This window comes from Staurois parvus, unplaced genomic scaffold (assembly GCF_062004578.1).
Source record: "Staurois parvus isolate SC_StPar_1 unplaced genomic scaffold, SC_StPar_1.0 ptg000005l, whole genome shotgun sequence".
Classification (NCBI taxonomy): Eukaryota; Metazoa; Chordata; class Amphibia; order Anura; family Ranidae; genus Staurois; species Staurois parvus.
The window spans coordinates 3,166,723-3,238,811 of NW_028317801.1; the positions used below are offsets into that span (position 1 = coordinate 3,166,723).

General features: G+C 41.9%; 1 protein-coding gene across 1 annotated transcript; it reads left to right on the plus strand.

Moving 5' to 3' along the window:
- Positions 1-16,637: 16,637 nt before the first annotated feature.
- HTR5A (5-hydroxytryptamine receptor 5A) lies at positions 16,638-23,824 on the plus strand. The gene is made up of 2 exons (XM_089692560.1): positions 16,638-17,848; positions 18,956-23,824. Exons 1-2 carry the CDS (start codon positions 17,132-17,134, stop codon positions 19,286-19,288), a joined length of 1,050 nt encoding a protein of 349 aa, XP_089548686.1. The 5' UTR covers positions 16,638-17,131; the 3' UTR covers positions 19,289-23,824.
- The last annotated feature ends 48,265 nt before the right edge of the window (positions 23,825-72,089 follow it).

The following is a 72,089-nucleotide window of genomic DNA, read 5'->3' on the forward strand; positions in this document are numbered from 1 at the left end:
ATGATGGTCACATCATTGTACTAGGCCTTCATACTCAGACCTCTCATCAGGAATGATTAGCAATGACAGATCTGACCATGGTCATTTTCACGTACCTGGTGCTGGAGGCCAATGGAGAGAGGGCTTCCCTTGTGGCTAAGTTCCAGACTCCCCTGGCGTTGAGTGAGACAGAATGAGTAAGGCCCAAAGTAGCATGAGTTGCCTGCAAAAGTGCTTGTAGAGATGATCTGACTGAGAATGCTTGTCAGAGGTACACACAGGAGCACAGCTGATCCACTGGAATGGTGTCTGCAGTCAGGTGGTGCCCATGAGAGATAGCAGGCCTTCAGAGTAATGGAGGACAGCAGAGTAGTCGGTTCGGATCCAGGGTCAGATGCCAGGTGGGGATTAGAGCAGATGAAGTCAGATGGATAACTGGGGTCATACACTGAAGAGCAAGTGAGAATATCCGTTAGCCAAGCTGGGGTCATACACAGGAGAGCAAGTAAGAATATCCATTAGTCAAGCCATCAGATCAGGAGACAGGCAGGCAAGACAGGTCCAGGAACAAGCTGAGTCAGTAACAGCAGATCACAATAGCAAGGGAACATGGGACCAAGGTACTGGGGGGCCAGAGATCAACAAGCAATTTGAGAGAGTGATGAGCTTCCTTTTAAAGGCCATCTGGTGCCAAGCTGGGCTAATGCGTGCGTAACTGTGCGCCAGTGCGCATGCGTGTTCCTGCCCACATCCATGTGCCAATGCGCATAGATGTTCACCAGTGTGCATTTCTGCGGCCATGCAAGGTTCTGGTAGGAATGCCAGGTCTCTGCATACCTCTGCTGTGGAAAGAGCCCTGACAGTCATTCATCTCTCGTCTTCACTACAGAACAAAATGGAGGCAAAGATGTGGAAAATGATTATTAAAGGATTCAAAGGTTTACTTAATGTCAGAGTTCCACAACAGGAATCTATCCATGATGTTGATTGCAGATTTGGCTATGCAGATGCCCAACTCTGCAGGTCGGATAAGTGCAAATCAGATTTCTTCATATGTTTAATATATTGTTCAGTAGCACATTTTCGTAAAAATAATTAAAGCTTAAGCCATATTCCAGCACCCCCCCACCTTTGTTTTCCATCCCATTTGAAACTTTCCCACTTCCTGAGATTTACACAGCTCTGCCACACAGCACAACCCTGCCTGGGCAGGTGACCTGATTTTTCTCTTTTTCAGCTAAGTAACAATTATGGATGTCGTTCCTCCTGCAGTTTGTGACTGGACTGTGAGAAAGGAAGTGGCAGACTGATAGGCTTACTATTCATGTCACTCTGCTCTCTCCTACCATCACACTCTTTGTGCTTTGGATCCTTTTGCTGCTTCTACTTCTTTCAGTCTGACCTCTGTTGTACAGTGCACTGAAAGAGGTTGTCACCAGGTCAAAATCATGTACTTACATTGCTTGCATTTAAAAATAAATGTAATTACATATTAACCTATACAATGCTCCATTAGTTTGTTCTTTTATATCCACCTTTTATACCCACCTAGAGTTCAGTGTTAGGAAACAAGGCAAATGCCTGCATAGCATTAACAATTTAACTTGTTGCTCAGAAATATTTAGCAAGCATCCGTTCATTGTGTGCACATGCCTTCAACCTTCAATGACTTTTGAAGGAGAGAGAGTAGAAAAATAACCTCAACTCTATACTACCAAAAATATTTGAAGTTGGAAAAAGCTTTCATTAGCCTAAAATTGTCTTTTCTGACACTTCATCATAAAGTACTTCTTGACCTACCAGCACATAGCAATCTAATTCATATTTCAGACACATTTTACTTTATTTTAGTAGGATATGTTAGAACATTGCACCAGCACAAATCCCCTAGGGATGATAATGAAGTAAGACGATATGAGACAAACGATATGCACATGCAATCTCAAGAAATGACTTTAAAAACATTTCTTGTTAACACAGTTACGGTATATTATAGTGCGTGTTTGTTGTGACTGCCGCATTGCTGTAATCAAAATCATCCAGGACATCTTATGTAAATAACATTGGACAACGTGACATCAAATATAGGTGTTTAATCATTAAAATGATATATTTTTTAACTACAACTAGTATAGATATTTGAATATGTCTTTGTATCCATTTCATAGAATACCCTGCATATCAGGAGGTAAACAGAGAGAAAGAAGTAGACAGTAAGGGCTCTACTACAGTAAAAAGTGCTGTCAGTCTAACACTGGCATCTGGATGGAAGGAGAATGTGGAATAAATAAAATAACTCATCAGTAATTTGATGCTAATTATTGTCTAATTTGCAGGCTGGGGTGTGTGTTCTGGACCAATGGAGGTGCATGACTAGGGTAGTTCAGATACACCAGTTACCTATGCCCACTGTAAAACTGCCCCCATTTCCACCCCCTATTTTCTGAAATAACAACACCAACACCCAAAATGGAGCAAATGGCCAAATAAGCCCTTTATTAAGCAAACCATAAATAACAAGGAAAACATTCACTGTTATAAACAATCCAGATCCAAGAACAGTTGTGGATTCTTTAGGACGACACCTCCTCGCACCATTTTGGAGTCCATGGTGCCATTTAGCTAGGTTCTATCCCCAGCCACCAAACACCACCTCGGGGATTATCCTAACTGACCACAGACCCCTACCAACCTTAGTCTAAACTGAACCAGACCATCCGGAAAACTCCATACCTGAGATGGCTCCCACCGGTTTACCAACATACCTGATTTTTAGACCCGCCTCAAGGACCCCAACTGCACCCCACCTCGTCCAAACCAAGCAAACCCAATTACTAGGGCAGGATGGAGGGACGCTCCACCAACGATTTCTAGCTTGCAAGTGATGCCCTTCACTCCACCCCACCAACTGTTCTTTCTTCAGCTCCTCCCATCACCCTGTCCACTCCTCCAATCCGGTAAGTGTGCTCTGATTTCATTTCCTTAACCCTATCCTTTCAGGTTTTATTTCCACCCTGTCATGTATGCCCTGTGCTTATTCTCTTCTTTCAAAGCTCCGGGCATATCTGAACATGACTATTCAGTGCAGCAAGGATGTTTCAACCACAAAGTTAACCGATTGAATAGCCATCAGTAATACTTTTTCATTATCAGGCCATTTTTCTGTTTTCAGTGCTGTGATAGTTTGATATTTACTCACTCGTGCAATACTTTATCCAAATGAATTTTATATTTTTTTTCCCCTGAGACAGAGCTTTCCTTTGTTTTGATTTTTTAATAACCTCTGGGTTTATTATTTTTTACTATAAAAAGAAAAAAAAGACTAAACTGAAAGAAAACTGTTCCCTTTTGCATCATTATAAAACATATTAAACACAAAATGCCAGGACAGAAAGAGAATCCCAAAAAATGGCTCCTTTTTGGAAACCCCAAGCTGATCTAATTTTTCTAATAATTTTTTTGGGAAATTAAGAAACATGCTGGCATTGTGGAGGTTAAAATTGGAGCGTTGTAATGGTATATTAGATACAGCGTATCATAGGTTTTAGTTAGAGGGAAGAGGAGGAGGTAAAGGGGTTCGTGTGCAGGTCACATATTGTGGGAGGAAGGATATGAAGGGGTTAATGTGCAGATCTGCAGGATAAAGGAGATGAAGGGGTTACATACAGAGACAAGCTGTGTAGAAGAGGAGAGGGGTAGGAAAGCCGTCTAATGTTGGCTCAGTTCACAGCCATTAATGGTGCAACAGCTGCCCATGGGTGATCTCCAATTTTTATTAATGGCGCTAGGGAAATAATAATCCACCACTCCGCTGTTCATAAATGTACAGCAGTAGGGTGGTAGTCAAAAAAAATTAAAAATCATTCTGTGGGTAAAACATGTCTCATTTGTGTAATTCAACTGTATATTTAGCATTGTGTCTAGAGTTCAGTTTTTAAGCTGTTTTTCAATCTAGTTTTCTGTGAGCTTGTTAGATTAAAAGATCAATAACGAATTGCTGAAGTAGCAATAAGAAGAAAACCCATTCCAGCACAATGGTATTTTTGAGAATACCAAAGGTTTATAATATAACACATATCACCACTGAAGAATGGAACTTTAACAAACATAATAAATAATCAAAGGAAGATTACAAAAAGGAGCAATGAATGTCTGTCTTTCACAAAGTACACTGTCAATATTTTCTATCTGCTCTTTTCAATAGCAAATGTACCAGCTGCTTTTGGAGACTTACACACATGGATTTGAGATCTGGGGTCTACCACCAGAATAATAATACTCCAGGTTCCCTTCAGTCCAGTACTTTTCCATTTAACTTTTTTTTTTAGCACACAATAATTTCAGCTACAAATCTTCATCAGGTACCGTCAGCAAAATATTGTTCCAACCAAAACCTGAAAAGAAGATTATAATGCTTGTACTCTTGAATAATTTTTAAAGTTCTGGCTTTTGAACTAATATTGCATATCTCTGATTATATCAGCCCTCTCTGAGACAGAAAGTGAGGACAAATACATAAAAATTTTGAATTGTCATCAAAGCAAGAGGGAAGGCAAAATTCACCAATTAGAACACCTGTTCCTGTGACACCTGTCTAAGATGGATATGAAATAAGAGAAGCCAAGTTAAAATGGCCCTGTTGCTTGGAAGCCGTTTACAAGGTGCTCCTAACCACATATCCAAGATGAGATCTCCTGATGAGATATTCCCCCCTATCATGATCAGAGAGGCAGCAGCCTAGAACCTTAACCAGGTCTACACACAATTATTAATATTACGGGTTTACCTCCTCCAAGGAATACATCCTCCCTGTTTTGGATATACATCAAAACTAATTCCCCACTGGTTCAGCACTGTTAGAAGCCATCCAATTTCCTTGCACAGATACAGATAGAAGTGCAGCGCTAAACATTAAATATCGTCATGAAGTGTTATGGTGAAAAATGTGAAAAACACCTGATTACAATAAACCATGTGACAAAGTATTGATGTATTACACATATAACCATTCAGATGTCAAACAGAATATAAAAAAAATGTCTGTGGTACTACAAATCACAGCAATACCAATGTGACTGATAAAATGGTGCTCATTATCCAGTGAAGGTATCCGTGGCACTACAAGGTACAGCAATGCCAGTGTGAGATGTTCAAAATGGTGCTCATAATCCAATGTGGGAATCCACCACCTCTTATGGATATGCACTCACCAGAACGCTACTGGTATAGTAGCATGTATGCTGATCACATAGATGAAGATCTCAAAGACCCATAAGTGCAGACCTTACTTCTCCAACGGATATTATTAAAAACTTCAAACTGAAGGGGGAATCCTCCTAGGGGGAAATGCTCACCACAGGAGCCCAAGGTTTGGTATATAGTGTAGTATTTATTAAACGAGCATATAAAACAATCCATGAGGATATACAAATTCACTTGTGTACAAAACAAATAACAAGATGGCCATCGCTCCGAGCTCCGGCCGCGGCGGCATGACATCAGCACGTAAGGCTTCACCCAACGTGTTTTGTGTGCATGCATGTCTTCAGGGGTTCACCCACTTGTCTTGTCTTGTCTAGTTCCCTAGCATGGATCAGAAATCCATCCAATTTGGAGAGATTTCGTCTGATTTCCTGTTGCATCTCCAGGACAAGAAGTAAAGGGAAACCTCTCCAGCACAGCTGCAACCTAAAATTGCTTAAAGCAGGGCTCCACCCAAAAGGAGACGTTCCGCTTGAAAGTCAAGAAAGTAAGCCATGTGGACCCTTTGCACTTTAATTCCCAAGATACACTGAGCAAGGAGAAGCTGTTTAGCTGCTTTTCTGAGACTGAGGGAACTAATGAGAACACATTTGCTGCACACTGACCAGACTGCTGAGAGACCAGCACAGCACAGCACAGACCACAGCAGCATTGCCGCAGGGAGACCAGAGCATCCTCTCAACCTCTCTGGCAGTATTCTCTGGAGAGACTGTAAGCCCCCCATCATACTGGTAGCAGGGACAAGGGGAGGACATTGACAATACCGCACCTATCACTCCTATATGGCACATTTGCTGCATTTTTACTGCACCTATACTGCCTCCTGGCTTATTGAAACTGTTGTTAAATGCACCAATGCTTCTTAAAGGGTCCCAATGGAAGAACAGCTGACCCCCCTCCTATTCTGAGTTCCAATGTACAAGGAACTACAAGAGGCTAATATCAAGTCAAATATTCATACTTATACTATTTAAAAACTCATTTAAAGTGGGGTTCCACCCAAAAGGGGAAGTTCCACTTTAATGATTTGTCCCCCGCTCCCCATTAAGGATTGGCACCTTTGGGGAGTGGGTACCTGAATTTAACAGGTACCCGCTTCCACTTCTGCTGCAATCGCCTAGGCAATCAGAAGCGGAAGTTGTCCCCCCCCCCTCCCCATAGTCTTGTGGAACATGTGACAGGTCCCAGAAGACTATGGGGCCATTCACAAAGCGCAGTACTTCTTGCGCATGCGCAGTGAAGTGAAGCTACAAGCTGTCACAGCCGGGTGCCCACACTGAAGATGCCAGTGCTGGGGAGAGAAGACGGCCGGTGAAACCAACCATGGTGAAGACACTGCTGGACCGAGAGACAGGTAAGTGTCTATATTTTAAAAGTCAGCAGCTACAGTTTTTGTAGCTGCTGACTTTTTTTTTCAGCTGGAACTCCACTTTAATGAACAACTGAATGTATCCATGTTATTTTTTTACCTGCCTGGACTTCAGATTTAACCACATGGAGACTGTAAACCCAGTGATGACTATGCTAGTTAGAGAAGAACTGAACTCTGGAGGTTCTATGCAAAGACAGACAGAGGCCAAAAGACGATTTAGCAATATTGTCTGTACTTTTCTTGCAGCTAATCTTTCCCCATTACTGACTTTCCATGCCCTGTTCTGTACTGTGTTTCTGTGCAGCAGAAGTGCTGGTGGCACTGTTGTTCCCAGAGTCAAAGGGTGCAGTTCTGGTGGCCACCATCAGGTGTCTCCCAGCCGTCCAAGTAATTAGGCTGCACCTGACATGGGCTGCTGGGAGCTATATAATCCTGACCTTGACTGAAGTTCAGTGCTTCAGTATTCTTCCTGCAAGCTGTGTCCCTGCCTAAGCCTGATCCTTGTTCCTGATTCTTGTACCCGACCCTGAGACCTGCTCCTGTGACCTGCTTCCTGTATTTTGCTTCCTGCTCCCAGTACCTGGCTACCTGTTCTCCTTACCACCTGCCCCGTCCTACCCATGCGTATTTCCTCCATTTTGTATATAGTTAGGTTACTATTTGGGGTTTTGCACTGTTGTGTTTATTTAGCACTTGCATTGTTTATGATTTACTGGTGTTGGTGTTGGAAGTGTGTAATTTTTCTTAAAAAACGTATTTTTACCATATTCAGTCTGATTCCTGATTCCTTAAGGTACAGCCCACTAATCTGATCACCCTTGATGGATGCCTTTGGCATCCCTGGCATAACACTAAAGCCATTAACGATCAGATCAGCTGCACCTGGGAATTAGGTTTCAGCATTTGCTAATTGCTAAAAGATGCAGTCTGTGGAGGTTTTGGATTATGCACTGCTTGTAGAAGACAGGGGATATTGCCGCCAAATTTTGAAAGAGCAGACTTGGGAACAGTTGTTGGAATGCATCCGTCTGGCTCTCATATCAGGGCAGAGTTTTGTTCAGAGAAATTCAGCCACTAATTCAAATCTGTGCAGAGTTAAGATAAAATCGCGTATCAGCAAACGCATCCGGATCCTCAACGTGTACTTACATTTATTGTGTAAATTCTGATATTGCGAGAGACAATCAAAACATATTGGTTGCTTTTAGGCATAACCTAGTTAAGAAATAAAGTATGCATCAATATCTTAGAAAACGTTCTTCCTCTAAGTTAAAAATATCAGCCTTCCTGATGTTCTATCAAAGGCGCCTGTGTGCGATACTACCGATGTTCAGAAGATGAAATGTCGGATTTGTTTCCAGCAGAGCTCCATGTGCAGAGCTAAACCTTTCTAAGTCTATATGAGCTACATAAAAGCGGAACTTAGATTACCCCCTAGGATTCAAAATGATTTAGTCTAAACAAATGATGTGCTGCACTAAGCCCAACATCACAAAATTCCTCAAAAAAAGCTATATTCCAGCTTAAAAATAAAGCAAGCATACGTATCTTACATTTAGTATAGCATGAATAATGCAGTATAATAAAAAATAGGTCATTAGGGAATCTGTCCAAATAGAAAAATGGGATCTGCCACCACTAGCATATGTTCTTATATGCTTCAAGCTCTGATGCTGTACCCCTAAACTGACCCATGCCATTCTTCTTGCTAGCTTGTATAACTGTGCCTGTGCATGGAGTTTGCTGTAAGCTCTTTATTGCTGTCTTTCTCATGTGACAGCTCTGTAGCAACACCTAGATATCAACTAAACCCCAGACTAGAAATAAGGCTTTTGAAGGTAAAAGTGGTTAATATATTGAATGTAGCACTTATCCCCAAAGCATCTGCTGATATTTGGGTTCCCCTGTTTGTGATGTAAGTGACCCACTACACAGTACCACACTCTCTGACATACCCAGGCTGAAAGAAGGTTTGTAAGGTTGCAAAGCAAGACAACAACAAAACCAATAAACGGTGACAAAGACAGGCGATAGTCAATGCATACAATAGCGCCAGAATCACATATGATGAATACCCAAGAACATGGTTCAAGGGCAAAGCTGGGACCTTCTAGGCCCTGACTTAAGGGGGGGTGTTCTAAATATGGTGATATACACAGGGGCTATAAAGATAAGGTTCCTCCTTATCACCCTTCCACTGACCAATAGTCTATGTTTGAGCACTCTAAACAGAGATTTGTAATCCTGACAAAAAAAGGGAGAAACTCCTTAGAATAAATATCTGGTGGTCCCAGAAAGTTGGGTATCCCTGTGCCTTTAAGTGGGAATGTAACAAAGATGGTGGCCAAAGGCTTTGAAATTCGTCACAAAGATTCCTCCCTCTCTTGGGGCATCCAGAACAGAGTCACTGGGTATAACTCTTGATGTCTCTGAGGGTGATGATGGCAGATCTGAACTTGGCAACGGAGGCCCTAAATGAGACAGCAGACATTCTGTATACAGACACTCTCTCTTGTAGCATGTTGAGCATTATGGTCCAACAGCAATGCAAATCTGGACACCACAGCTTCAGAAGGGTCCCATACGGGCAAGGAATTAAGAAGATGGTCTCTGACCAACTGCAGTGCACCTTCTTTTACACGCAACCTTGTGGGTTCCTCTGTTCCAGGGCATGGTCCTCTGCACACATACACAGCAGTTACTACAGCAGCAAGGGTCTATGGGAAGGTGCAACAGTAGATCTCTGAGATTTGTGACAGTCCAGCCTGTCCTCCACCTACAGCACAGCACCCATCTCCTCTGTCTCTCCACATGAGACTGACTACAACATCAAGGGATTTTCAGTCCTCTTATGTCTTCCACTGCAGCACTGTCCCCTGGAACTTGTAGTTCCACTTTATCCTTTTCTTGACAGGCTATAATCTTTGGATACAACATTTCCCATCAGCCCCCATCCATAATGAGCAGGCTTCACTTCTAAAGCTGTGGTTGCAGCCAACTACAGTTCTCCCCTCTGGGGAGCGGGCAGGGCTTTGGCTGCAACTGCAGCCTTTTACTGAGTCTCTCTCTCCTCTCTCTGTCTCTTTCTCTGTCTCCCTGAGTAGCTGAAATGTCTGATTGCAGCAGGGGAGAGTGGGATGCTACATTGGTGGTCCTGTCATTGCCTGGACATATGGCATATACTGTACATGCATGCATGTACTGTATGTATATTAGAGACTACTTCAGGAATAGTAAAATATATATTTAATTAAGCAGTCTAAATCAAGAATAGTATAACTATCCCAACATTTTATTATCTATAGAACATATACTCCATTAAAATTATTTAAATGGATGGAGTCGGAGGGAAAGCCATGTTTGTATAAGATGTCAAGGGGATCTTCAGATTTTATAAACATTGTTTTTGGTGGTGCTCAAAATTATTTAGGCATTGGGAGTCTATTATAGATACTATGATTAGAGCCTATTAAAAGCAAGTCGTTGTAGACCCCTGGGTGTTTATCCTTGGGAATGTAAAAGAGGAATTATTTTGCTATGAGATAAGGTTGCCAATATTCAGGCTTTTGTTTCTTGCTTGAAAAATCATTGCATTGAAATGGGCATCTCCATATCCACCTACTTTAGAGGATTGACGATTTGACCCTTCTTAAAGGAGCATTTGATTTACCAAAATAGGGATACTCTACATAAATTTCATAAGCTATCTGAACCTTGGCTCTCTGTCCCTGGTTTGGCGCCTACCTCTCTGATGATGCAAAATTGATGAGGTGGTAATGTCCCCTTGACCACTATCAACTATGTTGATGAGTAGTAACAAGAATAACTAAGTTGCCACGAATATCTTATGGTTTATCAATTTTGAGGTACAAAAAGAAAAGAGGGATAGGTTTTATTGCAGGGAAAAAAGAATAGGAAAAAAAGAATAGAAAAGGAAAAAAAGAATAGTATAACAAATATTTAATTAATCAGACAGTATCAGGAATATTATAACAGGCAGTCCTTGTACTTGTTTTATTGCATTTTACAGGTAAAGTGAAAGTAAACTCACCAATTTAAATATATCCCCCATAAAAGCTGAAGTTAGAAAAGTTCAATAATTGGTTATTAAATCCTTAATCAAACATAGAAATGTTGTTTTCTGCGATGTCTTCATTTACATTCTAGCTCTTAGCACATGCGCAGTGTATACTACAGTCAGGGCATGCCTCTGGCGATAGCTGTCACTATAACAGTACAGTGTGCTTGTGTCATTTAGCAACCAAATTTTGAAGCCCTCAAATGGCTGGGGTCTTAGCTGATCACATAGACAGCACCATAGCAACTGTAGACCTAAGTAGAGGCACCATGGCAACTGCACATTTAAAGGAGATGGCATTGTTTTCAGCTGCAAAAGAATAGAAGGTTTAGTTCCACTGAAAGCAGCACTAAACCCTTCAGTTTAACAATTTCCCAAAACAGTGACGTTCAAGACATGCCGTGAATGATAACTATCATGGTTGCTTGTGCTATCGACTGAAGTATCAAGCCATCAAATGGTTGGTGTCATAATTGATCGCATGTGTTCTAACACCATGTCAACTGCAGATCAAACAGAGGGTATGATGGTATCTTCCTTGCCTGTAAAGGATAGGAGGGTTTAGTTCCACTCTGTCTCTCTTGGTGACTTTGGATTGGTTCAGCTGTAAGTTTGACTTGATTTATCTTTACATGATGATAATGGGTTTATCACAGCACATTTATCTTTCCTTTGTGGTTTCATGTACATAACAGACCTGCAACACTCAGTTCTATGGCAGCCCAGGTAACTGAACCACTCTTAGTAAGCTCCAAGGAGCAGGGCCCTCCTAACCCTCTTGTATTGGACTGTATTGTTGCTGTATTGTCTCCCGTTATATAGTAAAGCGGTGAGCAAACTATATAAATCCTGTATAATAAAAATAATAATAGTAATTGATTTTTTAAAAATTTTGGTTCTAAAATTAAGGCATTTTGTGACTGTTGTGTTCATGACTAAGGATCATGTGTTAGTGAGATTTATGTGTGAGAGATGATCAATGCTGTGCGAATGCCGGACTTACTGATTTAATTAAGGGTGTGTGCTGTGAATGAATGTTCATCTTTTATAAATGACTGGGCAAAATGTAAGATGTCAATTTAATAGTATTCCATCCTGAAATATCTCATAACCTGTTTGCTTCTAGAACTGTGTGTTCTAAGCTGATTTATCAAACTAACCTGATCTGCTCCCATGAGGGTTTTCTATGTGCATGGCTACCCGGATTTTGGCAATAGTCAACTACTGAAGATTATATTCCATAAATATTTCCAGTTCTTGTCTTAAAATAGGAAGCAATAGGTTTTTAGTTACTTTATGTCTCAGTAACTCCCACATCCCTAATATCATAAAACTGTGTATAATCACATTCAGCATTTTTTATCTCCACATCTTAATGTGCTTTCCAGCAGTCTTACACCTGGCTTTGTCACTCTTGACTTATTTTCTTATATGCATTACAGAATTATATTTCTGTCTATCAGCACAAACATGCCATAATAAATACAGTACTCTCTAAGTCCAATGGGTTGTCTAACAGCTTGTGAATCTCCAGCGGCTTTCAGTGATCCGCAAACTGAATTTTGAAAACAGCAACCCTCTAACCTCTGTAACTTAAAATCTAACACTGTCAAATATGTTCTGTGCCCCTGGCAATACCCTTTCACCTCAGCTTTTCCCTGTAAGCCACATTCTGATGTACACCAAGTAAAATGAATAAGGGACACCTTCACACATCCACATTTGGATGTATAAGAATCATATACGTAGGTTCTTCTCTCTCAGCAGCATTTGTATTTATCATGGGATGACTGTCTACGTCATATAAACTTCCTGAAGGACCTTGGATAAAATAAGCCAGTCATGGAAATGGAAATGTATCCCTCAACCATCATGTTGTCTAAATGTAATTGTCAGCAGTCATAGAGGCGCATGGGTCTGCGCATGTGCAGAACACCAATGCGCTCTAATCAGCGGGCGCTTGGACCTAGGAGGCGGCCGCGCATGTGCACTCGAGGACGCGTGCCTCGCACCAATGACAGTGCAGAGCGCGCTATTTAAACCAGCCCTGCACAGACACTAGTTACCGTATGCTCTTATTACCCTGTTCCTGCTCCTGTGTACCTGTTGATTGATTTGTTGCCGACCCTGCTTGATCCTGACCTTTGCTGACTATCTCCTGCTCTGATCCCTGGCTCGTTTAACTACTCTCCTGGATATCCCTATTGATCTGAACTCCTGTTACCGAACACGGCAAGTGACCTGACTACTCTTTGCCTGCTGCTTTGTACCATGCTGTCCCCACTGTTACCGACCCGGCCTATCTGACCACGCTCGCTACCCTGCCATCCATCCATCCTGCATGGATCCGGTCACCACTGCTCAGGCCTATCCGCCTCTTCACGTCAGGCTCTCTACCAGTGTATACCTCTGGCGGATCCCTCTACCACAGGCAGGTGTACTCAGGGGCCGCGACCTGGTCACTGTCTGCTTCAAGTCCATCCCCACCATCAGGGGCCCTGGTGAACAAGCAGACTGAGACTTAGACTCCGCGCTCTGGGGAATTCTGTCCTGTGGATTGCTAGAAGTACCACCAGGCAGTGTCTAACAGTAATTTAGACACCCTGACACCCCAATATCTGATGCTGCTTAAAGCCCAACTCCAGGTAACTTGAAATTTCTAAATAAGGCACCACCCTAAATATGGGTGTAACATGTAACATCGTATGAAAGGCCGAGTTAGCCTTTAATTACACCTGGTTTCATTATCTTTGAACTGGAGGTAATTTATTTTGATTTTGTCATAGCCATAATGACACTTAGTAATGGAGAAATAAGAACTAAATGTGTCTGTATTACCATAGCACCAGAAATGTGTCCTTCTCGCTTTACTAAATGTCCCCCAATGTCCTTACCCTTTCCCCTTCTTTCCTCTCTCTTACCCCCCCTCTCTCTCTCTCTCTCTTACTCTCTCTCTCTCCTCCCTCTCTCCTCTATCTCCCCCCCCCTCTCTCTCTCTCTCTCTCTCTCTCTCCCCCACCATCTCTCTCTCTCTTGCTCTCCCACCCCCCTCTCTCTCTCCTCTGCATTTCTGTGTCTCTGTCTCCTCTGTCAACCTCAAATATGTTTTATTGGCAGGACTAAATACATTTTACAGTTGCCAAAGCCACTGAGTTTGTATGGGTCGAATTGAGAAAGAGGGGGAGGGGTCATGAGGGTAAGGAATAATGTAAAGGAGGATAGGGGTGAGACCATCTAGAGGATTTATAAGTCCATAGTTTTTCATGTAATTTCAAGTCTGTGACATGTGTCGACATATTGGGCAGCTATTATCACCATTGGCTCCTCATATCCTTGAAGAATGTGGAGTTTCCTCTTTCCTTCTATAGAACTGAAGTTCAGGATGAAAATCTCTGGCAGCAAGTGTCTCTCACTGCTGAGCACTTGGGGCACTGTAGAAGGAAATGGCATAGTCTACTTTTCTTGGGCTTGAAGGTCTGTCTGTCCCATCCTGATTTGATTTCCAGGTTGTGGGCATTCAGCCTGTACAGGCTCAGGGTCTGTCTGCCTTTGGGGTTTTGTAGCACCTTCAGGTACAAGGTCACTTTATAGTCTCTTTGCAGTGACTTGAAAGTAGTTAGTTTCTTGCAGTCTGTTATTTCATCTGTTCATTCTCCAGTTTATCTATCTCTATATCTCACTCTTTATCTCTCTGTTTTTCTCTCTCTCCTTTCTCTTACACTTTCTTTCTCTACATATTTCCCTTCTCTCTTTTCATCTCTCTCCTGTCCCTCCTCCTTTTTTTCTGTATTTTTTGCTCCTTCTCTCCCCTCTCTTCTATTTCTCTCGTCTATCTCTACTGATTTTTCTCTCTTTTCATCCCTCTCCTCTCCTATTCCCCCTTTTCTCTGTCTCTTTTGCTCCCTCTCTCCTATTTCTCTTGTCTGTCTGTTCCCCTTTTTTCTCCCTCTCCGCCTTTCTCTTGCTCTTTCTCTCCTTCCTCACTTTCACTCTCTCTCTCCTCCCTCTCACACTTTCTTTCTCTCTATCTCTTTCTTTCTTTCTTTCTATCTCTCCCATCTCTCTTCCCCCCTTTTCTCTCTCTATTGCTCTCTCTCAAATTCAAATTATCTTTACTGGCAGGACCAAATGCATTTTAGCATTGCCAAAGCAGTTGAGTTTGTATGGGAAAGGGGGGGGGGGGGTAGCTCTAGGGCAGTCTATGGGGGATAGAGGAAGAGTCTCTCTCTCTCCCCCCTCTCTCTTCCTATGTCTCTCTTATCTCTCTTTCCTCTCTCTTCTCTCTCTCTCCCTTTTCCCTTTCTCTCTCTTTCTCCCTTCTATGACTGCCTTTCTCTAGCTATCTCTCACCCTTCCTCTCTCTTCCTCCTTTTTTTATCTCTCTTTCTCTCTCTGTCCCTTCTCTCTCCACCTTTCTCTAGATCTTGCTCTCTTTTCTCTCTCTGTCCCCTTTCTCTCTCCCCTTTTCTCATTGCTGTATCTCTCCTTCCTCTCTTTCACTCTCTCTCTCTCTACCACCTTCTCTCCCCTCTCTCTTCCTATTTCTCTCTTCTCTCTCCTTCCTCTCTTCTATCTCTCCCTTTCTTTCTCTCTCCCTGTCCCCTTTATCTCTCTCTCTCCTTTCTCTGACCACCTTTCTCTAGCTATCTTTCCCCTTCCTCTCTCTCTTCCCCCTTTATATCTCTCTTTCTGTTCTCTTCCTTCTTTCTCCACCTTTCTCTAGATCTCTATCTCTCTCTTCTCTCTCTCCCCCCCTTTCTCTCTCCATTTTTCTCATTGCTGTACACCTCCTTCCTGTCTTTCACTCTTTCTCTCTCTCTTTCTCTCTCTCTTGCTCTCCCTTCTCTGACCACCTCTCTATAATTATCTCTCCCCCTCTCTTCTCCCTTTCTCTATTGCTTGCTCTCAAATTCAAATTATCTTTACTGGCAGGACCAAATACATTTTAGCATTCCCAAAGCAGTTGGGTTTGTATGGGAAAGGGGGGGAGGGGGCTAGCTCTAGGGCAGTCTATGGGGAATAGATGAAGAGTATCCCTCTCTCCCCTCTCTCTTCCTATTTCTCTCTTTCCTCTTTCTTCTCTCTCTACCTTTTCCCTTTCTCTCTCTTTCTCCCTTCTATGGCTGCCTTTCTCTAGCTATCTCTCCCCCTTCCTCTCTCTTCCTCCTTTTTTAGCTCTCTCTCTATCTGTCCCTTCTCTCTCCACCTTTCTCTAGATCTTGCTCTCTTTTCTCTCTCTGTCCCCTTTCTCTCTCCCTTTTTCTCATTGCTGTATCTCTCCTTCCTCTCTTTCACTCCAGATCTCTCTACCACCTTCTCTCCCCTCTCTCTTCCTATTTCTCTCTTCTCTCTCTTTCCTCTCTCTTCTCTCTCTCCCTTTCCCCTTTCTTTCTCTCTCCCTGTCCCCTTTATCTCTTTCTCTCTCCCTTCTCTGACCACCTTTCTCTAGCTATCTCTCCCACTTCCTCTCTCTTCCCCCTTTATATATCTCTTTCTGTTTCTCTCCCTTCTCTCTCCACCTTTCTCTAGATCTCTCTCTCTCTCTCTCTCTCTCTCTCTCTCTCTCTCTCCCCCCTTTCTCTCTCCATTTTTCTCATTGCTGTACATCTCTTTCCTGTCTTTCACTCTATCTCTCTACCACTTTCTCTCTTCTGCTCTTTCTCTCTTCTTTCCTTCTCCCCTCCTCTTTTTCTTTGTAATCATTCTTATTAGAGTTTCAAGTTTAATTGGAAACCATTGAAGCCATGGGAAAGTCTCATGTAGTGAGAATGCAGAACTTAGCTATACTGTACAGAGATCTGTGTTGCAGCAGTTGCTTACATGGGAAGCCATGCATTCCTAGCATCTGACAGCAGAGAGGTGAATGTGTCATTCTGGAGTTGTTCCTCATCCATAGTGTCAAGTCTCTTATTGCTGGGAGGGTGAGATTACTTTGACGTAGCAGCCAGCATCCCCTTTATAAAGCTGAGCTCTGCTCACCCATCCCACACTCTGAGCTGTGTGTGATTGTGGAGGCTGGGCTGAACAGTAAAGCAGCTACAAAGCTTGCAGGGTGTCGGCTGGCTGCTTCATAACGAGCTGCTAACCCCACTTCTGCATGCCACCTATCCACTGTCTGCTTTGAATCAATAGAGCTGAGCAGAGATCAGGGCTGTGTAATGAGTTCAGCACCATGGACAGCTCTGAATTGATGCTAGGAGTTGCTGTTCAGGTTTGAATCGATCACAAGTCTGGGAGGCTGAGATCATGTATATGCAGAGGATGAGCATGAATCCTGTACAAAGTTTGTGCCAGGATGTGGACTGTGCCAAGGCTGAATGGGTCATAGGAACCTGGAGAACCCTACACCAATGCTGGTGACTGATGTGTTGCTGCTCAAGAGCTGAATGGAGATTTTCATGGGCAAGGACCTATTTGCTGTTTCTTCTGGGTAAGTTCTCATGTTACCAGACCTGAGGATGGAATGGAACATCACTGTCACAGCTAATGGGAGCTTAGGGTCAGATCATCTGAGCAAGCATCGCATATCTGTCTTCAGCGTCCTCATTTTAACTCTACTGGCTATGCTGGTAATTGCCACCTTCCTATGGAATGTATTAGTACTGGTGACCATCCTGAGGGTGAGGACTTTCCACCGGGTCCCTCATAATCTAGTGGCTTCCATGGCGATATCGGATGTAATGGTGGCCGCTTTGGTAATGCCCCTTAGTTTGGTACATGAGCTGAATGACCGGCGGTGGAGGCTGGGAAGGGTGCTCTGTCACATCTGGATCTCTTTTGATGTCCTGTGTTGCACAGCCAGCATCTGGAATGTGACAGCTATAGCCCTGGACAGGTATTGGTCCATCACCAGACACTTGGAATACACTCTGAAGACCAGGAAAAGGATATCTAATATTATGATCCTGCTGACTTGGCTGTTATCTGCTGTCATCTCCCTGTCTCCTCTGTTTGGATGGGGAGAGACATATTCAGAGGTGAATGAGGAGTGTAAGGTTAGCCAGGAACCCTCTTACACAATCTTCTCCACCTTTGGAGCATTTTACCTTCCTTTGTGTGTGGTTCTCTTTGTGTACTGGAAAATCTACAAAGCTGCCAAATTCAGAATTGGGTCAAAGAAAACAAACACAATTACACCCATGCCAGAAGTGATTGAGGTTAGTTAATTCTTTCTTTTACTGATTATGTTAACCATTTACTCAACCACAAATTTTGTGATATGATCAGGTTACAGTCATGATAACCTATGCGTGTATTCTTTTAAATGTAAGGTAGGATAGACCCCTAAAACTGATATTTTACCATTGGGTAGAATCTGAATTTGGCTTATCCCAACAAGATCCCTGTAGCTCTTTTCACCTGCAATGACCATTGCTAATGGGACCCACTTTAGTTTTTTTTTTATTTAAATCACACAGAATGCAGCAGTAGTAGTGAGACTTAAACTGAGGGCTTGATTCTCAAACCATTGGGGTACATAATCTAAGAAGCTACTGGGTGATTCAGTCTACCACTATCTGGCTTTGAGGGGACCCAAGAAAAATAGATAGCAAAATAAAATCTCCACACAATATGGAAATACTGTACCAGTTTGGGATGTACTTAGCCCTATATATAATACTTCCTTAGGTCTCAAACACATGTGTAATCTAAAGTCCCTATATATAGCTGTATGTTAACTAGATGACTCACATAAGTATTCACACATTTCCAAGATTTTACAGAATGAAATGCATAGGTATGCGGGGGAATGTGTCTGCTGTACTGCTTTTTTTTTTTTTTTTTTACATCATTGCAGTAGCAGATTCTCTAGAATGTCTTAGTCCTTAGTGCCTACTGTAGCTTTTTGTTTTACTGCCATTTATATAATTACAGCAAATTAAATCATAACCTTATTTATAACATAAGCCTTATTCAAGTAATTTTGCTTCAAGCACGTATCTCCTAGAGTATATAGGAGCTATATGTATTGTTTTTTTTCCCTTATTCATTATGTATCGAGCAATGTGAATAGTGCAGTAGCCTCAGTGAGCAATCAGAAATCATGTTTTAGCTCTAGCTGCTTTATAGGAATGAACAATGAAGACCAACTGGTTTCTAATGAATTGCTGCTCTTTAAATATCCCCATTGCCTTTTACACTACTTTAAAAAAAAAATATGAATTTCATAACAGTGTTTTGAGGTTGGATGATCTAGAAGAAATTCTTCAGGTTACACATATTTTTTGACAGATGATTGTAATGGATACTATTGCCTTCAACAGGTCAAAGAAGCATCCAACCAGCCTCAGATGGTCTTCACAGTCCGCCATGCCACTGTCACTTTCCAGACAGATGGGGACACATGGAGAGAACAGAAGGAGAAGAGAGCAGCCCTCATGGTGGGCATCCTTATTGGGGTATTTGTTCTCTGCTGGATTCCTTTCTTTATCACGGAACTTATTAACCCTCTATGTTCCTGTGACATTCCTCCTATCTGGAAAAGTATTTTCTTATGGCTGGGCTACTCTAATTCTTTTTTCAATCCATTGATCTATACTGCCTTTAATAAAAATTATAACAATGCATTTAGAAACTTGTTCTCAAGACAAAGGTGATAAACCTTTCTGAAGTCTAAATTGCCAAGCATGCATTCATGACTTTATCTTCATCCAAGAACCCTTGTCTGAATGCAATTCCTGCTAAGGACTGGAACACTACTCTGGAATCCAAGAGAATTATTATACAATCTGCTGGAATTAAAAAAAGTCTGGCAAGGAAAATAAAAAAAATTTATTTCATTATTTAAGATCACTTTAAATTTCTAATACATTGTGAAAAGAGCAGCTTACAAGTCACCTGGTCAGCAAAGCTGATGAAATTGTATTTCAGATACAAAAATCCTTGATAAGTGATACCAAAGGCAATGATTATTAATTTCTATGTGTACAGCTAGTATGGTCATTTTTAGTAGGTTGCAAAATAGCTCCAAGCAATTGTAAAAGCATCCCCTAAGGAATCAGAAATTCCTTATCTTTATTAGCTCTCACGATCCTCTGCACATCAGCTAATATTGCAAATACCATGAATGGTTCTACCAGCTCTATAGAAATGTTGCAAAATATTTCAGGCTGGGAATTATAAACACATGTGACAGACAATAGGGACACTTGCATTGGCAGAGAAATAACAGAGCAGACTTGATTTTTATAAAATCTTATTTGCATTATGTCCCATCAGCAGCTTAAGCTGCTCTATTCATGCTCTAGCACGAATAGCATGCTCTATTCTAGCATTCTCTAGCACAAGGGAGAAGTTTAAAAAAAGCTATATGAGTTTAAGAGATTGTCCAGAACCCAATACAAGACCCAGAAAAAAGTGTAATACTGCTGCTGAGAAACTAGGGGACTGGCTAGTATAGTGTAAGGGACATAAAATGAGACAGGAGAGTGTGTAGAACTACCTAAGAGGTATAATGGGACTGCCCCTTTAAGAGGTTTTTTTAAACCGCCTAGGAGAAAGTATGCAACAATGTAGGAGGATATGTAAAAATGCTATAGAGAGAGTATGTGACTACTCAAGAAAAAGAATGTGAGAATACCGTAGAGAGACTAAAAGAGTGCCCATGAGAGAACGTGAGAGATTAGAGATTGTGAAATTACCATCTAGAAAAAGTGGGATCTCTCAGAAGAGGGTGAGAGGTCACCATGGAGAGTGAAGACTGCCAAGGAGGTAGTGTGGACCTCCCTGGACTATGTGACTGCACCATTAAAAACAATGAATAATTAATTATTTGTAATACAATGCTACAGGCTAGCTGTATCTTACCTATTGCAATTGTTTTTTCAAATAAATCAGATCATCTGTTTAAAGTAGAACTCTAAGCAGCCATAATGACAACTTTAGTTAAACTCATGGTTGTTTCACATAAACAACTACACTTTCACTAGCAATCACTGTCCCAGTATATATATATACACAGGAAAGAAAGAAATCAAATAGAATCTGTGTGTGACCACTCCTTCTTGGCATGCCATAGTTGACCAGGTCTGAATCATAAATTAACAATTTTTTAAATTCCCTGAACCAATAGATTTCCTTTCTGCATTTCCTGTGTTAATCGTAAATGGAATGGTAAGGTTGGACAGAACATTACTTTCAATGGCCCCAAAATAGAACTCCAGTTATAACATTTTTCTAGCTTTGGATAAAGAAAGGGTAGAAAATCTTTAAGGTTTTTTTTAATGCTTTCTGTGTCTCTAGGAGGTATCTACCAATACTAGCACAGTGGCTAAGTAGTTAGCACTTCCACCTGCCACCACTAGGGTTGTTGGTTTCAATCCTAACCATGGCACTGCCTGCCTGGAGTTTGAAAGTTCTCCTTGTGCCTGCATGGGTTTCTACCCACACTCCAAAGACATGCTAGTAGGTTAAATGGCTCCTGTCTAAATTGTCCATAATGTGTGTATGTACGAATGTGAATTAGGGACCTTAGATTGTAAGCTCCTTGAGAGCGGGGACTGTTAGTGTACAATATATGTGTAAAGCACTGTGTAAATTGACGGCGCTATATTAGTAACTAAAATATACACTCACCTGCCACTTTATTAGGTACACCTTGTTACTGCCAAGAAAATATCTCCCACACCATTACACAACCACTACCAGCCTGAACCGTTGATACAAGGCAGGATGGATCCATGCTTTCATGTTGTTTGCGCCAAATTCTGACCCTACATCTGAATGTCACAGCTAAAGTCGATTGCCCATTCTCCTCTGACCTTGACATCAACAAATCCACACAACTGCAGCTCATTGGATATTTTTTATTTTTTGGGCCATTCTCTGTAAACCCTAGAGATGATTGTACGTGAAAATCCCAGTAGATCAGCAGTTTTTTAAATACTCAGACTAGCTTATCTGGCACCAACAACCATGCCACGTTCAAAGCCATTTAAATCTCCTTTCTTCCCCATTCTGATACTTGGTTGATACAAGGCAGGATGGATCCATGATTTCATGTTGTTTACGCCAAATTCTGACCCTACCATCTGAATGTCACAGCTAAAGTCGATTACCCATTCTCCTCTGACCTTGACATCAACAAATCCACACAACTGCAGCTCACTGGATATTTTTTATTTTTTTGGCCATTCTCTGTAAACCCTAGAGATGATTGTACGTGAAAATCCCAGTAGATCAGCAGTTTTTTAAATACTCAGATTAGCTTATCTGGCACCAACAACCATGCCACATTCAAAGCCATTTAAATCTCCTTTCTTCCCCATTCTGATACTTGGTTTGAACTTCAGCAAGTCCTCTTCATCATGTGATTGGCTAATTAGCAATTTGTGTTACCAAGCAATTGAACAGGTGTACCTAATAAAGTGGCCAGTGAGTGTATAAATACATAGTGACCATTGTCAATAGGACAGAAGGTGAGGGGAAATCCAAAATGATATCTGTTTCTCTAGGAGGGATCTACCATTACTAATGGGCATGCTGACCCTTGCCAATAGGACAGCAGTTGAGGGGAATTTCAACATTTCATGGACTTTACAGAAATAGGAGTAGAGTATATCTTTTACAGTAGAGGCACCTGACCTTTTGACAACTTTGAAAGTTGGGGATTGCACCTCCTTTACTTCCTGTCGTGAAAAGAAGGAACATCTCCAATGGGAACACAGCAATAAACACCAAACTAAAGTTCTAAGTCTTCCCCACTAAATCAAAAACTAAAAAAATACTTTGAATGCCACCCAAAATTATTTGTGGTCTTTGTTCACTGTGGTTTAGACACCCAAAAAAGGACACCACTCTTACCAGCTCGTGGAGTTTGGTATATATAATGGCCTCAGCCGCTGCTCTGAACATGGGCGTGGCCAAAGCAGCAGCTGAGGCCATTGCATATACTGGACTACATGGGCTGGTCATAGTGTTGTCCTTTTTTTGGGTGTATGAAGGCTGCTGGAATCATTTGCAGACACCGCTCCCTCTTATGATGCTGGAGAGGTGATTCCTTTTTGTTTCCCAGCTTGGAGCAGTGCCAGAATGTCTCACAAATAATATTGGTTGTCTGCATTAGGAGATCAAAATTACTAACAGATCATATTAGTGGAAAAAGCTCTGTCTTTAAAAAATAAAGAAACATATTTTGCTTGGGCCAAAGCTCTTCTGTTATAGGTATTGGCTTTGCCATAAGGTTGATGTCAGTTTCCACCACAGATCAGGTATGCTCTTCTGAGCTGTATTATTTGTATTTAAACAGGTATTGCCCTACCTGTCAATCAAGTGCGGGGGAGAGCAGTCCACTTATAAAATGCGGCTTGTAGCACTTGTGGCGAGAGGTCCTCTTCCCTCACGTTGTTGTGATGGAGAAATCAATCTCTATACAAGTCCCTTATGAACTGATGCAGCTCAACATGTGATAGACACTGTTAAGCCAAGCATGGCAAATCAAAATGCCTGTCTGATATAAGCATCCCGTTCAAGATTTCCTTAGTCTTGGTCTATAAATAACAAAGTTTCATTTACTTTCTTGTGAAACAAACATTTTCTATTGCATAACAAGCAGTTCTTTACATACAGCTCATTGAATTGACTGTTTCAGCAAGGTCTCCTCAGGGAGTCGATGTGAGGGTCAGCAAAGACCAATTAACATATAATTGGTTTATTCCAAGGAGGAGACTGTTCTCTAAATTTATGCACATTGGCATTTCAAATGTCAGGTGTTTTTAAAGACCCGAGCTGCATAATTGATGCAGATTTACAAAATCTAATTCAAAATAGATTACTTAGTTAGATCTGCTTTTGTAAGCAACAATGTATGCTTACTTTACAGACATGTTACATGTAGCCAATAAATTACCCTTTTATGTCACTAGGAAGAGATTTATATATGTGAAGTTCTTTCCATCAAATTATATGCACTACACAGGTCAATTTTTCAATGCTGACATACAGGCATCCTTGTAAGATCACAGGCAAGGATTATATAGCATTATGAGAAATGGAGATGATAACATCTAAAAAATCTTGTTTGCTTTGAAAGTATTTATTGCATTTTTACTCAACAATTGTTATTCAATTTTGTTCTATATTAAATTATCTTTTTTTCATGATTTTGTAATTAAATATCAGATTTGTTTTTACTAGTTTTTTTGTGTTTTTTAATCATATTCATATAAACAATTGTCTTACTTGATGAACAAGCTTACGTGAAAAAGTAACTATAAGCGAACTAAAAAATGACATTATAATGCAGTTTGTCAATAGCATGAATGCAGTAATTTTGTTTTTTTTTCCATTAATATGTTTTTTGTTACCTGTTGATCCTGCCTGTAGTCCCATTTTTTCCACTTCCCATAATAGACGGATTGCTCTGTTGCCAACTCTTGGACAAGGTAAGCTTATCTAGACATGTAGTTTTATATAGATATTGGAGGACAATTTTTCATTTAATCATTTGAAGTGGTTGGGAACCCTTACCTATATCCAGGGAAGTTACTGGCCTTAGGTGATACACAGTGATGAAGCAAAACCTCCTACTGTTTATAAGTTGCACCTGTTTAATTTTCAGTCTTCTCTTCTCCACATCCAATTCAGATTCAAAATTTATAAACCTTGTCTGAGAGTTTAATAAAAGGAGGCGGAGAGCTGAAATTGCACACCTACAGAGCTCAGTGGGGAGAGCTCTGAGAGCTGATTGGAGGGAAGGGACACACACCCTTCCACACAGTAAACAGGAACAGAGCTGAACCTGTCAGCTGGAGGTTCCTCCTCTGTCACTATTTTTCTCTCGGTATCAGGAAAACTTGTCAGAAGTGACTAATGCTGATAGCAGAGGAAAGAAGCAGCAGACAGAAATGACACTTGGTGCTCTTAATTGCGACAAGTACACACTATAGAGGTATATGCTTTGTTCATATTTCATGTCTGAGGCATACAACCAGTATATTATATCCTCCAACTACCTGAATGAAGCCAACCAGGGATAATACTTTAATCTTCCCCAGTCCAGCAATCTTTCCTCCTGGCTGGCTCGTCTTCATATTCTGCATATACACCCTGACCCTATTCATTCCAATAGGTAAGTTGTCCTCAAAGGGACTACTGGATGCCCCCATGTGTGCCATTTACCCACAGGAATGAAATGGGACATATACTGTATATGCACAGTATAAAGAGCAGCCAGCCACTGTTTTGGAGGAAAGACTGCTGAATTTGGAAGAAAGGGTAGTATTATCCCAAATGGAAGGGTTTGTTAAAGCAGGACTAAACTCTCCTATCCTTTACAGCCAAAGAACCTGCCATCTTAGCCATGGTTTGATCCACAGTTGCAATGGTGCATCACATGTGATCCATTCAATGGCTTGACTCTGCAGCTGAGAGCACAAGCAACGGTGATGTAATTCATGGCATGCCTGGTTTGGGAAACAGCTAAAACGATGGGTCCAGTTCTGTTTTAAGGGTAAAATGAACTTGTTCTTTAAGTTGCCCTTTACCAAGGGTAAAATTGTCCCTTAAATAAGCAAAAATGAAGGTCCAAATCCATCTAACACTTTTAGGTAGTTACAGCAACTGTTTTTTTTTTTAGTTTTACCATACAAATAAATTCTGACTATTGTAAGCACCCCTGTCAGTGTTATATTGTTTGTTCCACCTGTAACTCCCACTCTTGCCAGACAGCTTGGCCTGTTACAGGAAGTGGACAATAACAGATTTACTGTAAGATTCAACAGGTAATAAAACTACTATACAGGGGGACTATAGACTACATCACATATGTAATTTTTAGTTTTCTTCACAATTCAGTTTAGATAAGTTTTGATTTCCTACCCCCATAAACTAGCCACAAAATATTATTTTAAAGTGTAACTAAAGTTATTACACTTACTTCCACTCTAATGGTCCGGGTCCCTCACCATTGCCGGCATCTTCTTGCCAAGTGCCAGTCTTCAGTTATCTCTATTGGCCAGCTCTGAATGATTTAACCAGGGCTTGGAAAAGGGGTGGGCAGGAGGGGCGGCTTTCCTGGCACTGTGGTATCATGTGAGGTGGGGGGTGCTACATGGAAAGTGCCTACCTACAATCTGGCAGGAGTACTGGAAGAGGGGGAAATTTTGTTTGGAGAGAATTTTGGCTTGCAAAGGGAATTTATGCTTGGGGGTAAGTATGCTGATGAGTGCTTACATTTTTTTTTTTTGAATAGAGAGGGGATTTTTGCTGACACATAGTACTTGTACATCTTGTGTAGGGGGCATTTGACATCTTTTTCCTGGGTGCTAGATGATCTTGTCCCGGCACTGGATGTAACTACTGTGCATGTGCAGTAATCAGTCCTCCCAGCACACATGGGCGGTGCCGATGTTGTAAGCTAAGCTGAGCATGCACAGCTCAGTTTACATGCTGTAGAAGACTGTGAGCAGACAGGCAGGTGGTTTTATTGCAGAAGAGACATTATGGGGTTTATTTACTAAACCTGGTTGACTCAGAATCTTGTCCACTTCTGCATAAAAACCAATCAGCTTCCAGGTTTTATTGCTGAAGCTTAACTGAACATGCTGAGGTTAGAAGCTGATTGGCTACCATGCACAGGTGTCCAAGATTCTGAGTCAACCAGTTTTAGTAAATCTCCTATTACATGTCTGTTCTGCAATAATAGCCTGCCTGCTTGCAGTCTATTATAAAAAGACTTCAGTTCCTCTTTAACGATTTACTCAAAGGAGATCATTTACTTAAAACTACTGAAATCATAAAGAAATTAGTTTAAAACTGTACTTAGTTTTGAGCAAATCTGCCATCACTCTACTCATCTCAATGCTCACCCAGCTGCTGCCTGTCAGAATAGCATGTTTGTCAACGAGTTCTGCTTCAACTTTTCAGAGCTAGATCAACTGCCTGGGGCTGTTCAATTAAGATACACCTGTTATGAAAGAATTATAGCGACTGCTTGCTGGCCTTCTTTTAAACATTCTAGTTGTCTGGCTTCAGTGCCTCCCAGTAACAGTTGTGGGAAAAGCTAAACTGAAGCAAGCAACAAGCATTTTCAGAGGGGGAGGCCAGCAAAGGCAGACTACCTATATTTCTCAAGATTGATGTTCTTCAAAGCACAATTACATACAATATAAAATGAATAGCCATTTTAGAAGGTAAAATGGCAAAACAAGCTTGTGCCACAATATTCGCCTTCATTCCAGAGGTACTTTGCAGTACTTTTTTTATTTCACTAGATGTCCTCATATCTGATGACCAGCATCATACAAGCCACTTCCGCTAAACTCAGGTCGTTGGACCAGCCACAGTCTGTGACTAGACATATCTTTATATCAGCACACTCGCTTGGCTCTGTGTCCTAATCTCCCTCCCCCTATCTGACCACTACTGTATAGGGGACTTAAATGGGCTAATACCAAGTCAAATTCAAGTACTTGCAATGCACGGCTTGCATTTAAAAAAAATAATGATGTGTTGCTTCTTGTTAATGAGTGAATTGATTGGCTCCTTGTACTGCTTATTTTTCTCACACTTAAGCCCTGTTGTACAACTACAAGGGCCTGACATCAGCTAATATTTAAAATGAAACATAGCTCTCTCAATCAACATTGACTATTTTTTTTTCTTATGCTGCTAGCGTTAGTAAATTGATAGGAAGGTGTATTATATTTACTTGTTTTAAACATTTTTTACATTTCTTCAGTTACTTCCTGGTTTCCAGGCTTAGGCAAATAATGTCCTACATTCCAGGAGTCTTCAGGAGGGGAGTAGGGACTTTCTCAGCTAAGCAAACCCTCCTGCCTGCATGTCTGAGCTAAGGGAAGATGGATTCCAAGAAATGCTACATGAATAATCTGCTCTTACTCAAAATGGCCACATGCAGAAATGTTAGGAGAGTGTTTATCAAAGTAATTTCTCAGCAAAATAAAGCATTGAGACATGGATGGGTGAGTTTTTATGATTATTAATATTATATAGGATTTACATAGCACCAACAGTTTGTGCAGCACTTTATAAAATGAAGGAAGACATTACAGTTGCAATGCAATTTGGTACAAAAGGAATCAGAGGGCCCTGCTCATTAGAGTTTACAATCTAAGAGGAAGGGTCAAGTGATACAAAAGGTAGTAGCTGTGGAGGATGAGCTGATGGAGAAAGTAAAAACACAGTGCATTAGTTAGAAGCAAGATAGTCTTCTTTAAAGAGAATGGTTTTCAGGGATTGTCTAACATCGGGTAGATTAAGAGATAGTCGGACAGATTGGGGTAGGGAATTCCATAGGATGGGAGAAGCTTGGGAGAAGTCTTGGGGGCAAGCATGGGAGGAGATGACATGGGAACCAGAGAGCAGGAGGTCTTAGGAGGACCGAAGAGAGTGATTTGGTTGTTATTTTGAGACCAGGTTAGGGATGTAGCTGGGGGCCAAGTTGTGGATAGCTTTGCAAGTTGTTGTTGGTAGTACCTTGAATTGTATTCATTGGGTGAGTGGAAGCCAGTGCAGGGATTGGCAGAGAGGGGTGGCAGACACTGAACTGTTGGCAAGGTGGATGAGTCTGGCAGCCGGATTCATGATGGACTGAAGAGGGGATAGCCTATGTAAAGGTAAGCCAATGAGAAGGGAGTTGCAGTAGTCGAGGCGGCAGATGACCAGTGAGTGAATTAGGAGCTTTGTGGTATCATTGGTTAAGAAGGGGCATATTCTGGAGAAGTTGCAGAGGTTGAGATGGCACGATTTGGACAGGGATTTAATGAGGGCCTGAATGGATAGTTCAGAATCTAGGGTTACTCCTAGCACCCTGGCATGAAGGGACGGGTTGATAGTTGTGCCATTGATTTTGAGAGAGAAATCAGGGTAAGGGGCACGTGGGGAGGAAATATTATGAGCTCAGTTTTGGATAGAATAAGTTTGAGGAAGTGGTGTTACATCCAGTCTGATATGTCTGTTAGTAAATCAGTAATGTGTGAGGAAATTGATGGGTAAGCTGAGGGGTAGAGAGATAGATTTGTGTGTCATCAGCATAGAAATGGTATTGGAAACTATGGGAAGCTATCAGCTAACCCAGGGAAGAAGTGTAAACCGAGAACAGGAGAGGTCCAAGAACAGAGAGTACAGTCATGGAGGCCAAGGAAATAATGTTTTTTTTGAGGAGGAGGGAGTGGTCAACTGTGTCAAAGGCAGTGGAGAGGTCCAAGAGTAAGAGTATGGAGTAGTGTCCATTGGTTTTAGCTGTTAGCAAGTCGTTTGTGAGTTTTAGGAGAGCAGTTCCTGTGGAGTGTTGTGGGCAAAATCCAGACTGAAGGGAATCAAAAAAGTCACTCAGTGAGGTGGCAGCCCAGCCGGTTGTAGACTAGATGTTCAAGGAGTTTGGGTGCAAAAGGGAGTAAGGCGATGGTTCTTAGGTTGTCAAGGTTGGTGGGGTCCAGTGAGGTCTTTTTAAGTATAGGGGTGACTAATGCATGTTTTAGAGCAGGGGTGGGCAAACTTTTTGACTTGAGGGCCGCAATGGGTTCATATATTGGACCCGGGGACCGGACCAAGAGTAGATGAATGATGTGTATGTGTCATCCATAGTAAGTATAGTAATATTCCCCCATAGTAAGCATAGTAATTAATCCCCCATATAGTAATTCATCCCCCATAGTAATTCATCCCCCATAGTAATTCATCCCCCATATAGTAATTCATCCCCCATAGTAATTCATCCCCCATAGTAATTCATCCCCCATATAGTAATTCATCCCCCATAGTAATTCATCCCCCATAGTAATTCATCCCCCATAGTAATTAATCCCCCATATAGTAATTTATCCCCCATAGTAATTCATCCCCCATATAGTAATTCATCCCCCCTATAGTAATTCATCCCCCATAGTAATTCATCCCCCATAGTAATTCATTCCCCATATTAATAAATCCCCCATATAGTAATTCACCCCCCATAGTAATTCATCCCCCATAGTAATTCATCCCCCCTATAGTAATTCATCCCCCCTATAGTAATTCATCCCCCATAGTAATTCATCCCCCATATAGTAATTCATCCCCCATATAGTAATTCATCCCCCCTATAGTAATTCATCCCCCATAGTAATTCATCCCCCATAGTAATTTATCCCCCATAGTAATTAATCCCCCATATAGTAATTCATCCCCCATATAGTAATTCATCCCCCCTACAGTAATTCATCCCCCATATTAAGTCCCCAAGTCCCCCCTGTGTCAATTCACTTCCCTTTGCTCCGCGCGTTCCTCTCGCCGTGTTCCCGCGCCGTTCCGGTCTTCAGGGCGGACTGTGAGAGGAGCCTAGCTCCCTTCACGTTCGTCACGGTGCCCCGCCTACACACATCCTGACAGCCATCCTGACAGTATCGCTCCGCGGGCCGGATTAAAAGGTCCGCTGGGCCGTATACGGCCTGCGGGCCGTAGTTTGCCCATTGCTGTTTTAGAGGGTTGGGGAAGATGCCAGTAGAAAGGGAGAGATTAAAGATATGAGTTAGAGAGTGTAGGATAGAGCCAGAGGGCGACTGTTGTATTTGTAAGGGAAACAGGGTCCAGGGGACAGGTGGATAGGTGGGCATTAGAAATAAGTTTAGTGACTTCCTCTATGGTAGCTGAGTTAAACAAAGGAAGGATTGATTGTGCAGGTGGACAAAGAGCGTAAGGTGAGGGAAATATCTGTATAGTGGAGATCTCATCATGAATTGTATCAATCTTATTTTTTAAGTGATTAGCGATCTCCTGGGCAATGAGTGATTTAGTGGGTGGAGATAATAAAGAACTAAGTAGAATGTTAACTGTAGAAAAGAGTTGAGAGGGACTGCGTGAGAGGGTGTTAATGACAATGATAAAATAGGTCTGTTTGGCAGTGTGGAGGCAGGAATTGTATTTTTTGAAGGCAGATTTATATTGGTCGAAGTCTTGCTGGGACTTAGTCTTATGCCACAGACACTCAAGAGCACAGCTAAGTTTTTTGAGGCATCTGGTATGGTCTGTTTGCCAGGGTTTTAGCGATCGGGGCCTGAATCTGTATGTAGTGTGGGGGGGGTCAATGTGTCCAGGGTGGATGACAGTGAACTGTTGTAGACAGAAGTGGTCAGGTTGGGGCAGGACAGGGCTGAGATTTAGTCATAGAGATAATCTGTTGCAGAAAATAAGAGGAGAAGGTTAAGATAGTGAAGGTTTCTATGGGTAACTGTTAGGTAGTTGGAATGCAAGGAGGAGGAAGCCAAGGAGAGAGTGAAGCTAATAAGGGAGTGATCAGAGAGGAAAAGAAAAGAAATGTTGGCGAGGGTGCAAGGGGTGCATAGGTAGGAGAATACAAAGTCAAGGCAGTTGCCATTAGAGTGAGTAAAAGTGTGTGTCCATTGTTTTAGGTAAAAAAAACTGGTTAGGCTCAGAAGTTTAAAAGTATGAGGAGTGTTAAGATTAACAGGGATGTTGAAGTCACCAAGAATGATTGTGGGAGTTTCAGAAGAGAGAAAGTAGGGTAGCCAGGAAGAGAAGTCATCAAGGAAGCTTGATACCAGTCCAGGAGGCCGATAAATCACAGCAATTCTCAAAGAAACTGGAAAGAATAGACGAATACAGTGAGCTTCAAATAAGGAGAGGGACAGAGAGGGAGGTGAATGAAAAGTGCTTTGTGGGGATAGGAGGATTCCAACTCCACCTCCCTTCCATCCACTAGGCCTGGGAGAGTGAGTCCACAGGAGGCCACCATGGGAGAGGGCACTAGGAGAGGGAAAGTCAGATTTGTGCAGGCAGGTTTCAGTAAGTGCAAGTAAGTTAAAGGAGTTTGTGATAAAAAGGTAATGGACAAAGGTGTGTTTGTTACAGACAGAGTAGGCATTCCGAAGGGCACAGGAAAAGGGGGGACTGGTTCTAGGAAGAAGAGGAATTGAAACCAGATTGTGTGGATTGCAGCCGCTATTGGAGGATGGGGGGTGCCAGGTGTGTTGGTCAAAGAAAAATTATGGCAGCCCAGGATTTGGGGAGATGTCTCCAGATGTTAGGAGAAGCAGAAAGGTGAGAGAGGTAATATTGAAGTAAGACTTATGTGGAGGGACATGTCCCAGTGTCCTGGAGGTTTTATTAGTACGTTGGTTAAGAATTAGCAGGAGTTGATGAGTGGAGTAATAAGGTGAAGACTGGAGTGAGGGTGATTAACACTGTTCAAAACAATGAAAGAAATACTTTGAAAACACATCAGATCTCAATGGGCAATAATGTCATGCTGGATATCTATACTGATACGGCCTGGGTAATTTGTTGGGAATGTAAGGATGCCCCATTGTTTGATGGAAATGAAAATTATCAACCTACATAGGACTAAATTCAAAGACACCCTGAAAATCAAACTGAAAAAAATGATGCAGCAGGCTAGTCCATTTTGCTGAAATTTCATTGCAGCAACTCAAAATGGTACTCAGTAGTTTGTATGGCCCCCACGTGCTTGTATGCATGCCTGACAACGTTTGGGCATGCGCCTAATGAGACAACGGATGGTGTATATTTCCTCCCAGATCTGGACCAGGGTACCATTGAACTCCTGGACAGTCTGAGGTGCAACCTGGATGGACCAAAACATGATATCCCAGAGGTATTCTATTGGATTTAGGTCAGGCGAGAGTGGGGGCCATTCAATGTGATCAATTCCTTCATCCTCCAGGAACTGCCTGAATACTCTCGCCACATGAGGTTGGGCATTGTCGTGCACCAGGAGGAACCCAGGACCCACCGCACCAGTGTAGGGTCTGACAATGGGTCCAAGGATTTCATCCAGATACCTAATGGCAGTCAGGGTGCAATTGTCTGGCCTGTAGAGGTCTGTGCATCCCTCCATGGATATGCCTCCCCAGACCATCACTGACCCACCATCAAAATGGTCATGCTGAACAATGTTACAGGCAGCGTAACGTTCTCCACAGATTTTCCAGACTCTTTCACATCTGTCACATGTGCTCAGGGGAACCTGCTCTCATCTGTGAAAAGCACAGGGTGCCAGTGGCAGACCTGGTGTTCAATGGCAAATGCCATTCGAGCTCTATGCTGCCAGACAGTGAGCACAGGGCACACCAAAGGACATCAGGCCCTCAGGCCACCCTCATGAAGTCTGTTTCTGATTGTTTGGTCAGAGACATTCACACCTGTGGCCTGCTGGATGTCATTTTGTAGGGCTCTGGCAGGGCTTATCCTGTTCCTCCTTGCATAAAAGAGCAGATACCGGTCCTGCTGATGGGTTAAGGACCTTCTAGAGCCCTGTTCAGCTCTCCTAGAGTAACTGCCTGTCTTTTTGAATCTCCTCCATGGTCTTGAGACTGTGCCGGAAGACACAGCAAACCTTCTGGAAATGGCATGTATTGATGTGCCATCCTGGAGGAGTTGGACTGCCTGTGCACCCTCTGTAGGGTCCAGGTATCGCCTCATGCTACCAGTAGTGACACTGGCCATAGCCAAATGGAAAACTAGTGAAAAACAGTCAGACAAGATGAGTAGGGAAAAAAATGTCAGTAGCCTCCAGCTGTAAAACCATTCCTGTTTTGGGGGTTGTCTCATTGTTGCCCATCTAGTGCACCTGTTGTTAATTTCATTAACACCAAAGCAGCTGAAACTGATTAACAACCCCCTCTGCTATTTAACTGACCAGATCAATATCCTAGGAGTTTAATTGAATTGATGCTATACTCTGATTAAAAAGTGTTGCTTTAATTTTTTTGAGCAGTGTATATAAGCTGTGGGAGGAAAGGAGGGGTGAAGGAAAGAGAGTTAGAGGAGAGAGGATACAACTGTGAGAAGGAGAAGTTAGTAGTGCCTGGTACAGAGTGGTGAGATTAAGAAGCAGACTGGGTAAGAGATGAAAAAGCTGGATGGGGAACACAGGTCATCTGCAATCTGGTTAGTATGTTGCAGTTGTCTGCTGTGGATACTTGCCTTGTGCATTTGCTGAAGTACAAAGCCAAAGTGCAATACTTAATCCAAGATTAAAGAATAAGTTCACCTTTTGTAACATGTTACATCCATGTTCAGGGTGTAACATGTCACTTGTTATAATCTGACCGGCCACAGTCCCCCCCCCCCCCCCAAATTCCCACTTTCACAGCTAGCAGGGAATTCCCGCCTGCTAGCTGTCAAATGTTCTAAAAAGTGGCCGTGTGGGGATCCACCTCATCCCTTTACAACCGAAAACATATAAAATACACAGGTTCTGAGGCTACTTTATTGCTCATAAGGCACTCTGAGTTTAATTACCACATTAATCAGCCACAGAGCCTACGTAATTAATATGTGTTCAGTTTTAAAGGGATGAAGTGGTAACCCTAGGCTCCATCCGCCCGGCCATGTCACTCATTCACAGCATTCTATGAATGAGCGACTACAAGTCCTGGCAGCCTTAGCCTCTGTTGGCTTGTGTCCTCAATGAACTACTACGGCGCTGTGGTAGTCCATTGATTCTTCCTGTCAGTATATCTGCTTGCTCGTACATCCCGTAAGGCAAGCAGATATTCTGATAGGTCTGCAGGAGACCTGCATGGCACCAGCGATCTACTGATAGCTGGTGCAATGGTTTCCAGCCTCCTGCAGACAAAATAATAAACGCACTTTTTTTTCACCTGCAAAAAAATGTGCATTTATTATTTTTGTCAAAAAGATGAACTTATCCTTTAATACTTTATCCAAGATGATAGTATGGTTGGGTTATTGCCAATTAATCAGTTAGGAATGTATAGGAGAAACACATGGTGAGCAGATCACACTTCTCACACCACAGGAGGACTACAAGAGACAACAAGAGAGCAGGAGGGCAGAGTTGTAAAGATTAGCTCATAAATTTTGGGTAGACAATAAGAGCAAAATAAACATCACAGTAATGTGGATAAAGCTAAAGACTTTGGAAGCAACATGGATAACCAAAAAGAACATTGATAGTAATTAATCAGCTGCAGTCATACAGGAAGTGGATTTTGAAAGCAGCATAGATTACATATAGTATAGCAGTGTCAATTAGCAGTCATACAAGGCATGGAGATAGTATAGATGGATAAGTACAGATGGATATTGCTTGCAGACAATTACTTTATCCAAGATGTTAGTTGTCAATGCTACCCCTGCCTGGGCTTCCCCTGCCTGAGTTTGCTTAGAATAATTAAAATTGAATTAAATAGCATTTTTGGTTTGTGATGCTCAGATGCAGTGTAGTTCAACTTTAAGTATTTCCACTGCTTGTGTTTAAAAATAGATGTAATTAAGTATTATTGATTACAGAGTTGCATTCATTTGTGTTCTTTATGTCTGCCTGGAGTTCAGCTTTAATCTCTTTACTGCTCTTGCCATGTCTTATGGTGCAGCAATATTGGGGTATAAACCAACTTTTTTTTAAGAGTCAACTTTGGGCTATCATGGAAAAGTAATACAATTTTTTTCATACAGAAGTCATCACGTTCATAGCCTTGAAACTGTACGCTTCTCCCCACCACGCATTCATATGTGAACAAAAACACAATTGTGTGGTGCACAGGTACATAAACAACAACTGAGCGACACATACTTGGTATCGCCACACACATAGTGAGAGGAATTATTATTGGGCCATTATTTACAGTTAACTCTAAACCAGGGGTCCTCAAACTTTTTAAACAGGGGGCCAGTTCACTGACCCTCAGTCCGTTGGAGGGCCGGACTATATTTAAAAAACATAAAAAATTGCTATTAGTAAAATACCAATATATATATATATATTTATATATACAGAGCTACACAAACAATATACCAGCAATAACTTTGCCCACACACAGAGACATACAGACTGCACTGCGCATCAATGCAGTCTGATCAGTGCCCATCAATGCAGCCTCACCAGTGACCATCAATGCAGCCTCACCAGTGCCCATTAATGCAGTCTGATCAGTGCCCATTAATGCAGTCTCACCAGTGCCCATCAATGCAGCCTCACCAGTGCCCATCAATGCAGCCTCACCAGTGCCCATCAATGCAGCCTCACCAGTGCCCATCAATGCAGTCGGATCAGTGTCCATCAATGCAGCCTCACCAGTGCCCATCAATGCAGCCTCACCAGTGCTCATCAATGCAGCCTCACCAGTGCACATCAATGCAGTCTGATCAGTGTCCATTAATGCAGTCTCACCAATGCCCATCAATGCAGTATGATCAGTGTCCATTAATACAGCCTCACCAATGCCCATCAATGCAGTCTGATCAGTGTCCATTACGGCAGCCTCACCAGTGTCCATCAATGGCATTCCTTCCCTCACATTCCTTCCCTCACATCTGGTCCAATGCACACCTGCAAAAATAGACTACCTGCCTTCAACCTCCTCTCACAGCCTGTCCAACGCACTCCTGCAGAAAAAGAGATTTCCAGCCTCCAATCTTCCCTCACAGCCAGTCCAACGCATGCCTGCAGAAACAGAGACTTCTGGCCTCCAACCTCCCCTCACAGCCGGTCTAATGCACGCCTGCAGAAAAAGAGACTACTGGCTTCCAACCCCTCCTCACAGCCAGTCCAATGCATGCCTGCAGAAAAAAGGACTACCGGTCTCCAACCTCCCTTTACAACCAGCCCAACGCATGCCTGCAGAAACAGAGACTATGGCCTCCAACCTCCCCTCACAGCTGGTCCAATGCACACCTGCAGTAAAAGAGACTACTGGCCTCCAACCTCCCCTCATGTATGGAATTATTCATGGCGCATACGGCGAGAGCCTCATAGATAAAGAGACAGTAGAGTTTCTGAAGGTTGAAAAGCCGAGCATACCTGTTCTCTATGCACTACCAAAAGTGCACAAGTCAGTGACTGATCCCCCAGGAAGACCCATTATTTTGGGAATGGGTCACTAGCTGAATCCTTTAGTGAATACATTCATAAGATCCTACAGCCCTTTGTTTTGAATCAGTTTTCATACGTACGAGACACTCTGCACCTATTGACTCTCTTGCATGATGTAACAATACCAGCAGATACGATATTGCTCACCCTGGAATTGAGGCACTAAACTCTTTAATACCTCATGAAAAAGGCTTACAAGTGATTGAGAGGACTTTACAGAGTAGACCAATTGGTGAGAAAGGACACAGCAAATTTATAATAACACTTTTGAGGTTACTGTTGACACATAACAAATTTCAGTTCAATGGGAAATTTTACTGCCAGACCCTGGGTACTAAGTGTGCCCTGACATATGCCAATCTTTATCTTAGCAATTGGGAGTCCGGGCTATTTGCAGATGGAATGTTGTTAATTTACCTGTCCAGGATATTATCCTGGTATAGGTACAATGATGACGTCCTTATCCTCTGGACAGGAACTGTGGAAGAATTTGGGGGTTTGTTGAGCAGTTTTTGACAAAGCCTTATAACCTTCGATTTATGACTGATTGGCATTTGGATAGGGTAACCTTTTTGGACCTATCCATAGAAACAACACAACAATTGACAATAAAAAACACCTTGTATAGAAAATAAACAGCTACAAATAGCTTGTTACATACCAAAAGTTTCCAACCATGATCTTTAGTGAAGGGCATCCCTGTAGGTCAATAGAGTTTGGAGGAACTGTACTGATATGGCTGATTTGGAGATTGAGACCAAAGAGTTACGAAAAAGATTTCGTAGGAGAGGATACAAAGATAAATGGCTGACATCTGCCTACAAACAAGCTAAGGAGAATGATCGGGAGACCCTGTTATTTGGCCAAAAGAAGTTCAGTGACCTTGATATGGAAAATAGTCTTGCCCACTGGAAAGACCTTCAGGTGTAATCAAAAGGTCACATGTGATACCACTGGTCGTTACCTGCGCCTGTGGGTCCTTCTATGTTGGCAAGACTTGCGGATCAATTCGTAAGTGGTTTCAGAATCACATTTATGGTATAGATACCTACCATCGTAGAGCTCCTGTAGCATGCCACGTATGCCTAGAACATGACTGGATCCATCTTGTCTCAAATGCTGGGCTGTCGAGGTTGTTACCCATAAAATTCGGGGAGGTGACTTTGATAACTTTGTTTATTACATATATAAATATATATATATATACTGTATACTGTGTACTTTGGGGTGGGAGGGACCTTAGTTCTGGATAAGGAGGGGCTGGAAGGATGTAGATGAGACGAGGAAGACATATATTCCTTTATACATTTCTTTTCACATATTTATTGATGCATATTCTCATTACATATATATATTTGTATGATTTTGTTCCCAGTTGGGGAGACATTTTGTGGCCCAATATGGGTACTGCATAAGTTCATAAGGGCGGTGCTTTTGAGTCATGGACTTTGGAGATAATTTGAGCCCAGGCTTTGTAGTTATGCACCGTCTTCATTGGATGGCCATCTAGTGATATTTATACCTTTGGGGTTATACAGTGAGGAACAGAAGTATTTGAACACCCTGCGATCTATTTTGCAAGGAAAATCAGAGCTGAAACTCCGTGTTGCTCAGCCAAAGCCCCGAAACCTGACAGATCTAGAGGAGATCTGTGTGGAGGAGTGGGCCAAAATCCTTGTTGCAGTGTGTGCAAACCTGGTCAAGAACTACAGGAAATGTTTGACCTCTGTAATTGCAAACAAAGGCTTCTGTACCAAATATTAACACTGATTTTCTCAGGTGTTCAAATACTTATGTTCAGTAGTGCAAGAAAAATAAATTCTTTAAAAATCATACAATGTGATTTCCTGAATTTGTTTTTTAAATTCTGTCTCTCAGAGTGGGAATGCACCTACAATGTGAATTTCAGACCCCTCCATGATTTCTAAGTGGGTGAACTTGCAAAATCGCAGGGTGTTCAAATATTTATGTTCCTCACTGTATATAGTTCTTTCCCCATCTCTGTGCACTGTCCTTTGCCTATTTCTGCTTCTTTTTCCTGGGTCTCCTCTTTTAAAGATGGCGGTGATGCGATGACGTCATGATGACATGTCATGCCGCACCACGCATGCGCGGTCAGCTCATGGCGGCCATCTTAAAGACCTTTTATAGGGAAGTTTGTCAGTTTGTTTGTTACATGCCTCTGATGCAGCCAGGTGGGTCTGGCGAAACCGGTCAGATGGATCAATAGCCATGCCAGGACCAGTGTTGGATTGTCCTATGGATTGATAAGTATACCAATCATATTATGGAAGAGGGACAACTTTTGAACTGGTTTGAATCAATAATGCAACAAGGCCACTGCCATTGAAATGAAACCTCATTCCAAGCTTGTGTTTTGAGGATTTTGGTTGGCAGGGGAACATGACTTATGTACTGGCCTGAATTCTTATGGAATACCATGTTGAATATTTGCCATAAGTTTTGGATCCACAGTCTATCACATATGTTACCCAAACCTAATGTGGGCTTGTGCGGAGGTTTCCATAACAGCAGTCTATGTATTATGTGAGGGAGGTTGATGGATAGTTGGAATTGACTTATATCAGTATACATTTTTGAAAAAACATCTGGGGACATCCTGTTGTCCCTATTCCACAGATATTTGTGATCATAATATACACTTCTGACTCCATCTATACATGAAATTTCAATTGCTGTGATTCTGAATACAAGAAATGTTGGAGTCAGTTTGGCTTTTTAACCTACAATATATTGTCAGTTTCATCAATAGTCACATTCACATATTTGTGGTTGATAACTTTAACGATGAATTATGTGAACAATTGTCCAGCATGCTGCCAATTTTATTTGTGACCACTTTTTCTATATTCTATTTTCTTTAAACTGTCCCTTTTCTTCCTGAGAACTCTCAGTTTTGATTGATAAATAAGAGTAAATACATAATTACCAGGTATATAGATAGAATTTGGGTATATGTCAGTAGTCCTCGGGCATGTCTTGGTGTATTTTAGTGGGTACATGTTTGTGTTCAGTGTACTTTGTTTTTTTATTGATAAATAGAAGTTGTATGTCCAAAATATCTGTCGGTACTAGTATTGGAGAACCTGTCAGGTTTTTTTGCTGTCTGTGCCCCCATTAGAGAGATTCACCCTCTATTGTTTTCATGTTCACCATTACCATCAAAAGTGAAACAAAATTCCAAATTTTGGGTTGTCACGAGAAAAGGAATAGAGAGGAAATCTTTTAATGGGGGCACTAGTAATGTTGACAGCCAGGGATGCTGGCACTTTGGGGGTTTTCCCTCACTTCCCCATCTCCCCAATGAGGCCACAGATGGCAAAAAAGCCTGGCAGAGATTATAACCCTTCCTTACTCAATCCAAAATTAAAAACAAAATCTTTGCCTTTAGTTCTAACTTTCAGCTGGTATGCTGCTGATGATGGGGACTTAAGCAAAGAGGGTGCAGCATATTACACATGGAGCTCAGTGGGGGTGTAGTGTCTGCAGACATGAGCAACTGCTACTACCAGGGATGTGGAGGGGTGAGCGCTCAAATAGTCATTTTTAGGGTCATTTTAACACTTTCACTGCTGGTGAAATGGTTATTTTTTGGAACATGTCCTAATTACTCATTTCTATCCTCAAAGCATGACATAATTTATGAACTTATTAGTCCTTATGCACACTAGACATTTTTACAGCTGTTGTTTTTGACTTTTGATGTTTTTTCTACAGCTAGTAAACCCCCCAGCATGTTATCCTATGTGTCCGTGCACACATAGACTGTAATCAGAGTTTTTGGCTGGGATGTTATTTGGCTGGAAAAAAAATGCTGGACTAGTGGGTTTCTAGAGTTTTTTTGCTGTAAAAACGCTCTAACGCTGAAAAATGCATCAAAACACTGTAAAACGCAGCAAAGTGGCATTTTGGGACTTTTTTTACCCCCCCAAAAAAAACAGCAAAATGGTACTAAACGCTAATGCAAAAACGCTAAAAAAAAGCTGAAAAACTCACATTTTTAACGTGACTTTACACAGCTAACGTTACCAGCGTTATGATCCATGGGACGGGGGGAAGTATATTCAGTAGATCAATATAGCATCTGACTGATGTACTTTGGTGCTGTTGCACTTAGTCCCCATTCACATTTTAGCATATCAAAATTACAAGTAGAATCACGTGCATCTGCCCATATTTCAGTATGCACTAAAAACGCACTAAAATGCAAAAAAAGTGCACAAGAAATCAAGGCTTGGACTTTGAAGAAGGGGACACTCCCCGAAAGCTTGTCCTCAAAATTGTATGTTAGTGCAAATAAAAAAAGTATCACGGAAGTACTCAATTGTTTCTGTCTCAAATGCACTAAAACGGCTACAATCACCTCAAGCAATCTAGGAGATATAAACACAGTTTTACTTGTGTCTGATTACCACTACAATTCATGGGTGGGTTATACAGAAAAACTACTACTGGAGCAGCATCAGGACAAAGGGGGGTCACGTGACCCAGGCACTGTGTCGGGGGGCACACTGGTGATAGCTGCAGTCTCCTTCTCCTAGCCCACTGCTCAATCTGAATTCTCTTATTTTCTTTCATACACAGAGAGACTAGATGAGTCTCCTCCCACATACTGTTCCTGGCTCCACCTCCCGCACAGGTTCATAGAGCCTTCACTAAAATGGCGGACCGCCCACAAGTCCTGATCCAGTGAGCAGCAGTCACTGGTTGGTAGGGATGTCGGCATCCCTAGCAACCAGTGATGTCATGTGCGTGCTGCGTGCTCTGCAGCACGTTTCTCCTCTCAGCTGCTGTCTCCTGCGTACCAGATTACAGGACTTCTCCTACAGGTGCACTGAGCTCTGTGATGGGGCAACTGATCTATCAGGGCACAGTCATGGGGCAACTGATCTATGGGGGCACTGTGATGGGGCAACTGATCTATGGGGGCACTGTGATGGGGCAACTGATCTATGGGGACAGCTAATTTATAGTGGTACTGAGATGGGAGAAACTAATCCATGGGGAGACTGATGGTGCAACCTTTATATATATTTACTTTGATGGGCAACTAATCTATGGGGAGACTATGATGGGGCACCTGATCTATATATGTACTCTGTTTTGGCAGCTAATCTATAGTGGTACTGTGATGGGGGAAACTAATCTATGGGGCACTTTGATTGGGGCAACTGATCAATGGGGGCACTGATGGGGCAACTAATCTATGGGGGAACTGTAATTGAGGCAACTAATCTATGGGGAGACTGTGATGGGGCAACTGTTCTATAAATGTACTCTAATGGGGCAACTAATCTATGGGGGCACTATGATGGGGGCAACTAATCTATGGGGGTACTATGATGGGGCAAATATTTTATGGAGGTACTATGATGGGGCAACTGATCTATGGGGGCACTGTAATTGAGGCAACTAACCTATGGGGAGACTGTGATGGGGCAACTGTTCTATACATGTACTCTAATGGGGCAACTAATCCATGGGGGCAACTAATCTATGGGGGCACTATGATCGGGCAACTATTTTATGGAGATACTATGATGGGACAACTAATCTATATGGTAACTGTGATGGGGGAACTAATCTATATGGAAACTGTGATGGGGGCAACTACCCTATGGAGCAACTGTTCTATATATTTACTGAGATGGGACACTCTGATAGGGCAGCTAATCTATGGGGGTACCGTGATGGAGGCAGCTGATCTATGGGGGCAACTAATCTAGGGGGGTACTGTGATGGGGCAATTGATCTATGTAGGCACTGTGATGGGGCTAACTAATCTATGGGGGTACTCTGATGGGGCAACCAATCAATATATGTGATCTGATGGGAGCAACTAAACTATGGGGGCACTGTGATGGGGTCAACTAATCTATGGGGCACTGCTGTTTGGGGTAACTAATTTTGGGAGCACTCTGATATGAAAAGTAATCTATAGGGGTACTGTTTTGGGGATAACTAATCTATACGGGCATTCTGATTGGTCAAGTAATCTCTTGGGGGAACTGTGACGTGGCAGTGAATTTATGGGAAACTGTGATGGAGGAACTAGTTTATTTAGATTGTAAGCTACAAGGATCAGGGCCCCCCTAACCCTCTTGTATTGAACTGTATTGTTGCTGTATTGTCTCTTTATATTGTAAAGTGCTGAGCAAACTGTTGGTGCTATATAAATCCTGTATAATAAAAATAATAATGAGGGCATTGTGATGGGGCAATTAACTAATATGTGTTAACTGTACTCAGAAACTAGTGTTTTGTACCTATTGGTGTAACTCATGCAGGAAAGACTTTACATCCCAGTGGTTTCCTGATTCTTCCAAGCTCTTTGCCCACCCAGGCAGTTATCATGGGAGGGTGGAAACTGCTCACTAATGGATTTGTTTTTAATGTTATTATGCCATCCTTATCTCCAAAGAACAATGGCAGTTCAGTTCATGTACTGCTAACCTCCCATTGTTTAATGCAGCCTGAAACCATGCAGTCTGCTTATAATTGTATGTTTTCCTTTAATTATCTCTATTTAACAAAGCTTAGAACATCATTAACTCCTCCATATTTCTAAGCCAGGATAAGAGGTTTTAATTTCCACATTAGAATGCTCGATTTGAAGGAGAGCTTTAACAAGCACATCAGTGCCTTTGAAGTGTGGAGTTTGGTTTGAATTCCTCAGTTATATCCTCAAGCACTTTGCTTCATCTTCTATACTTTTCCAGTTATTTCACTATTAACTCTCCAATGAATCTGGAAATATATAATTCCTCCCTGTTTAACATAGACGACTCACACTCAGTGATCACTATGTGGAAAGGAAATACATGAAACCTGAGGTCAAACATCCAATGAATGCGCCTGTCATTTACATTTTGCGGTAAAATTATATCTCTATTGCTATGGCTACTGTGTAACCGTTTATTGCATTCTGCATGTCACATTCCTAGAAAAAGCACCAAAAATATATTTGCTCTTCTATCCATACAGCATGTACCTGTCATCAAAGCAGCCTATATGACTCCTGTCTTCTGAGAAAATTGCTGCCATTGTCAGCCTCCTTTTGAAAATGTGCCTGACTGCCATTTATTTCAGCACTTCCTGAGTTACTGACCTGAAACAATTATGAGGCAAGTGAGAGAAAACTGAAGGCTACTGATCTGCATACCTGTGCGAGGTCAGCAGTGGTAATCTCCATATTTTCTCAGTTTAGATTTCACTTTTACCCAATAGTAAAAAATACCTTTCCAGCAGCCCATGTTCTGGTTGCTGCAAGTATTCAGCCATCAGTGAGTCAAATACTTGCTATTACTGCTGGCTGCTTTGGTTTTTCCCGCTGGCTTACGTGTCTTGTAGAGATGTACAAGCTAGTGGGAGGAACCACAACCACCAATGGGGGAGCAAGTCTTCTACATACCCTGAAAGGCAGAATACTTGCAGCAGCTGAGAGTGAAGATGGAGTAGCTATTCAATACAAGTGGCGCCAGAATGGTCAACCTATTCATGCTTCATTTACAGGTGACTCAAAGTCTATTGGGAATACCAATGAAATACTGTCAGGGATCCCCTCGATTCCTGCCGCGATGGTCCCGGCGCAGGCGCACTGCTCCGCCCTGTACACGGGCACTAGGTCCGGGCCGGCCGCGGCGTTCAAGTTCGCGCATGCGCAGTAGAAGCCGCGGCCGCCCGCTGGGCACCAATGGCAGCGCAGGGCGGGATATTTAAATGTCCCTGAGCTGTCATTTCGTTGCCTTCTGGTCTTACCTGCTTCCTGTGATTCTGAACCTGTGCCTTGTAAGTTTATTGACCCGGATTGTTCTTGACCTGCTGATTTCTCCTGCCCAGACCCTTGCTTTGCCTGACCTCTCTCCCTGGATGCCCCTCATTAGATCTGACCTACTGTTGCTGACCTGGCGTGTGACCCGACGATTCTCTGCCTGCTCCCTTGTACCTTACCGTCCTCTACGTTACCAACTCGGCCTGTCTGACTTCGCACTTGCTCAGCCATCCATCCATCCATCCCATCGGGGTCACCCGACTTCCTCACATCTGGCTCTCCCTGGTTGGAGCCCCTGGGGAACACCCCTACCACTGACAGGTGTGCTCAGTAGTGGCGACCTGGTCTCGGGGTACTACAAGTCCATCCCCACCATCAGGGGCCCTGGTGAACAAGTACCCTGGGGCTTAGACTCCGCGCTCTGGGCACGCCTGACCAGTGGAGTGCTAGTGGTGCCGCTCGGCGGTCCCTCACAAATACATTTCTAAATATCAACTTTTGTATAGCTTAACTATAAGGTGTAGTAGAAGCAGTAGAGTTGCTAGATATCATTGGGTTCAGTTCAGAGTATAATGCTTCTCTGGCCTGTTGGCAAAGAGACAGAGCTCTAATGGCTCAAAAGATGAAATTACTGTATATAAGGGACAAGTGTAGCACCACTGCAGTTAGATAGGGGGAGCTAGCCATTTTTTTTATAGGAAGGCTTAGTATATTAAGACTCTCTGCATCATAATACAAATATTTATATTAATAGTATATTGTATTTGAATAAAAGGCAATCCAAATACCAATAGCTTAGTTAGAGGTACATCATATTCAATTAGACAACATTCGTTGGAACTGAGGAAGCCACTTGGATGAGTGGGGATGGTGAAATATCTTCAAAATGACAAAACAATTATAATTGAATGTTACTGAATAATGCTACTTATACCATTAACCAATTAAATGAAAATCTACACAAACAGTACAAAAAGCTTTTTTACATATATTTGATTTTATATTCTAGAATTACACAACCCAACATACCAAGACTTGTGTCACACTTATTGAATATGTGCTGTTAGGTAGGTTCTGCTTTTCTATATCCAAGAATAGAAAAACAATGACCAGTACAGCTAACAGAGGTCAAAGGCTGGGGGCAATGTCTAAGAAAAACATAATACAAAGCCTCTGCATGTTGAAAATATCTCTCAGTACTGAATATTTCACAGAAGAACTTCAGACACTTTTAGAACTAGGAGCTTAGTGCAAAAATAGAACTCCCCAGCCACAGCATGAGTAGATTGTATTACTTTACATGGCTCAGCTTGCATGTTATACCTTTTAGAATGCAAGTGGAAGACAGTTTGGCTGTTTGGCATTAAGGTCCCTAACTACCAGCTTTGATTTTGAACAGCCCAATTTATAATAATGGTGCATTAAATAATTTGTTCCCCAATGTAAATATATAGGAAAGAAATGGTAAGGAACTTTTAAGGTACTGGAAAGTCGTAAAGTGCATACAATGTAGTAAAATTTGATCGGCTTTTATTTAAACAGTCATAAAATATGTCATAATCAAGCCCAATACAGCAAGGCTTATGCATAGCAATAGCTTCTATGTGTGAGTCTTGTACCAGACTTAATTATATACTATTTTATGACTGTTTAAATTAAAACTGTCAACTTTTATTATACTGTATGCATTTTATGACTCTTTTGGTACCTTCAAAATCCCTTACTCTTTCTCTGCTATATATTGTTTATACTCAGAATGTTGGTAGAATTACACAGTACATATTAAACAATTCCAGGTCCATATACATTCTTTTGGTAATTCCCCAATGTGAATGAAATCATATGTATTGGGGCCATATAATTTATATGGGCAGCTTCAGACAGTGTCCAGAAGTTGTCAAATTTTGGAAAAGATTACTTCAAACAACTTAGAAAAAAATTCTCGGTAACTATTGATTTCCCAGAGATAAACCATGGCCAGGATTGCCTGTAAGGAGTGAGACACGCCTTTTGTTTGCACCAGGGTTGCCAACCTCCAGCAAGTTTTTTTTACTGACAGACCATGGGAAATTCACTGGCAAAGCATTTTTTTTTACTGATAACCTCAAAAAATTACAAACTCCTATTGGAAACTAAAACAATCGATATTTAAACACTATAAACACAATCTGTAAACTCTGACAATACCTATAACAGGTAATTGGCCTGGTTTACATTTAAAAAGTCAACACAGCATGATAAATTATCAGTCACCCTGCTGGGATACAGTTAAAAAACAAGTTCCGTTATGCATGCCAAAGAGAGCAATGAGCATTACCAATTATCTTCTTTTAGTGAGCGTGGCCTAGAAGAGGATAATTAAACAGAACTGCTTCTGACCACCTCTAAATGAACATAGTAGCTGCTTGAGTGACTAAACATTGCCATGGCCTCGATACCTAGCTTCTTAATTCAGCAATTTTAAATCAACATTTTGAGTTTCACAGATGGCATCTCCTGTCACACTTGCCCGTTGAGCAAGAGGTGGGCTGCATACAGAGTGTAGGTTTCAGGTGTGCGCTGCGTACAGAGCTCAGGGTGGCCCCTTTTCCCCCAAATTGCCCCCTCCATCAGTACATTGCTATACTACCACTCCCAAATCCCCCTCTTTGACAGTACTTGATAGAGAATTGTGGCTGCAGAAGAGCAGGATAGGCTACTCAGGAGGAGAGTATAGTGTAGCTGCGGGCATGGGCACATGCTCCACGACCTGTTGCCACCAGACAAGTACTGGGTTCCAACTTTCTTCCAATTGGGTTTCTATGCAGAAAGATGGCAGGCGGAGCACAGTTGAGATCACTCTGCATGAACTAGAGGAGTAGGATCAGCAAATGCGGCCGCCTGCTCCTTCCACCACTGGCACCACTGCTTCTATTTAAAAATAATTCAAACTGGCTCCAAACTTTGCCTGGATAGGTGGCTGCTGGTGCTGCGTCAAGCTGCCCAAGGGGTTTTTTTTTTACACTTGCCAAGCCAACGCTAACCTACTGAAAAAAGGACTGATTTTTACTGACATAAAATGTGTCTAATGGGCATTTACTGACAGCTGTAAAAATCACTGACTTTACAAATTGTCAGTAAATTTACTGATGGTTGGCAACCCTGCTGTGCACTTAGAGTGGAACTCCAGACTAACAGGTAAGTACATGACTTAAATACATAAATGTAAACTGAGTTTCCAAATGATTTGAATTTCCTGTCCAGTCCTGTGATGTATACACATTTATCACTCTAAACAGCCAAACAGGGGAGACACACTTTGAGGCTTAACTTTGCAGTTTCTGGAGTCACTCATCCAAATTAGCCTGAAGATTGGCCAATTAATTATCATTAACGCCTCTGTCATGTGAACAGGCAGGTGACATACTTCCAGGAGTGTGGATCCCCTAAGCAATTACTGGCTCCTTCATGTTATTGCTGTACATAGGAGTTCCACACTCATGGAAGTGTTGGTATTCTAGTGGACTCTGGGGATGACTTTTACTGAACAGAGTAGTGTTCAGTAGCACAGACAGCAGGAGAGATCATTAGTGTTTCCTTCTTTAAATGTATGTGCTTTCTTCAGATTTTTTTATTTATTTAACTGAGTCACTTTAAGCTGTAAAAGTGAACCGAAAAATGGCAGTTATCTTTCCAGCTTTGCAGTATGGTGAAGTGTAGGGATTTTCTTTACAAAACTAGCAGAACAGAATTGCAATTCTTTGGCGGGCCAAACAGCCAGTTAGACTTGAGCATGAGTTCATAAGATAACTGTGCCTGCTCTCTCACTGGGGTTGATTTGCTAAAGTCAAATAGGCAATTACTTTGCAAGGGAACTTGCACTTTGCAGGGAAATTTCCCCCAGAGCTTAGAAAATGTGGCACAATTTTGCTTTGCTAAGAATACCTGATTGCATGCAAGGAAAATAATCCAAACAGCATTTTTGCTTGCACATGATTGGATGGTGGAAGTAAACAGGGCTTCACCTAATTCATTAAAATGTGGGAAAAATTCCCTTGCAAAGTGAACAACCTAGTTGCCTTTAGAAAATCAACCCGCTTGTATTATAAAGCTTCTAGTACTAGGTTGACACATAACTCTCCCTTCTGAGACCTGGTTTAAAATGACCTTTTTTTAATACCTTTTGCAGTAAAATATAGTGTGCGTGTGTGTATGTATATATTATATATACACACACACATACATACATACACACGTGCACAGTGTAGATTTAAAAAAATAAGTTTAGAAACTTAGAAACTTTTAAAATAAAAAAATATAATTAACTAAAATGTGTTTTAACATCATGGTCTTCTATTCCTCCAAATAATGTTTGTATGTAACTCTCTGCAGGTGTTTTAGAATATTTGGGTTTCCTGACAACCATAGCAAGAGGAAGTACTAAAACTGTAGTTTGAATATATATTCTTTTACTGAAGGATATTTATATGAAAAATGATTGCTAGAATGCACAACAAATTCTAACTGTTAGCAGACTTTTAGCAGTATTTCTCATGTTCTCACATCTACAAACTTTTGAACATAATAAATAAAGAGTTTCACTACAGCAACATATAGTAAAAAACAAAAGTAGAATTTAGAGGGCATTTGGGCTTTGGGCATTTTTTTGTTCTCTGGATAGTGCACAAAATAAAAAAAGGAGCTCAGACTTCAATATTCACCTTCATTTCAGAGACTTCCCCCACTTGACATCTGTGTTTTCACAAAATGTCTTCTGCCTTCTGGGTTGAATGATGCCCAGGAACATCTCTGAAGTGGGATGAGGGACAGGTTAATACGGCACCCATCATTCATAGTGTACTGAAGTGTACTGGAGAAGTGGAATTGAGTGAGAGGATTCAGCATGTCACATGAATCGCCTGAAGACATCTGAAAAAGGTGAGTATAAAAATAAAATAAAGATTAACATGCAGTGTGGGAGGCCTTTGGAGGGGGGGGGGGTAGAATGGGTGACTGGGGATGTACAGCCAAGATCAAATGTTGGTCTTTAGGAATAGGAACTCTTTCAAATAGGAAAGTTCCTCTTCCCTATTTGTTCTTGCAAAAAGTCCTAGATAGGGTTGCTTATTATGGCTGGGCCTATTTGTTCTGGCAGTGGAGTCCTTGGCTATAATGTGTATTCACTTTATGCACTCTACTTTACTTAAATATTGCATCCACGTTCCTGTAAGCTATGTTGCGATTCTTTGACTCGTGAGAATTCTCGGATCTTGCGCTAGTCCTTGGTTTTCTGATTGACTAAGAGTTAAATCCACTAAAGTGGGTTTAGCAGTTTAATTATGTGAGAGTGATCATCTCTCTAGGTGTTTTTCATGCGTCTTTAATCCCAAACAACTAACATAGTTATTTTTGTTAACAGTAAATATCATCATTATGGTTTTCTTAACAAAATGTTTTAACTTATTTAGGATCTTACACAGGTAGGATAAATAAGAGCCTTAGCTCTTTATCAGGACAGGGAAAACATCATTTATATCATTATCAATACTAACAGCTTCTGACTGCAAATAAGGGATTGACCCTCCCTAATCTTCAAGCAGATTATTGGCAGCCATAGCAGTGATGGTAAAGATTAACTTTAACATTTACATCACACTTAACCACTTTATGTAATGTAATATTTAATGGACCTACCTTCATACCAGCTCTCGTGCATTAAAGGCTGGCACTGGAAAAGCTTTGTAAGTGGCAAAAAAATTAATTCACCTCAATCAGTGGTTAACCTATGCCCCTCTTTGAGGGAATCTTGACTTACCTCAATTTTCCGCAGTCTTGAATATGCCATTAACGCTCTGCTATATTTAACTCAGATTTTCTATATTTTCGGCCATGTGGTAAATATTTGTTACCCTTCTACTGGCGCCATCAATAAATCTGAAAGAATATGAGCCTGCTTCTTTAGAAAAATGCTTATCCAACCCCTTGCTTGACTCAAGATGATTCTGCTAGAATATACAGGAGTTTGAAAAAGCTGACTCAGGTGTCAAGTCTCTATGGACACATACTTACAAATGTTTTGGGACTATCCTAAGATACAACCCTTCTAGGGTTTACACTCTCATCCCAAAATAGCTCTGCTGAATATTGTTAAAGTGGTTCTAAAGCCTTAAGATTTTTTGTACCTTAATGCATTCTATGCATTCATAAGATAAAAACCTTTTGTGCCTGGAATCCCCACAAGCCTCCTCTTCACTGAGCCCCATCGCAATCCAGTTATGTGCATGAAAGCAACAACTCTCTCCCTTCTGTCCCTCCTCACAAGGCAGATACATAGCTGTCAATCAAACTCAGTGATGAGGGAATGGGGGGCATGTGACCCACTGTCTTTGTCTATAGACACAGGCAGCTGGGCTCAGAAATGAGCCTGCACAAGTGCCCCCATAGGAAATGGCTTCTGGATGGATAAAGAGGAGGAGCCAGGTGCACCAGCAGGGGACCCAAAAAGAGATGGATCAAGACTGCTCTGTGCAAAATCATTGTACAGAGCAGGTAAGTATGACATGTTTGTTATTTTAATTAAAAAAACTGAAGTGTTACAATCACTTTAAGGGCATAGACAACTCTTGAAACCACTGTTCAAACTGTTATTTTAATTTATCAAGTGTGAAATTCTGTTTCATTGGACTCAGTTAGAGAAAAAAAAAAGAATAAGAATGTTTTGTTGAATATGATTTCATAGAGACTAGTACTGTTAATAATTAAGGACAATGTATAGTATTTTTAGCTATACATGTTAAAGACATAAGCTATGTGTAAATAATAATCAATGATTCTTAGCATTTTATAAAAATTTACTTTAATGCATACTTTGTAATTACATACGTACCTGTGGGCAGCCAAATATTCTTATTATATTTTCTAATTACATATGCAGACCCTGCTTCCACCTCTGCAGCGATACATAGTTGAGCATTACTGATTCTTTTAACATTTACTAACATTTACTGAAGTAGAGACTGTTCACTTTGCAAAGCAAATTTTAGTAAGTAGGGTTTATTCAGAATACCCTGTTGTGTCCAGTTGTAATAAAAAAAGCATTTTTCTAGTACCAAACTGGTTGATTGACGTAAACACAGCTTCACCTTATTTTCTAGACTTAGTGAAAGTTGATTTTGCAAAGAAATTATTTTGAATATTTTGTAAGGTGAGTAGTCTCTACCCTTTAGTAAACTGACCCCATTATGTCTTCTATTTGATTTCCATTTAAATGAAATAAAAGGGCTTGCTATTCCCCTTCCCCAGTGAAATGAGCTCAATGACAGAGGTGATTTCTCAGCTGTGCAGTAGAATCACAACTACTGATCTGTAAATGGTTGTGATCACTTCTGGGTCAGTAGCAGCAATAATCGGTTATCCTTGTGATAGGACCTTTATGGTGCATGTGTAAGAAGGTTAGAACACACATAATGTGCACAACCTTCTAGAGAAGTATACTTATGAATATCAGCTCAATGAAACAGTTTTAAAGCAGGATAAAGACAGCATGGCACCACAATTCAAGTAGATTAAATTAAACAGGGTTGCGGACTGCACACTTAGCACAAAACTTTTAAACAATCAATAAAACATAATAAAATTCACATTAAAGGGAGGCCTCTTATCAATACAGTGCTTGCACAGCAGTATGAAATACACCTGATTGCTAGATATCACATAGTACAGGAAGACTACCAAAGTTTACAAACAGTGAACAGCAAATACAATGAAAATCCTACTTCATTTATAAATGTATCTTTAGACTACAGCTACCATGTAGCAGACAACGTTTTTCATGTTAGATCATCCCTGGAGGAAAATGGCAGTTGGGAATATTGTTGTTAAATTGAACCAATCAGGTTTTACAAACTAAAAGCTCTGGTCCATTGTAGGTACAATATAGTTCCCCAAATAACCAGTGTTTTTATATTTAGTTTAATTCTTGTGTTCCTGGTGACTTTTGACCAAGTCAGTAGAAGCCCTGCCCCCCTCACAGCACTAAACTCTGTCCGTTACCATTGGTAGAGCTAAAGGAAAAACTCTCTCTTCTCATTTTGGATAGAGTAAGGGTGGATTTTAACCCGTCAGATTTTTTTGCCATCTGTATCCCATTGTGCAGATTTCCTTTCACTTCCTGTCCCATAGCCAAAACAGAAAGTGAAAGAAAATCCCTCTATAGTAAGGAAACCCCTGTTTGTCCCCGTTGGAAAGTTTCTCATCTATTACTGTCCTGGGGACAATCCAAAATTTGGGAATTTTTTTTACTTTCAATAACAGTAAACATGACAAATATAGAAGGTGAATCTCCCTAACAGGGTCCCAGACAGCAATAAAAACTGACAGGTGTTCTAATCCCTCTCCATTCTATACAAGGATAAAAAAAAATAGCATTGCCTTTAGTTATTATTTAACAGCCTATTGCCAGACCCTCTGCTCTGGTCATCAAGATTATGACAGTAACCTGTGAATGTTACAGTGCACTGCACATGGCTTTAATTTAATTCCAACTAAGACAGAAGTACAAACCTTGCATATACCCTCGACCTGAGATCCAGAGTTCTCTCCAGGCAGATGGGAATTGATCAGGTACCGGCATATTATTAGTATTGATAGGGTCTGATAAGTTTACTTTCAGCTACAGTGGATTTTGACTATGTGCCACATACAGTTGCAAGAAAAAGTATGCGAACCCCTTGGGATTACGTGGAGTTTTGCATGAATTGGGCATAAAATGTGCTCTGAACGTCATCTAAGTCACAACAATAGAAGAACACAGTCTGATGAACATAATACTACACAAACATTAGATGTTGCCATGGTTTAATTGCACATAACATGTAAACATTCACAGTGCAGGGAGGAAAAAGTATGTGAGGCCCTAGCTTAATGACTTCTCCCAGAGCTAATTGGAGCCAGGAGTGAGCCAACCTTGACTCCAATCAGTGTGATGATATTGGATGTGTTGCTGACAGCTGTCCTGCCCTTAAAAAACACACACCTGTTTTGGATTTACTGGTTTCAAGAAGCACTGTCTGATGTGAACCATGCCTCGCAGAAAAGAGCTCTCAGAAGACCTACGATCAAGAATTGTTGACTTGCATGAAGCTGGAAAGGGTTACAAAAGTATCTCCAAAAGCCTTGATGTTCATGTGTCCACGGTAAGACAGACTGTCTACAAATGGAGAAAGTTTAGCACTGTTGCTACTCTTCCTAGGTGTGGCCGTCCTGTAAAAATGACTGCAAGAGCACAGCGCAGAATGCTGCATGAGGTAAAGAAGAATCCCAGAGTGTCAGCTAAAGGCCTACAGAAATCTCTGGCACATGCTAACATTTTTGTTGACACATCTACAATAAGGAAAACATTAAACAAGAATGGAGTACATGGGAGGACACCACGGAGGAAGCCATTGCTGTCCAAAAAGAATATTGCAGCACGTTTGAAGTTTGCAAAAGAGCACCTGGATGTTCCACAGCACTACTGGCAAAATATACTGTGGACAGATGAAACCAAGATTGAGTTGTTTGGGAAGAACACACAACACTATGTGTGGAGAAAAAAAGGCACAGCACACCAACATCAACACCTCATCCCCACTGTGAAACATGGCGGAGGGAGCATCATGGTTTGGGGCTGCTTTGCTGCCTCAGGGCCTGGACAGATTGTTGTCATTGATGGGAAAATGAATTCCAGAGTTTATCAAGACATTTTGCAGGAAAACGTATGACCATCTGTCCGCCAACTGAAGCTCCGCAGAGGATGGGTGATGTAACAGGACAATGACCCAAAGCATACAAGTAATTCAACAAAACAATGGCTGCAACAGCACAGAATACGCCTTCTGGAGTGGCCCAGTCAGAGTCCTGACCTCAACCCGATTGAAATGCTGTGGCATGACCTTAAGAGAGCGATTCACACCAGACATTCCAAGAATATTGCTACACTGAAACAGTTTTGTGAAGAGGAGTGGTCCAAAATGACTCCAGATCGTTGTGCAGGTCTGATCTGCAACTACAGGAAACGTTTGGTTGAGGTTATTGCTGCCAAAGGAGGGTCAACCAGTTATTAAGTCCAAAGGTTCACATACTTTTTCCTCCCTGCACTGTGAATGTTTACATGTTATGTGCAATTAAACCATGGCAACATCTAATGTTTGTGTAGTATTATGTTCAGCAGACTGTGTTCTTCTATTGTTGTGACTTAGATGACATTCAGAGCACATTTTATGCCCAATTCATGCAAAACTCCACGTAATCCCAAGGGGTTCACATACTTTTTCTTGCAACTGTAGGTCTCTTTTTGTGACATCTGTGTCACATCTTTGTGGTTACACAGTTTTGTAAACATCATATATGTATTTTAATTATATACACATCATATTCATACTGTACACAACACTTCTTAAACATACTGTATTATTAAAATAAGTGTATTCCTCTGCATTCAGATGGAAACTTGTCCATTTCCTAATTTCTTTCTTCCTAAGAACCTCTATAGGAAAGGCTTGCAATCCAATGATGAAATATAAGTTATGGGCTGACTTCACTAAGATTGTAAGATTGTGTTAACCTTTTGACCTGAGATGCATTTCCACAAATTCAGATTCAGAAGGTCATTTGTATGTACTGTAGTGCTACCCTCTTGAGGGTCACTGGATTTTCCTGGGTCCCCTTAAGCTCTGCACAGCCAGGCCTTTTCCACATTTTCTCTCTGAGACAGTAAAACAGACCTTGATCTTGTTTTTGTTGTTTTTATTAGAGGGTCAACAACTTGGATGAGGTCTAGGGGTATGTGGGATGCAAACTGTAAAACTTGGACAATTTCTTAGCAACTTTGTACAAAATGTGGACCAAAAATACATCAGCAATTGTCTCTTTAAGGAGCACTCAGTCCCTTGTGGTGTACCTCCTCAGTCAGACCCCAGATGAATCCTCCCTCTTTCACCCTGCTGTTCGGAGGGAATCCCTGGGCAAGGGATTCTAAGATCAACAATTAAGTAGTCCTGGATGAGAACTAGTTGGGTATGGCACTTAACCGCCCTCTCCTTTCTGTGGCCCACGGGGTGTAGAAGTACTCACACTGTCCTGTCCTGTTAGCTTGTTGGGTTCCAGCAGTTTTCATGCCTTATGCTGGGCTGCCTCCTTCCCTACTGACAGGATGTATTCCCTAGGAGACAGTGGTACAGTGGAGATCCTTCCATCCAGCACCAACCTGTAGGTAGGTTCCACTCCCTAGGGCCCCCTCCCAGGCTCCATACTCCAGCATCTTCCTTCAGTCCTTCTTCTACCTGATTCCAACAACTCCCCTGCTGCACAGGCCCTGCTGCATTTAGGGTTTCTCTTAGCCACCATGCCCAGCCTCCTGCTTGGGGATTGGCCACATTCCCTTAAGCATGCAAATCCATGCTTTCTTTCCTCCTCTTCTAGGAAGTTCCTACAGTTTCTCAGAAGGGTGGGAGGGCACCAGAAGCCCTGACCTGTAGAACCTCCCAGCCTGTGCTGAGGTAATCTCACTGCCAGGCTGACTCATCCCAGGTTTCTAACAAGCCTCTGACTAAAAAAAACAATACTAGCTACCTAGAGGGTGCTACAGTACCAATAATGTAAAAGACAAACTTTGGCCACACATTACCCAGTTTTCAGCAGTCATGTGACCAGTCTGCTTGTCTACAGTCTACTGCACAACAAAAAAAGAACATTGCCAATAGACAACAAAGTACAGTATCCCAAATTTAATACTGAATTTCTCGTATTGTTAAGAACAAGTCTCTTTTAGGAGATTTCCTGATCATGAATATTAGCAATTAAGCTAAATGAAATGAAATGTTGCTGTGCCAAACACCCACGATTATTTGTAACATTTGTTTAATTTTCCTTAAAGGAAAGAGAGAGTAAAATAGACTGTAGTAAAATGCAGAATCACAGACACCACAGATAAGGCTTTCAGTCCAATGTCAGGACAATCATTTTTATGAAAGTAGTAGCTCTAATAATAAATATTTTTTCAAAGTATTATCATAATAAAAGACATCATTTCAATAAAAACCAACTGATAGAAAATTAGAAATATGATGAGTGATAAGTGGTTGATAGTCACCGTGTTGCACCACATCCCTATATAAATACATAGAGAATAGAAAAGGTTGTGGGATTTTAAAAGGTGTGCAACAACAGTTAGAAAAATGTCTTTAAATTTTGGCGTTACAATTTATTAATGTCAGTAAAACTATATTTAATATAAGAATGGTTACAACAGACTTGACAATCAGACAACGGTTGACTGTTTACTGTGGTGTACAGATGATACTGCCTGACATATTTCCAGGCTCCAGGCTGCGCGAAACATGTCGGGAAGTATCATCTGTACACTGAAGTAAACAGTCAAGCATTCTGTGATTGTCAAGTCTGTTGTAGCCATTCTTATATTAAATGTAGTTTTACTGACATTAATAAATTGTAAAAAAAATTTAAAGAAATGTTTTAATTATTGTTGCGCACCTTTAAAATCCCACAACCTACCCTATTCTATGTAAAGATCCACTGATGTATAAGATATTTCAAAGGGGAAATAAGTTAAAGATTATCCACTAAGGGAACCTATTAGGTGACAAATGTTTTGGAGGAACTTGTAGTACCTAGTTCAATCATCTTTGTTATTGCTCATTTTATATCTTCATGCAAGGGGAACACATTATTTCTTTTAATATGCTGTTCAATAGAGGCTTCCACATCGGTCAAACTTGGAGCTAAGGCAAATCCCTACAAAACTGAGCTCCACCCCTGCGTTTTGTCACTATCAACCTACTATTATTTAAGGTATCATGGCTAACAGTATATTGAAAGAATTATCACATTCTTCTGTTACCTGTGGACTCCAGAAATCACTGGCATTCCTGGTCATGGCAAAATGAAGAATTTGATGGCAACAATGTTAAACATAGCTATGGTGGGTGATTGGAACTGGGAACCCAAAGATCATACAATATAAAAGGTACATGCCACTTTCCATTTTCCTTTAAAACCTTAAACTGTGTTCAGGTGACAAATCTAATTTTAATTTATTAACACTACACAATGAGCTTATTGTAAAATTTAAACCAATCATATATAATATTGAATTTTCTGTATGCTACAGCAACTTCCCTTTTTTTTTTTTTTTTTTTTTGAAACATTGGGTATACCTGTGTCACTGAAAAATTCATAACTTGCTTTAGGCCTATTCATTTCCCAGATGGGACACTGACATGAACCAGCTGCAATTAAAGTTTAATCTTATTTCATCATCCATGCTATTTTTTTCCCAGGCAAAATTAATTTTAGTGCCACCAAGGCATTCAAATCTCACGTGCTTTTGTTAAAAATTCTATGCACAATGTCACCTTCGATTTTACTTCAACATGTTCTAGAATATTTAGGAACTGTGGGTTGAAAAAAAAATTAAAACTGTTGAATGACTAAAAAAAAGGTTCTTAACAAAATAAATATTCAAAAATAATGGGAACAATTTAGACTAACCTGGTGTGAATTAATGCATGACCAATTGATTCCTACAGTGCTAAGCAAAAAAATAAAAAAATAAAGGCTGGTAGCTCATCGAATTATAACCAGCATCAAAAGTGTATGTGCGTATGAGGAAGGGGGGAAAATTAGCTCTGTTAGGATCCGCCAGGCGGAGCCCTCCGTCTGCCAGCTGGTAGACCTACCCAGAGCGTGGGGTCTAAGCCCGGGCTGTGCTTTCACCAGGGCCCCTGATGGTGGGGATGGACTTGAAACAGTCCCGGGCCAGGTCACGACCTCTGAGCGGGCCACCAGCGGCCGAGGAGGCCTCCGGGGATGTATGTAGGCACCAGGAGAGCCAGCTGTGAAGAGGATGGCGGCCCCAGCAGGGTGGTACGGATAGTGGCCCCGTGGGGTAAGCGGGGTACCGAATCGGCGGGCTAGGAGTAGTCGGGTCACACGCAGGGTCAGCCGGGTAAATCAATCCGTAGGAGCAGTCGGGACAAGCCGAGTCAAAACGCAGGAGCAGGCAGAATAGTCAGAACAAAGCCGGGTCAAATCACAGGAGCGGGTAGAATAGTCAGAACAAAGCCGGGTCAATCTCAGGGGCAGGCAGCGTAGTCAGGGTCAAAAACAGGGTCACAGCAGGAGCAGGTATTCAGGATCACACATAGACCTTGCGGCAATTTGTGACAGCGCAGGGCATCTTTAAATAGTGCGCCCTGCACTGTCATTGGCTGGCTAGGACGCGCCCCCGGCTGTCATTGGACGCCTGAGGCGCGCCCGCGGTTTCTACTGCGCATGCGCGGCGTCCTGTCAGCCGCGGCTCGCCGGGACCTAGTTCCTGTGTCCCGGCGTGATCTGCCGCCAATGCGCATGCGCGGGGGACAGAGCCGCGATTGCGGCAGACGGAGCCGGGATCCCTGACATTGCCCCCCCCCAACGGGCACCCTCCGGGAGCCCCACTGATCTCTCCACCGCGGGTGAGCACGAAAAAACTCCCGGATGAGCCTAGGCGCGTGAACGTCCTGGGCGGGTTCCCAGGAGTTCTCCTCAGGACCATAACCCTTCCATTTTATCAGGAACTGAGTCTGGCCCCCCCTCCTTCGGCAACTGAGGATAGCTTCCACCTCAAATTCCTCCTGGTCACCTATGGCGATTGCCTCGGGAGGTCTGGATTCTCGGTCTGGGAAGGGATCCGGTCTGGACGGCTTCAGGAGAGATACATGAAACACAGGATGTATTTTGAAAGTCTGCGGAAGCTCGAGTTCGTAGGCCACCTCGTTGACCATTCGTTTAACAGGAAATGGGCCAATGTACTTGGGTCCCAGCTTCTTTGAGGGGCACAGCATCTTCAAGTTGGCTGTTGCCAGCCAAACCAGATCTCCTGGTCGAAGCAGTAAATCTCCTCTTCTCTTTCTGTCGAAAGCCTTCTTACTGTCCTCCTGGGCCTTAGCGATGGCTACCTGAATAGTCTTGTTGTTGACGGAAAAGAAGTTCAAGATGTCCTGCGACGCCGGTACCAGATTTTCAGGCATTAGATCAGGGAGGAATGTGGGGTGATACCCGTAATTAGAAAAGAATGGCGATTGACCCGTAGCTGAGTGACTTGAGTTGTTGTATGAGAACTCCGCAGAAGGCAACAACGCCAGCCAGTCATCCTGGAGATAGGAGGTGTAGCATCGTAAATACTGTTCCAGCGTTTGGTTGGTCCTCTCGGTTTGACCGTTGGTCTGCGGGTGGTAGGCGGACGAGAGCGACAGCTTGATTCCCAGCGCTTTACATAGGGCGTTCCAGAACCTGGAGGTGAATTGCACCCCCCGATCCGACACAATGTCTTCGGGAACTCCATGAAGCCTTACCACTTCCCGAATGAAGATCCGTGCCGTTTCCGGTGCCGATGGGGTCTTCTCCAGGGGCACGAAATGCGCCATCTTCGAGAAGCGGTCGACGATCACCATTATCGCCGTGTGGCCTTGGGATGGTGGGAGTTCGACCACAAAATCCATGGCTATCATTTGCCAGGCCCGCTTGGGTATAGGTAATGGACGTAACAATCCCCATGCCCTACTCCTGGAGGGTTTGTTCCTTTGACAGGTGGGACACGTCCGGACGTAACGCTCACAATCCTTGATCATATCCGGCCACCAGAACGAGCGCCGTAGCAGTTCTAGAGTCTTCGTCACCCCGAAGTGACCTGCCATTGGATGGTCGTGGCAATGCCCTAGGACCAAGGTTCGCACCTCTTCTGGGACCATGATTCAGTCTTCCTTCCAAAACAGGCCACCGTGGCTCTGGAGGGGTGAACCAGACGGAACGGGTAGTCTTACCGAAGCATCAAGAAGCCGGGAGCGCAGTTCCGTTTGTAGCGCGAGGAAGCTTCCAGAAGGCAGGATGGTGTCTGGTACCGCAGCGTCGTCGGGGTCCTCAAACATGCGGGACAGGGCGTCTGGTTTGGTATTCTTAGTACCGGGTCGGTACGTTATATGGAATGAGAATCGAGAAAAGAAAAGAGCCCATCTCGCTTGGCGTGGTCTCAGTCGTTTTGCCGTCCTTAAATATTCTAGGTTTTTGTGATCTGTAAATATTAGGATGGGGTGAGTGGCCCCTTCCAGTAAATACCTCCATTCTTCCAGGGCGGTTTTAATGGCCAGGAGCTCCCGATCTCCAATGTCATAGTTGCGCTCCGCTGGTGTCAGCTTCCTGGAGAAGAACGCCACAGGGTGCAGTAGTTCCTTGGTACCATTCCTTTGGGACAGAACCGCTCCTACCGCGTTTTCGGAGGCGTCAACTTCCAACACATATGGGAGCGAAGAATCCGGATGGCAGAGAATGGGAGCAGAGGTGAACAGTCTCTTGAGCTTATCGAAGGCCGACTGAGCTTCGGAGGTCCACTTAAAGCGGACCCCTTGTTTCGTCAGTTGCGTGATCGGGGAGACCAGACCGGAGAAGTTCCTAACGAATTTTCTGTAAAAATTAGCAAAGCCGATGAAGCGCTGTACCCCCTTTTTGTCGGCGGGTATTGGCCAATCTAAGATCGCCGTGACCTTCTGGGGATCCATCGCGACCCCCGCGGAAGAGAGAACCAGTCCCAAGAATGTGATTTCGTGCTGTTCAAAACAGCACTTTTCAGCCTTAGCGTATAGCCCGTGTTGGCGCAACCGTTCTAAGACCCGTGACACGTGACCCCGATGAACCTCCAGTGAGGGGGAAAAAATTAGGATGTCATCCAAGTAAACTACCACGAAAATATCAAGAAAGTCACGAAAAACATCATTGATAAAATGCTGAAAAGTCGCCGGGGCATTACAGAGCCCGAACGGCATCACCAAATATTCGTAGTGACCGAATCTTGTACGGAACGCCGTTTTCCACTCATCCCCCTCCCTGATACGAACAAGGTTATAGGCCCCCCGCAGGTCTAATTTAGTGAAAATCGTTGCTGATCTCAGTCTCTGGAGGAGCTCGGGGACTAGGGGTAAGGGATAACGATTCTTTACCGTAATTTTATTTAGGTCACGATAGTCTATGCAGGGCCGTAATGATTTGTCCTTCTTCTCTACAAAGAACAACCCGGCCCCGGCTGGGGATGTGGAAGGACGAATAAAGCCCTTCCGAAGGTTTTCGTCGATATATTCCCTCAGCACCCCCGATTCCATTTCGGACAAGGGGAAGATACGGCCGAAAGAGATTTCCGACCCGGGTAGGAGGTCAATGGGGCAGTCGTAGGGACGGTGTGGAGGTAGAACGTCAGCTCCCCGCTTACTAAAGACGTCCAAGAAGTCATGATAGGCCGGAGGAATCACCTGGGATAGATTGGTGTCTCCGTCCAAGCACAGGAGGAACCGGGGAACCATGGGTCCTGTGACGTGGCAGTGACTCAAACAATAGGGTGACCGAAAATGAATCGTTCCCTTTTCCCAGTCAATCTGGGGGTTATGGGCCCTCAGCCAAGGGAGCCCCAGAATGACTGGAAAAAGGGGGGAGGCGATGGCGTCCAAACGGAGGAACTCCTGGTGATGGTCTGCCATAGTGGTGAAAATGGGTGGCGTTTCCTGGTCCACCACCCCAGATTTTATACTGGACCCATCTGCCAAGAAAATGTTGAACCCCCTTTCTTTGGTCTGGAGAGGGATTTTTTGCCGGTGGGCAAAAGTCAGATCAATAAAACAGCTACAGGCTCCTGAGTCAACGATCGCGGTCACCGACAATATTCCTCCGGGGAGCTGTAAAGACACAGGAATGGCCAGGTAACTAGACTGATCATCCCTGCCTGCAGGTAAGGAACAAGAAACGGGTGTGGACTTACTCGTTTTTGCAGGACAGGAGCGCACCTGGTGACCAGCTTCCCCGCAGTACAGACACAGGTTCAGTGAGCGCCTCCTCTGGCGTTCCTCGACCGATAAGTGGGAACGGGCCAGTCCCAGTTGCATGGGTTCCGAGTTGTCTCCCATCTCCGTGTTTCGCGGATGGTTCCCTGGGGCTGGAGTTGTATCTCTTGATGGAATCCATGCCACCCTTTGACCCTGGCCGCTCCTTTCCTGTCGACGTTCCCTTAGTCTACGGTCAATTTGAATGGCCAATTCAATCAATCTTTCCAGGGAGTCAGGTAGGCCTACTCGTGCGAGTTCGTCCTTGAGAGGCTCAGACAGTCCAATGCGGAACTGGTGACATAAAGCCGCATCGTTCCATCTGGTGTCTCCCATGCTACGCCTAAAATCGGACGCGTATTCTTCCGCTGCCCGGCGGCCCTGTCGCAGAGAGTATAGGGTAGCCTCTGCGGAAGCAGCCCGCTGAGGGTCGTCATACAAAACGGCCATGGCCTGAAAGAACTCGGTCACGGAGTCAAGATGGGGGTCGCGCCTCTCCATCAGACGGTGGGCCCAATCCTGGGGCTCATCCTGAAGGAGAGAGACTATAAACCCCACCTTGACGGTCTCGGAGGAGAATGTGCGAGGCTGCAAGTTAAAATATAGTGTGCAAGCGTTCCGAAAGGCTCGGAAACGGCTCCGGTCCCCACGGAACCGCTCCGGCAGGGGAACGCGGGGTTCAGGAGCTAAGGGTGTGGCAACCGCTCCGGATACCGGGGTAGCGGGAGGTTCCACAGACGGGGAACTCTGAACAGGGGGAGTCTGGGGGGCTAATGTCTCCATGCGGTCTTCCAGTCGGGCGCAGCGACTGTGGAAGTTCTGGAAAGCCTGGGTCAAAGTTGCCAGGTGCTGGCAAATATCCTCTAGGGACGCCGGTCCACTTCCTGGCTCTGTCATGGCCGCAAGGTACTGTTAGGATCCGCCAGGCGGAGCCCTCCGTCTGCCAGCTGGTAGACCTACCCAGAGCGTGGGGTCAGCCGCGGCTCGCCGGGACCTAGTTCCTGTGTCCCGGCGTGATCTGCCGCCAATGCGCATGCGCGGGGGACAGAGCCGCGATTGCGGCAGACGGAGCCGGGATCCCTGACAAGCTCTTTTTAATATACCAATCAACTGTACAAATATAACCTCTTACCTCTGCCTTATTTCCCCTGTACTCTGAAGACTGGTCCAAGCCAAGCTCTTGTAATTCCCTGTATTGATTAGACTTCTAGAGGGAGGATCATCAATTTCAGCCATTCAAGGTCCTAATGCTGTCAGTATAAAGAGACTCTCATTGGTGGGAAGGCGTATGCAAACTTCTGAAGGTATAAAGTTCAGGCATCTACAGATCCTTGGCTTCTCCGCAGACTACACTCTCGTTAGGTATTGGAGACTGATCCAGGACCTGCCTAAGTCTGTAAATGGATAGAGGAGGATCTGAATGCTGATAACGCTTTTTTTTTTGCATTCTCTTTCTTGTTACAGTAGAAATTCAGGCTGTTTTGACAGCAAAGGCACATTTTGCAGACGCATGTCCACTGCTTTCTACTCCTATTGGCCATTAACCTCCCTAGCGGTCTGATTATGTCCATATTTCTGTGCTCAAAGCGGTACATTTTTTTGCATGGAAATATGTATTTTTTTTATTGTAGGCCTGTAATTTTTAGGAATAATTCACTGAAATCTGTCCGAGCAGGAGTCTAGTAAACATCCCGGGTATGTTAAAATTTGAAACACGAAATCATAAATTATAATTTAATAAATAATCAAAAAAATAATAATAATCATTTAATTCAATAATATAATCAAACCAAAAACATTGAAATTTGAAATATAGCGCCAAGTTTGCAGATCACTGAGCAAAGTTGCAGAATCGTTTTCAGTGTCTGATGACGAACTTCCCCACGAATCATTATCACTCAATTCTGCAAGTGGTTCTAATTTACTATCGCTGTTCTCCAGCCGGTCTAAAACCAATTTTGACCTAAAGGGACGTTTTTTGGATGCCATGGACGTTTCTCAGTTTCCAGGCAGAAAGAACAGTAAAAATGCAGGCAGGGCACAGGACAAAGCATTCGGGACAAAATGTATGTGAAATGGTTTGATACAGTAATGTTTTACTATGTTATTTTAGCGTATTTAGTGAATGTCACTTTTTGTCATTTTCAAATTTCCCGCCGTTCCGTCCCCCATACGTCCCGACGTCGCAGGGGACGGAACCCAGAAGACAGATGCCGGCATCCGCCGGAGGACATTACAGGGGACACTGCAAGAGGGACATCGTGGGAGTGCAGGACAAGGTAAGTGAAGAAGAGATCCCGGAGCAGCGCTGCATGATAAGCCCGAGTGTAGCTCGGGGTTACTGCTTGTGGTACTGAAACTTTACCCCGAGCTACATTCGGGAATACCGCCAGGGAGGCTATGACTGCCTATCCTAGTAATGGGCAATGTATAGCATGGAGTTTAGTGGCAAAAAAAAGAACAAGACTTTTTTTGTGGTGCCAATCAAAACTCCAAATTTGTTTAAAATTTGTTTATATTTTTTTGTATACAAAATGTTAAAATCATCTTAAAATTTCATCAAATGTATATGCTCAATTCCCCTAGACAGGGCATAAATCTCATGTATATTTCATCTCCAGTAGACCAGAACCTAGTGTCTAGACATCATGGCAATACCATATACTTATGAAGGTACAGTTTTGCTCAAAAATTTGCATACCCTGGCATAAATCATGACATTTTGTCATCAATATTGAAAATATGACTGATCATGCCAAAAAAAAACCTGTCTTTTACTTAAGAATAGGGAACGTATGAAGACATTTATTATCACATAGTTCTTTGGCTCCTTTTTAAATTGTAATGATAACAGAAATCACCCAAATGGCCCTAATCAAAAGTTTACATACCCTGGAATGTTTGGCCTAGGTATAGATACACAAGGTGACATACACATTTTAAAATGGCAATGCAATGTTAATTTCCCATATCTGTGGTTTTTAAAATTGCAATTAGTGTATGTGTATAAATAGTGAATGCTATAAACTATAATACACACATTTATATGCCTGCAGCACTGAGCAGGCTAGATACTGAGCCATGGAGAGCAAAAAAGAACTGTCAAAAGACCTGCGTAACAAGATCGAAAAGGATATAAAAAGATATCCAAATCCTTGAATATGCCAGTCAGCAATGTTCAATCATTCATTAAGAAGTGGAAAATTGGGGGATCTCTTGATACCAACCAAAGGTCAGGAAGACCAAGAAAGATTTCAGCCACAGCTGACAGAAGAATTGTTCAGGATACAAAGAAAAACCTACTGGTAACCTCAGGAGAAATACAGTCTGCTTTGGAAAAAGAGGTGTGGTTGTTTCAAGGAGAACAATATGATGATAGTGAACAAAATGAGCTGCATGATCGAGTTGCCAGAAAGAAGCCTTTACTGCCCCAATGCTACAATAAAAAGCATGGTTACAATATGCCCTACATCACGCCTCACAGCTTCTGGCACACTGATATGGAGTGACAAGAGCAGAATAGAATTTTGGTCACAACCATAAGCCCTATGTTTAGAGAGGGATCAACAGTGCCAAAAAATACCATCCCTGCTATGAAACATGGTGGTGGCTCACTGATGTTTTGGGCATGTGTGAGCTCTAAAGGCACGAGGAATCTTGTGAAAATCGATGTCAAGATGAATGCATCATGTTATCAGAAAATACTGACAGGCAATTTGCATTCTTCTACATGAAAGCTGCACATGGAACACTTCTGAACTTTCCAGCACAACAATGACCCTAAGCACAAGGCCAAGTTGACCCTCTATGGTTACAGCAGAAAAAGGTGAAGGTTCTGGAGTGGCCATCATAGTCTCCTGAACTTAATATCATCGAGTCCCTCGGGGGGCAATATACAGTATTAGGAACTAAGGGTATGCAGACTTTTGAACAGGTGTCATTTCATTTGTTTACTTGTTGCCATGTTTTGTTTTATTATTGTGCCATTCTATTATGACCTACAGTTGAATAAGAAGCACATGAGAAATAAAAGAAATGTGTTTTGCCTGCTCACTCATGTTTTCTTTAACAGTGGTACATACTGTACCAATTCTTCAAGGGTATGCAAACTTTTGAGCACAGCTGTACAAAAGAAGTGTCTAAATCCTCAATGAATAAAGGTTCTGCATCTATAAGGTGCAAGAAAGGGTTCCCAGAGGTTCCAACGTGTTTTACAATAGATTGCTTCTTCTGAAGACCTTAGGATGGTATCATGTGTTTTGTATTTACAAATAATTCTGTATGTTATCCAAGAGTGGAAGAGATGTCTCAGGGGCTGTAGCAAGGAGCCCAAACATGGGGACCATCTATGGTTATGGTGACAGGAGATAAATCAATAATGTATCTCAGGGGCGGACTGACAACTCATGGGGCCCCCGGGCAATAGGGGATCATGCGGCCCCTGTGTCCTTGCCCAAACTCAAAAAAGCCTATGAAAAAGGTATTAGGGGCATCTCATGGGGCCCCCTACTGACCCCGGGCCCTCGGGCAGTGCCCGAGTTTCCAAATGGTCAGTCCGCCCCTGATGTATCTATTAGATGGTAAACAATTCTAAAATGCAACACACAGGATTGTACTTGAGCTCCATATACATACAGCATGAACCCCTCTGCCCTAGAAAATGCCAACTTATTGGCAAGCTCCCATATTATCTTGAAGTGCTGGAGCTGTGGCTGTCAAAACAGCTTGCTTTTCAGCTAGGACATGTTTTGGCAGGCTTCTGCAGGTCTGTGCACCTTAGTGGCCTGTAATTCATACCTGTAACTGTACCCCCCTTGACAGAGTCTCTTTAACATTGTGAACAGGTTTAGGGAGAGCACAAGGGAAATTTTATTAGCATGCTGCAGCTAAATTTTTGACCATTCACAGGCTTAATCAGGCCATGCACTGAGCTCCAATAATTTACTGAAGTGTAGACTGTAGAGAGGTCCAGGACCTGGCTGTGCTGAATGGCAGGTATGTCTGCATTACAAGACTGGCTGAACAATACTCTTAGATAATAACCTACAACCTATTTGCACAGACAGCTTAATAGTTCTATGTGACTCCTATATTTATTTAAAAAAAAGAAGAGTCCCCTTTTGTTCTAATAAAACTACTGTTAAATTGGTTTGAATAGTGTACTGTAAATCAATAAGCAGATTAAAGTGATGTTTGACATGGCATATCATTTTTTAAGGACATTATGTAAATTTACTTTTTTTATCAGGGAGTATGTCAAGGCAGAAGTAATCATGCAGAAATTAAAAGAGATATAATTAGTATCATTGCAATTTGGTGCCTAGCCAAGCACGGACATGACATGTTAGAAATTAATGTTTTGTTACCTTTTTTAATTAAGGCTGTGTTAATGAATGCTCACATTTTGGAAAAGGTCATTCACATATGCATGATTTCTGTCTGTGAGAATTATAGAGGAGGATGCATTTACTGGGAATTTGGAGCTCCCAGGGCTTTAATTATGGTCATATTTCAATAAAATGCAGCAAAATAGTTATTAGAAAAAGAAAAAACAAAAACAATTAACTCTAAGGAATTAAATATATGTACCAAACCTTGGCAACATGTACAGATGACCTGTCACTTAAAATGTATACAGTACTAGATACACATAATATAACTGGATACTAACATTTATAGGTAAAGTTGATCCAGAGAATATCCAATTGCCTCTTGGGGGATCAGGAAGGAATTTGTTTCCCCCAGCAGGAGCAAATTGGATCATGCTTTGCTGTTTTTTTTGGCTTCCTCTAGATCAACTGTGGGTATAGAATTATAACTGTTTTTTATTCTTTTTAATGGTTGAACTAGATGGACTGTTGTGATTTTTCAGCGAGAATAACTATGTAATTATGTAACTATGTACTGTATGTGTAATAAGGTAGTATAACAGATTTAATTTCCTCCAAATTCCTTTTAAAATTGGTATGATTAAGGTTTTTCCACAGAAGACAACAAAAAACAAAATAAAGAAAAAATGAAAATAACACTAATAAACAAAAATATACTAACATGCTTTAAAAATAAACTAAAATGCCAGAATCCCCACCAAAAAAAACCCCAAAACAAACTGGATCTGAATCTGGCCTGTGCAGTTTTTACACTTACACAGAGTGGTTGAGCCCGGTTCAGAAATGCAGATCTTGTAGCGCTGTGTTATTTTTAAGAACTTAGCTCCCTAAAGCTGCATTGACACTTGAGCGTTCTGTAGCTTGAAGCTCCAAAAACACAGTTTACAAAACAAAAAAATGAGTCAGAGCAGTGATTATCCCTCTTCTTTCCTTCTCTCTTCTGATCTCTGCATACATCTACCATAGGAAATTTTAATAAAATACAGAAAGACTGAAAGGAACCAGCTTCTGGTGTAATATTTCCTTTGATATATCATAATAATTTGTGAATCCTGTGACATGTAATACAATCTTTATAATATAAATAATAAAAACAATATATTCCAAGCTCTAATAGTTTCCATTTTATTCACATCCCTCTCCTGTTTTTCTGTGCATGGCTCTTTGTTAATTGTTATATGTACTGTTTCTCACTAGAGATTCTCAATTCTTTTTCCTGTCAAGGCATGCATGGTCACTCTTCAGCTAACTAAAGGATTGTCAAGGATGAGTCAACATAAACTCAACTGCACTAGACAGGCCAGCTTTAGTCATAATGAAGTTCTACTAAAGACCATGTGGGGACACACAATCTCAAGGCCATTATTTCAGGTTCTGATTCCAAAAAAACACAATAATTACACCACCTCTTAAAGAGTCTGCACTCTGCAATTTCAAAACATGTCAGTATCTGGCATGGTGTGGACTGGGGATCAGAAACACTAGGAGGTGGATCTAAGAGCTGGAACCCCCAGATGGATTAGATTTGTGAATTTACTTCTACATATTATGACCTCAACTCCCCCCCAGATTATTGTGTATATACTATATACATACGTAGTTGTATTCTGTAATCTTTTAATTACAAGTTATTGCTTGCCCTGTAGTTTTCTTTACAATATGTGAAACAGGAAGGAGAAAAAAAAGAGAGGAATAGCTAGGAGTAACCGGGCCTTGGTGCAAAATTCTAACCAAGAAAATCTAATATTTCATTAACCACTTGAGCCCCAGAGGATTTACCCCCCTTAATGACCAGGCCTTTTTTTGCTGTTTGGCGCTGCACTAATTCAAATGATAATTGCGCGGTCATGCAATGCTGTACCCAAACAAAATTTACGTCCTTTTCTTCACACAAATGGAGCTTTCTTTTGGTGGTATTTGATCACCTGTGCGCTTTTTATTTTCGGCGCTATAAACAAAAAAAAAAAAAAAATCTTGAAAAAAACCCAATTTTTTCTACTTTCAGCTATAAAAAATATATCGTAAACTCAAAGTTAGTCATAAATTTAAGCCAAAATGTATTCTGCTACATGTTTTTGGTAAAAAAAATCCCAAGAAGTGTATATTGATTGCTTTGTGTGAACGTTATAGCGTCTACAAACTATGGTATAGATACTGTAATTTATGCCTTTTTTTGCTATACAGCGCTGCACTAATTCAAATGATAATTGCGCGGTCATGCAATGCTGTACCTAATCAAAATTTACATCCTTTTTTTCACACAAATAGAGCTTTCTTTTGGTGGTATTTGATCACCTGTGCGCTTTTTATTTTTGGCGCTATAAACAAAAAAACACGAAAATCTTGAAAAAAAAACAATTTTTTCTACTTTCAGCTATAAAAAATATATCGTAAACTCAAAGTTAGTCATAAATTTCAGCCAAAATGTATTCTGCTACATGTTTTTGGTAAAAAAAATCCCAATAAGTGTATATTGATTGCTTTGTGTGACCGTTATAGCGTCTACAAACTATGGTATAGATACTGTAATTTATGCCTTTTTTTGCTATACAGCGCTGCACTAATTCAAATGATAATTGCGCGGTCATGCAATGCTGTACCCAATCGAAATTTACGTCCTTTTTTTCACACAAATAGAGCTTTCTTTTGGTGGTATTTGATCACCTGTGCGCTTTTTATTTTTGGCGCTATAAACAAAAAAACACGAAAATCTTGAAAAAAAAACAATTTTTTCTACTTTCAGCTATAAAAAATATATCGTAAACTCAAAGTTAGTCATAAATTTCAGCCAAAATGTATTCTGCTACATGTTTTTGGTAAAAAAAATCCCAATAAGTGTATATTGATTGCTTTGTGTGAACGTTATAGCGTCTACAAACTATGGTATAGATACTGTAATTTATGGCTTTTTTTGCTATACAGCGCTGCACTAATTCAAATGATAATTGCGCGGTCATGCAATGCTGTAACCAATCGAAATTTACGTCCTTTTTTTCACACAAATAGAGCTTTCTTTTGGTGGTATTTGATCACCTGTGCGCTTTTTATTTTTGGCGCTATAAACAAAAAAACACGAAAATCTTGAAAAAAAAACAATTTTTTCTACTTTCAGCTATAAAAAATATATTGTAAACTCAAAGTTAGTCATAAATTTCAGCCAAAATGTATTCTGCTACATGTTTTTGGTAAAAAAAATCCCAATAAGTGTATATTGATTGCTTTGTGTGAACGTTATAGCGTCTACAAACTATGGTATAGATACTGTAATTTATGGCTTTTTTTGCTATACAGCGCTGCACTAATTCAAATGATAATTGCGCGGTCATGCAATGCTGTACCCAATCGAAATTTACGTCCTTTTTTTCACACAAATAGAGCTTTCTTTTGGTGGTATTTGATCACCTGTGTGCTTTTTATTTTTGGCGCTATAAACAAAAAAACACGAAAATCTTGAAAAAAAAACAATTTTTTCTACTTTCAGCTATAAAAAATATATCGTAAACTCAAAGTTAGTCATAAATTTAAGCCAAAATGTATTCTGCTACATGTTTTTGGTAAAAAAAATCCCAATAAGTGTATATTGATTGCTTTGTGTGAAAGTTATAGCGTCTACAAACTATGGTATAGATAATTTGAAATTTACACAGCTTTTACTTTCTGACCGCCCATCACATCTCTTGAGGTGCTAAAATACCAGGATAGAACAAACACCCCCAAATGACCCCTTTTTGGAAAGCAAATCTCAGGGAGGGGGAGGGGGGGCCATTTTCTCCCGCTGCTTGTAAAGGCAATTCTGCAGCTAATTAACCACTAGGAATGCTTTTACATGAAAGCCCATTTCCGGCTGAAAAAAATAAAACCAGGATGATGCCTGCAGCTGCAGGCATCACCCTGGTATAACCATTCAAAGTCCAGTGATGTACCAGTACGTCACTGGTCCTTGTTGGGTGTATATGCTATGTTCTTTTTTTCTTTATGCAGCCTGTGGGCTGAATGAAAAAAAAGAGAAGAAATCTCTGCCAGAAAAAGTGTGTGGTATGCCCACCATTAGAAACCTCCCTCAATCCACCCACTTCTAATGGTGGGCACATATGAAATGTGCCAACAAATATAAAATATATATGCCAAAGCATGGGGGCCATCCACCCACTGGCCACCCCAGGCCCCCATGCTTTGGCATATATTTTCTTTTTTTTAACTGCGGATGAAAAATCTCATCCGACAGCACTGCACACACCTACTTATGTCTATTCTGAAAGCAAGACCCTGTTGCTGTCAGAATAAACAGGTCAGTGCTGCAGTTTGACGTTCCTGCAAAAAAATCAACAATGGTTAACAATAAAACATAAACTCAATAAAACAACTTTATAAGGAAAAGTGTGTGGTGGTATGCCCACCATTAGAAACCTCCCTCAATCCACCCACTTCTAATGGTGGGCACACATGAAATGTGCCAACAAATATAAAATATATATGCCGAAGCATAGGGGCCATCCACCCACAGGCCACCCCAGGCCCCCA

What these genes read in the sequence shown, in the direction of transcription:
- HTR5A (XM_089692560.1), top strand. Translation starts at nt 17,132, where the DNA reads ATGTTACCAGACCTGAGGATGGAATGGAACATCACTGTCACAGCTAAT. An exon ending in CCATGCCAGAAGTGATTGAG is followed by an intron (nt 17,849 to 18,955) that starts GTTAGTTAATTC and finishes TGCCTTCAACAG; the next exon opens with GTCAAAGAAGCATCCAACCA.